We start from the raw sequence: 72,089 nt of genomic DNA, 5'->3' as shown, positions 1-72,089 counted from the left end.
CCTAAGGACATCACACACATCTATGCCCGAGGCAGGATTCGAACCTGCGACCATAGCAGTCGTGCGGTTCCGGACTGAAGCGCCTAGAACCTAGAGTGTCTACAACGCTCCAAGGAAACCTGAGTGCTTTCTTAAGGCAGTGATTTGCATACTGTCTGGTGAATTTACAGACTATTCTGTACAAGTCATAACAGTATATCTACAGAAATCCACTCCGAAGAGTAGGTTTCGACTATGCTCCAGATGCGAACTGGCCAAGATGTACAGAGGAGGACTGCGTGCCGAGGGTTTGAAGTGGGCAATTCGTGGAACGATCCGGGCACAGGTGTTCTCTTAAAAGCATTTCAACATCGTTAAAAAAAACTACGCATTTTTTTATTTATTAAAATTTGTTAAAAGATCCGCTTTCGCTTAACGGCTGTCCTTTGGCGGTAGTAAGCTGTTACGGTTACTGCTTCTTATCCACCTGCATAGATCGTGACTTAGTTTACGGTATTATTCAGCTGGAAACCTAATGTATTTGTACACAATGATGCGGGTGCCATATTTAGCGGGTTCTGTTTCCCTCCAGTAGCTACTTTGTAGCTAAGCTGCCAGCCTTTGGTACCAATCGTGTATTACCTGCCCCTGGAGATTTAGGAGCACTGCTCGTCTGATGTGCCCCTAGAGCCGAACTCTGTGTGACGGCAGATGTCGAGCGGCAGCAGCCAGGCATTGCGGATGCAGTTGTTATTCGGCGTGTTTGCTCGGCGCCGCATTTGAATTATTGGCTGGCGCTCCGCCCGCCGGCGGCTAAATAATGTAGGTGCGGCGCCGACAGAGGCCGCCCCCGCCTAAGTGGAGTGCCGCCCCCGCTTGCTGCCCCCGGGGGCGGCGCGTGCCGCGCCAGACGTATTGTAACGGCGGACAGGCTGCGCAGCCGCCGATACAGCGCCTGCTGCTGGGACGGTTTCAGCTAGATTGGAAACACCGCCGCTCCGCCGCCTCCTCGCCTCCGCACACTCCCCGCCGCTCCCCCCTCCCCTGCTCGACACCACCCCACCCCACCCCACATCTTCAAGGTTCTCGGCGTCGCACCCTCCCCTACCTCTTCCCCTTGCCCGTTTCGGGCCCCGCTAGCTCTGCTCCACAATTCTCTACCCAACAACCTGTTTGCGCTCTTAATTTCGCGTTTACCGCTCGATAGCCGCCTACCGCCTGCTATCTCGAGGCTAGGGGAATATCAAATGGAGCAACCGCCATGAACCAGTATAGGTGTATTACGTATATTAACTAATACATAAATGATTTTAACTGTCACTATTTACATTGTGGTCGGAAACAATCTTAAGAACTTACATTGGAATTGTAGGAGTGGTTGCATTGCTTGAAAACAGTCTTGGTTGCAATTTTAGTTTTTTATTTTTCAACGACGCGTGTCGCCTTATTTAGGCGTCTTCAGGTTATCTTTTCCAGATGGACGTGAGAAGCACCAAGATCTGCATAGCGCGTTCCCGTTTTTAAGCAATACTGATAAGCACTGGTTTGCTGTATGCCACATATGGATTGGAAGAATTTCTAGGAGTGGTTGTAATCAGAAATAACTGTTGTGAAAAAAATATCGAAATGTTGCGCCGTTTCCGAGTTCTTTACATTTGAAGTTAGTCAGGTCGTTGAGCATGCAGTTTCCAGCACCTGCACGGGCTAAAACGCAGTAATGCACTACCATCTGTGTCTGTGAGTTACCACTTCTTCAGATGCTGATTAGCGGTTAAAATGTGCCTTTTTGGAAGTGAATGGTTCAAATGGCTCTGAGCACTATGGGACTCAACTGCTGAGGTCATTAGTCCCCTAGAACTTAGAACTAGTTAAACCTAACTAACCTAAGGACATCACAAACATCCATGCCCGAGGCAGGATTCGAACCTGCGACCGCAGCGGTCTTGCGGTTCCAGACTGCAGCGCCTTTAACCGCACGGCCACTTCGGCCGGCTTTTGGAAGTGATAAATTAGAGTTAGGTGACTAAAGGTACACTTGTGCGGTTCGAGAAAACAAACGGAGAAGTTTGGCGACACTTTCACTGATACGTTGCTTGAATCTGCATGCGTGACGACCCGAGTTACTAACTTCAATACAAGATATCTCAGAAGCGGAGTGAGGTATCGAATTTATTTCTTAACAACTTTTTTTCACCTCAACCTCCCCTGCAACACCCTTACACACTTTTTAGACTGTTTCTGACCATCCTACATACTGCTGTATAAAGACATGTCCTTGCATAACATTACTACCAAAAGTCACGGAAAAATACCTGACCTATTTACTTTAGATTTTTACGCGGTACTCCATATACATCAGGGATATGTTGTTAACAAAATTGTCTAGTGAGCATTCGAACGGACATTTCTATATGACAATGTATGGGTTTTCTGTTAAACAGACTGCGAGAACGCAAATGCTGTGCTGCGCTCCGAAAATATCCAGTATCGATTTCTGTCTTACAGTCCATTTTAACTACGTTAGGTAGGCATTAGGCAAATTGTTCTCCTTGTATATTTTTTCAGACCAAAATTGTATTCAGAATATTCTATTGTCTTGTTTTCGCCGGCCGCTGTGACCGAGCAATTCTAGGCGCTTCAGTCCGAAACCGCGCTACTGCTACGGTCGCAGGTTCGAATCCTGCCTCGGGCATGGATGTGTGTGATGTCCTTAGGTTAGTTAGGTTTAAGTAGTTCTAAGTCTAGGGGACTGATGACCTCAGACGTTAAGTCCCACAGTGCTTAAAGCCATTTGAACCATTTGTCTTGTTTTCTTCCTTGCTTTTACAGAAAACACGAAAATTTTATTAATGGCTTATCGGCTGATGATTAGAATACTACTATGCAACTGGAATCTAAGCTACCCATTTACAGATAAAAATTTTACGAAACACTGTCTGCGATGCTACTATCATAGCACATCAAGCAGCTGGAGGGGTGTTTCTTATACGCCATATGCCAATGATTCCAGGCGATTAAGTCATTCATTTCATGCGACTTTAATTCTCAATCAGGGTTCCGTTTCCAGTAACAATAAACAAGGCTCGATGTCAGAAAGAGGGGAAAGAGGACTGAGATAGGGAAGAGGGAGAAAATGGACGTGGAGAGACGGAGGAGGAGATGAACGGAGTGAGAGGGGAAGGCGTGATGCTTAGAGATTGGGGGGGGGGGGGGGGGGGGTGGATGAGAAGATGGACAAGGGGATGGGACAGGAGGAGATTTGCAGAGATAAGGGGGAGGATGCAGTAGGGTTCAGAATGTATATGCAGTTTCCATACATTTATTACCAATCGCGAAGCATTGCCGGGCTCACTAGTAAAACAATAAAAACCAATTCACACTGCACCTCAGTGGAATGGAACTGAACGGAAGGTGACGTCACAGTCAAAAGATGCGTGTTCACACTGGATGGGAGGTCGACAGCATATCTAGATTAACAATACTTGAATCATCAGGTAGCCAAACGCCGATACATATGATTTTTATTTAATTTTATTTCAACTACATATATCTGAGTTAGAGCTTTAATTTTGTAATCGTAGACGAACATCTACAAAGAATGGATCCAGAAAGACTATCACATCAGATAAAGAGACCCTGACAGACCAAAAGAAACATAACCGTAACAGTCCACACACAAATGACATGACTGGAAAGTCCAGAAGAAGACCATACGTGTTGTTGGGTTTTGAAGAGAGCATTGTCTCTTGAAATATGTGACTGATTTTTGATAAGTTCGATTGACGTGGTTGAGTGTGATCAATTACTCCTGCTGAAAGCAAGATTGTAAGATGTCATTTGTGACACGAAAACTCGGAAACAGAATCGGAATGAAGAAGCTTACAACGATAAATTTTATTGACAGCCAAAGCAAAGTTAGTAACGAATGTGCTTGACAAGTTATAAGATAAATTCTAGAGAAGTGAAACAGCACAAAAAGTATCGTCAAGCATTCAGGGCAAGATGGCTGCCTGATGGGTTGTATCTTGACATCGGATCAGTGTTTAAACGGTGCTTTCGACTGGTAAGTGCCGCTTTTGACGAGTGGTTTCTGCTCTCACAAGATTTTCGTTTTTGGAACACAACCTACGAGTAGCTTAGAGACAGAAGTGATGACACTTTCTGCAGGACCTGACCATCATTTTGCAGGACAATAGTCAAGCACGTACAGTGCAAGCTGTTACTGATTTGTTTGACTGGTGGGGCTGCTATGTGCTATACCACCTACTGCACTCCCCTGGCTTAAGCCCTCGTAAGTGCAACTCGAATTCTAAACTGAAGGAAACACTTCATGGCATTCGCTTCAGAACTGCTACAAATTCGTCGGGCAATAGACTTCGCCGCTCTAGCTGTCAACACAACTGGCGCTGCTAACAGCATGCTACGACTTCCATATCGCTGGCAACGGGTTATACACAATGTTGGTGACTACTTTGAAGGTCAGCAAAACTTTGAATCCCGTATTTATTTTGTACGAGCTGTGAATAAATAGTTGGCACTATTAAAGTTCCAACCCTCGTATAATGTCTACAACAATTAAATAAGCAGTGATTATACAACAGTGGTATGAAGACTTAATGACATTATTTGAAAATGATTTTTCTGTGTAGAAGCCCGCATCTCGTGGTCGTGCGGTAGCGTTCTCGCTTCCCACGCCCGGGTTCCCGGGTTCGATTCCCGGCGGGGTCAGGGATTTTCTCTGCCTCGTGATGGCTGGGTGTTGTGTGCTGTCCTTAGGTTAGTTAGGTTTAAGTAGTTCTAAGTTCTAGGGGACTTATGACCCTAGCAGTTGAGTCCCATAGTGCTCAGAGCCGTTTGAACCAATCTGTGTAGAAGATGACATAGGAAACCTCAAGAGAACTGAAAGTGGGATTAAAGAAGAAAGTATCGCAATGGGCGATAGACCAGGCATTATTAATTGGCATGTTGGAACAACTAGAAAAAGAAAACTAATGTTATAGAGAAAATTCATAAAAGCCAGCGAAATCATATGAAAGTGCGCTGCTAATTATTCCACTTAGTACTGGTGCAACCAACACAGCTCCTGCAGCTAAAATCGTGGCAACGCAAGCAGTGGAACAAAATACATCACTCATAAAGTCAAGACCAAATGAAGAGACAACGGTAGTGCATCAACGCCACCAAAGATAAAATTTGTGCAAGGAAGATCAAGCAAAGCCATAATGCAGTTACTGTGGTAAGTGCTACACAAAGTGACACGGAAAAGATAATGAACAACATAAAGGTGCTAGAGACACAGATTTGTGAATAGGAAAGGAGACCTTTAATGACGCTGCACGACATCCCCGAGGACACAGATGTAAAGACACTAAAAGACACAACATACAAGCAGAACCTTGAAGATGAACTGACTAAGGGAAGCTTCGAAAGCGTCCTAACAGTACGACTCAGGATATGACCAAGGGGAACAAAAGTGCTCCATCAAGTTATTGAAGTGAGTCCTGAGGCTAGAAGAGCTCTCATGAAGCTACAAAAAGTATATTTCACGTTTCGTTGGTTTCAGTGAGTAGTAAGGCGGTGAATTCAATGCCAAAACTTAGTCATTTGCCAAAATTTTGTGATAAGCATGTAGTAGTTTGTGGACACTGTGGGGAAGAAAACCATTTGAGAAAGGACTGTAATAAAATCAAACAGACGGCAGTGAGTGCGCCATATAAATGTAGGGGTAAAAAGTGCGCAGGGAACAGATATCGCCGGTCGCTGTGGCCGAGCGGTTCTAGGCGCTTCAGTCCGGGTCCGCGCTGCTGCTACGGTTGCAGGTTCGAATCCTGCTTCGGGCATGGATGTGTGTGATGTCCTTAGGTTTGTTAGGTTTAAGTAGTTCTAAGTTATAGGGGACTGATGAGCTCAGATGTTAAGTCCCATAGTGCTTAGAGCCATTTGAATTTGGAACAAAGACCAATGTCACACATATCAAACCCTCCTTACAAGACACATTTTAAGAAAGGATTATGGGTAATCGTCTCCTAACACAAGAAAGCAATGAGGTTCTAATGGCACCACTAAGTGCCATTTTGTAGCGAAAGTAAATCACCATCGAAGAGGAGGAGGGACGGCGAAAGGACGAGGAATTCCTGGCAAAAAGTGAGCAGTAAGTACCGTAAAATAGAGCATGCGACGCAAACAGAAGCAGACCATAATGCACCAACAAAAAAGCAGGAAAGAAGTTTTTGGCGAAAGTTCAGAACTATGTGGTATAGCAGAGAAGCATGATCACAGGCGGATGTAGGTGTCACATATACGATAAGCGATCAGGATTTGGTGACACAAAATGGGCGGTTTTACTTAGAATGCGACAGCACACATCCTGTGGAATACGCTGCGCTGCCTACAGAAGTAAAGGATGATCCTCCAAATCAGGACGTGAATCTGCAAGAAAAGCAGTACGAGTCTCACGGCCAGTTCGTACAGAAAACAAACACGTACTGCAAAGAAGTAGAAAATAAAATGCAGACCGGAACAGATACGCGGCAGATATATGAAAGCGTAGAGAAGGTTATGCAACTCACTAGACTGGAAGTGCCGATGACGCTTACTCCAGCGTTAAGACATCTAGTAAGGCATAACCACCCCGAAGAATTATAGAAGACAAATGGAATGAGGCGCTCCGTGAACTTGAGGGCTGGTGCCCAAGTGTTAAATTGTCACTAGCACCTCACAAAATGACGTATATTCTACTTAATGGGAACCTAGCAAGAAACCCTAAATTAAATAAAATTATTTAACGATGAGGAAAAGTGTAATAACGAGAGATGAGGACGAACGTCGTAACTTTGCGCACCATATGGAGGAAGCAGACAGGAAAGGTTCAAACGTTATGAATAAAATTATAATCATTGAAAATATTGGCTTCCCCTGAAAACAATCAGAGTATACCACCTATCTATATTAGGATCATTCGTAAGATATGGTGCGAGCGTTTGGGCTCATAGATTGCAGCTAGTAAAACCAGTCTCATTAGCGAGAAGTGTTTAACGAAGAGTGCTACCAAGACTAACGCGCGCGTACAGCACTACCCCGAATGATGCTTTGTTTGTAAATCTCCGAATATGCCCACTGGACTTGGAAATTAGGAAAACGGGAGCCTTTACTGGCTACAGAAAAGCAATCAAACGGAAGTACGAAGAATGCTTGGAACTGAGGCGAATGCGAAAAAGGCCATAAAAGATCGCGTGTTAACTGGGGGAAAATGAATGGTGCTCTTCAGCCACAGGCAGGAGAACATACGAATTTCTCACTAACATCAGGGAGAGATTAAAAATGAGTTTTCTTTACCCGTAGAGTGGATTACCTGACTGGTCATGGCCTTTATGCTACGTATCTATACAAAATCAGAAGAAAGATGAATCATAGCTGCGCCTATTACGATGTAGGCAAGCCAGAACACACATTGTGGAACTGCACGCTCTGTGAAGATGCGGCGGGTAATGGACGTCATGTATTGAGGATACTGAATACCAAAGCAACACTAAGGAGAGAGTCGATAGGCGCGTCTTGGATGTATCCGGGAAGACCAAGGAAGACACCACGAGGCATTCAACTGTAAGTCAGCGTGCTTCCATCCATGCTAGACGACTTACTCTGTACATGGAGAGTAGGTAACTGAGGCCAGCAACCACCGAATGAAATACTTTCCCAGGGATCTACATTGCGCTGGTGCAAGTGATCAGACTTTAACAGGCAACAGTAATGGGTGGAGTTGCTTGTTACAGTGGAAACGATGCTGACGTGCTGCCCGACAGCCAAGGAATTCAGAAGACAATGGCTGCTGACTGGGGTAACATGAGAGCGGACCCAGTGGCGGAAACAATCATCTACTAGTTAAATGCACCAAAATAAATGAACGTGTGTGTAGTTCTTGTACTAGGTTGGTAGATGTGTAATTGTTTAAGGGTTTCATTTTAGTTTTGTAGTAGTAGAAATAATTTTAGTGTTTTTTTTATGAAGTATCAGGAATAAATAGTTAATAAATAATTTATTACTATCGAAGGAAATGTGATTCGTAGAGCCTATTTTAGCTTTCCAGATAATAGGCTGTAATTATGAAGAATAAATAAATAAATTACATAACAATGACGCGTATTCGTTAGAGAAAGCACATACTATAAACACACCGACACTTAGAAACGGAAATACGGAGTCATCTTACTTCATCCATTGTGATTTTTTCCTCTGTTACTACAAAATAATTCCTGCTTACCTGCAGCTGACATTCCCATTGTAAAAAAATAAGTTACTTAGTGAAAATTGTTTGACGAGTTTATGGACTTTCTAGCCGGGTTCGCGGCGTTGCCCGAGAGTGTGTAACCCATCGCTGTCTGTGTCCACCTCCGCCTCCCTCTGCCCACCTCTTCCACCCCACTAATTTCTGTCCCTTTCCTCGTGCCTCTCTCTCTCTGAGTATCTACTGCTTCCCCTCTGTCCATCTTCTCCACCCTCTTTCTCACTCCACGTTATTATCCCCACTCCAACTGGAATCTACTGGTTCTAACCCCCCCCCCCCCCCCGGCATTTCTTTACACATTGTAAGTAATATGTGTGCCAAATTTGATTAAAATCGGTCCAGGGATTTAAGATAAGCTTTCTACCGTGGCTTCGCCCTAGTAGTCGGCTTCGAGTCCCGGTCGGGGCACACATTTTCAGCTGTTACCATTGATATATATCAACAACACCTGTCGACAGCTGAGGGTTTCCATTTAATTATCATATCATTCTAGAGAAAGCTGCACGGTCTTCAGTGGTATCTGTTCTTTCGGGAACAGATATCATTTTCATATAATTATCAATGAGCTATAATATATATATTATAGCCTCGGTTGTTCTTCTAGCGGCCAGTTGGTGCACGATTGTCTCTGGCTCTAGTGCTCTGAGGTAGTCTCTGGGCTGACGCATGATCTGTGCCGCTACCTCCTAAACATGCTGTACAAGGTACTCAATTATCTGCGCAAATACACAAGACATACATTACATACAGAGAGTTACAAATTTTTACGTCTTCCCTTTCCCGTATTGTATTTGTCTCATGCTGTTAAACTCAGTGAAACTAACTGTAAAGGAATTACATCGCCAAAACGTGCGAAATCATTCCGTCCACGCACAGTTTCTCAATGTCTGTGAAGGGAACTCTTTTCAACCTAATCCATTCCAGAAACGTTATTCCCCACCAAACATGGCCTCATAGATGCTATTTTATGACAGGGTGCATTGTCATCCCGAGGCAAGAAATCATCGACACCTAACTCTTCCTGAACTGTAGCTGTACACTTAACGTTTTCTTAAGATCAATAAGAAGTTCACACCCTGACTACAGCATATCCTCCGTACTTCACTTCTGGCACTGCACCTGGTGGATGGTAACGTTATTCAGGCATTCGGCAGTCCCACACCGTATCAGCGGATTTTTGTAGGGTATAGCGTGATTTATCACTCGAAATCACTCGTTTCCAGCCATCCACTCTCCAATGGTGTCGCTCTCCATACCACTTCAAGTATCGCTTTTCAGCGACTACGGAGTAGCTGCCCGACAAACAATTCTGTTTAAAGCCCTACGCACCATTACGTATTTTGCTAGCTAGGCTTCTGGTAGCATTTTGTAATTCACAAGTGATTCCTTCCACCGATTTCAAGTAATGTTTTACAATCAAGCTCCGCAATGCTCGCCGGCCCCTGTCCCCTAACACATGAAGTTTGCCTGCTCTTGGCGTAGTTGTGGTTTCTGTCTAAATATAAAACAAAACATGTCCACCCGCAATAACGTCACCAGAAAGCTCACAAGTGGCGCCGAATACGCCTGCCACACCAGGCATGTGGATGTTGCCCTCAACGAGACGTGTAGAATAACATCAGGATGCTCGAGAGCAACGCCTACCTAACAACACTGCAGCCTGGCGCGGATAGCCCCACCAGATATGACGGAATTTGCCGCGAACACAGAGAGAACCAAAGTGGAACTAAACGCTGCTCACTCGCTCGTTGCATGGAAACCAGCCTATCCCAAGCAGGCTGAAATCTAGAAAGAGCTCTGTAAAAAGTTCTGACAGCAGTAATGGCATGACAAAACCTATGACAACCAGAAACGCAGATATCGCATCATGGATCCCACCTACGAAAACCCTCCCCATAGGCGAAGACCTGCAATGGAAAACGTGGTTGTCCCTCAACAGACTAAGAAGTGGAGTGGGTAGAGCAAGGGATAACGTGGTCTAATGGAACTACCTTGGGGACCTTTCACCTTCATGAGAATGTGAGGCCTTACAGACCACCAGGCACCTGCCCAACTGTTCTCAGTGCCCAGTTTCTTGCACGCTGGAGGACCTATTGTGGGCCAGGGACAATACCGTAGAGGCCCCTAATTTTTGGTCTGATTATATTTACTGTTTTTATTCTTTTACATGTAACTACTGTTGTATGGGCCCATTTGCTTCACATTGTATGTATATTTCCTTTGTGTGTGTTTATTTTATATATTTAGTCTCCTTCTCTCTCTTTTTATGCAACCGCTTGACACGAATAAATAATAAGCTGTGGTTTGTTCCTTCGCGTTTACCCTTCAGAATCACATCAACAACAGCACACTAGTACAGCCTTTAGAAGGCTTGAAACGTCCCTGATGGATTTGTTACCTAGGTGATTAGTTCACGAACGACGTTACTGAATGTTCCTGGCTGACCCATTCTGCTGTTGTCGCTTCTCTACTGAGAACATAATACTCCCCGCCTCCTTTTATACTGGAGGGTCCGCGCATCGAGGCATCTAGTGGTCAATTCCATATCAAACAGTGGTGTCGAGGTAATTTTGGTCAGTTAGTGTACATATTTTGGTTGACTCTCCATCTAGCATAATTGTCTGCGACCCATCTGTCAACAAATGTTAACTACGTTCAGAAACCTCGTCAGATATCCCCTAGTAACGGAATTTTCTTGGAAGGCGTCGACGTGACACTCAGTCACAAGCTCTTTTAAAGAATAAAAATATCGATTCAACCTGATTCCATGGCACTGAAGACATTTTGTGAAAATATAAGGTAGTTGGTTTTCGCATGATTAGTGTTTTCGGAACCGATGCTGATTTCCCTGTGGAAGGTTCTTCTGTTACATTTAGTTAATTACATTTGAACTCCAAATGTATTCTTGGGTTCTGTGGCAAATAAATGTTAATGATACAGGAGGTCAGCTCTTATAACTAGTTCTAGTTCATTATATGCCTCTAAAAATTTTTCTCATAGTCGAAGTTTCAGGGGCGTAGCGTATAACTCCACTTGCCTGTGCGATGACAGATTCAAAGTACTCTTGGCGATGTGCAGTGTGCGGGACGTTTTACGGGACGTACTCGTCCACATATTGTCTCAGAACTGTTTACTAACGGACGAAGATTGCTCCTGAGCACGGATGCACTTTTAAATTACTCTAAATAAGCGTTGCCACTCTCACTCGTCCCGAAAGACGGTTCTAAAACTTTCAGTGCTTAGTACCTCTGCAGCAATTCAACTGTCTTCAAAAAGACCATCAAAGCCCACCACTAGATTGTAAACAGTACAACGGAAATTCTCACTAAACCGCCTCTAACTGATTTCCAGCAAATCCCAGAGATAATATTCACCATTACCACATTAGGATGTGAGGTTCTCGATTTCCTTGTGTTGTTTGCTAACGTGTGTTGTCAGAAACCCTTTTATTCCCTCGCACGCTACCCCACCATAGTTCAATATGCGAGCCCATTTGACTCCGTTACAGGGCAACTCCTGATGCTGGAATATTACAAACAAATTACTTACTGCACAGCAGGGTCGCCACTAGGATCTTTAACGCAGAGAATGACGAAAGAAATGTCGAATGGCTTTCATGTTTAAGTGTTGGCGTCACCTTTCATCTCCCTGCTAGAGTAAAATAGCTTTCGATCAGGAAGGCGAGTCTTCAGAATGGACACTGGTGCTAAAGACTCCTCTTTGTATCTAAGATGATGATGGAAATCTTTGGACAGTGTAGATGATAAAATGGAGTTACGTGTAGGGCAAAGACAGTCTTAGACAGGGGGCCAGTTGGATTTTAGACGTCCAAATGTAAAGAAGTGCTAGCTATGATTTAGCGACATTTAATGTTATGGTACCATATGTCATTCGTATAGTGATTTCTAGACAGAGGCTAATGGTGTAGAGGGTCAGTGTATTAACATTATGCAGTGTAATTCACTTATTGTGTTTGTGTGACGCCACGCGGTCGCATGTATAATGTACATTGTCTGAAAAATGCAAGCAAAGCATTCAGAAGGAAGGGTGGAAGGGGGGGGGGGGGGGGAAGGAAAACATGAACTTTGCCTGTTGAAACGGTATGTGATGTAATTTTTTTATGTGACAACAAAATCGAGTCAATCAACTTGACATTATGAATCCTCTCATCGGTATGATGCACTCCCTCAGACCTGGATGCATGCACCAGTTCGGTTCTGAAGCTGTTGTATCCTCTCATAAGGCTAGTTGGCCGACAATATTGTAATTGATCTTTGATATTCTGAGGAAATGGCATGGGGACAGAGATGACTTCGGAACACTTCCTATACATGTCCTATCGACGACAGATCGGGATATTTTCACGGCCACAGATGTACCTCAACAACACGCAGACAGTTCATAGACACACATTCCATGTGAGCATTGTCCTGTTGACAAATAACATCACTACACACCCACATTAGAGGCAAAACAAGACGACACAATATGTCTGTGGCGTACCGTTGCGCTATCAGAATTCCCTCAACCACTACCAGCCATGATAAAGCCGTGCCAGATGGCATCTCACACCCCGACACGAGGTTTAATACTATAGTGCCTTTCCAAAAAATTTTGAAGACTAGGACCACTCCATATGTCACCACTGTGTTTTGGTAATCTGGCTACTGCAGTACCGCAATTCATCACTGAACACTACGCCACACCATTCATCAGCAGTCCATGCTTCCCAGGCATGACGCCACAGTCAAGCTGTTTATGTTGCACTATGAATGGGAGCCTATACAATGGATGAAAATTCCCTAAGCACAGTTCCTGCCAGCATCAGAACATCATTGGTGCGAGAGGATAGAAAATATTGCAGGAATTCCATTGTTTTCTCTCAGACGGCAAGCACATATCTTTAGGGGTCACTATGTGCTTGGTGCACAATACGCGATCTTCCCATGTGATGGTGAGACGTGGTCTACCATAAACTGGTTGACACATACGTGCTGGCGTAAGCTGTCGCCAGCACACTGGTCGGCAAAGATCGATAGCAGGCGCTGGATCAAGCGCGCCTCACGCGAGAGAGGCCAGAGACAGACTTGCAAGCAACATGCCACCAACGCCCTCTCGACAGCAAGTATTTCGGTCTCCGCCGCTGAGGGGAGGGTCTCAGTCACTAGCTCACTGACTCACTCAGTCACTGACGCACTAACTTGCACTCCAGTTTGTCTTTGTCATTCGTTCGCAGAGCAAGTTTAGGCTACGACAGTACACAGCATCAGGTTATAGTAAGATAACCGATGTTGTCTGCAAGAGGAGTGTTACGGAAGAGCTTGTAGCACAACACATGGACTCTATTCCAGTTAAGTAAAGACTTACAGTTAATGTAAATAAAGAAAGTGTTAATCCACGTGTGCATTTCTGTTGAAGAAAGCGGATACCAGCCACGCATACATCCCTTCCCTTGCTTCTACGTTACAAGACTCTACAAAGTATCCCTGCTCTCAGCTTCCCATGCAGTCCAAGACTGGACCACTGTCATATCTCAATGTCCCACAAATATGGATACTGTATGGTCAAGCAATGGGCGAAATGCCTATACACATTGAGGCCAACTTCAAACTCTGTCAGGTGCTGATAACGCTGTCTCGCAGGAGTATGTGATATCTCCATGACCTTTCCAGAGAACAATCATCATTTGCTGTTCACTTGCCTTATGTACCGTAACAGGCCAGGTAACAACAACAAACACGAACAACAATAATGAACTCTGGTGGCCGTTCTACGTGTTGCGGAGAATTGTACCTCTGTCATTTACATGACCGCTGATGGTGTGCAACTGTACGAAGTTACGTTAACTTCCAATCACTATTTGTGTCATGTAGTGTATTTACGTTGTGTCGATGATACCTGCTCTGCTGCGTGTACAGGATGCTCCAGAAAACCGCCGATAAGGCTAAGCATATTGTGCGGGAAGACACGCTGATCGGTTTACAAGGAGGAATCCACAGAACATCCAGTAGTACAGGTGAAATATCTCTAATAAATGCGAGGAACATCGGTCCTGTTAGTCCGCCTGGCGGTAGATATGGCTCAGTGGTACGGTTACCAATCATTCCGACCCAGATGTTAATACTGACCCTGTGCTGGTGACTTTCGTCTGTCCAAGCATGCATGGTGTGCAAGGTTAATATACCGTGTCTAGTACACGTACATTCACTCGAAAGTAGCTGATACGCATAAATTGCGGCTGGAGTACGCATTGTTGTAAAAATAAAAAAAAATGGTTCAAATGGCCCTGAGCACTATGGGACTTAACATCTCAGGTCATCAGTCCCCTAGAACTTAGAACTACTTAAACCTAACTAACCTAAGGACATCACACACACCCATGCCCGAGGCAGGATTCGAACATACGACCGTAGCGGTCGCGCGGTGATAGACTGAAGCGCCTAGAACCGCTCGGCCACAACGGCGGGCTGTAGATATCACTACACATACTGTACCGCTCTTCCTCCCATAATACCTAGACTTGCTGCCGTTGTTATGGAAGGAGCCGACGTTTACGTCAAAACGGCACTTCTATCCGTGTACATTGCCTGTGCCACGTGCCGAGTCGTGACGGCTGGGTCCTCTTCGACCCTTGTCAGCACGTCCTCCTCCAGCTTTAGTGTCGACCAGAGCGTTTTGTTAACTACCAGTGGATAGTGCTTGCACGTACCAAGCGCAAAGCGCTAATAGTTTACTGTACAATGGACACAACCAGGCGGAAAATACCTAGTTGCTGCTTTCCGGCTTCTCTGAGGCGCCTCTCGTTAGCCTTGAATGTGGAACGATGTTGGTTATGTCTGTTATGACAACTTCCGCATACAGTCTTACAGCAGCTCTCCCACTGCAATCCGCTTTGCCGCATTCAAGCACCCTGTTGGTCAATTCCGCATCTGTGTACTGGTAATGACGCACTGCTGCCAACAACGTGACTTCACTGCCAGAACACACGAGGTCCGGAGTAGGTTGTGCACAAGGGCTGTGAGAAGGAATGTAGCGCAAGCGCAGGAATGGCTCAGGTCCTCCATCCATAGTACACACTTGGCTGACGGGGTGCATACCTTCCGTTTTTAGACACCAAAACAAATCGGAACAAACCGTCACAACCATTCGTTTGCCCACTTCGATGTTCTCCAGAGCCCAAGCCGTGTGTTTTCCGATATGAATCCCTTCTCTAAAATCGATCAGTTTGCCGTCTCGTACAACATACTAACCGCTGTAGATATGCATCGACTGGTTTCGGCGGCGTCCCAGAAATCTGGGAGAGAAGTATTTATGCAGTTCCAACGTAATGGAGGATAGGACCAGCAACCTGGGTACGAATATTTTTATTTTATTCCGTAATCCGTCATAGTTGCGATATAGTGATCTCTTTGAGGCGACTAGTTTCGGAGTTTCAAACCATAGTCTATAAAAGTTTTCATCGTGTTAACAAAGGTAAAATTATAGTGTACTTCCACAACTGTACATTTAAGTGAATGTTACATGATGTTGTTGTGATCTTCAGTCCGAAGACAAGTTGATGCAGCTCTCCATGCTACACTATCCTGTGCAAGGCTCTTCATTTCCGAGTAAATTTAAATAAGGCATTATGTTTTTACATACGTTAAACATAAGTATAATCACACAGTCCATCAATGCACATATCAGTAACAAATGTTCACATTCTTGTTACAAACCATTACGCGAATATATAATGTTAGGCTTCGTAACAATATACAATGTGACTTTCTTTCATTCTAACGCAGAAAACCGAAACGCTGCGCTACCCTAGTCGCCTCATAACCGCAGTAGAAATCGCTAGTAGTGGCAGCGGTAGAACTGTAATGGTTAAGGTGTGCTTCATGCAGAATACGCGATCCTCCCTTGAGGTTGTCAGACTTGGTCCACCGAAACCATGATGACGTGTATGCGTGCCCTTACGTTCCCATGAAGTCCAACACTGACCCACTATCACATCCCAATGCCCCGCAAATTTGGATGCTACTACCAGCCGGCCAAATGGAGACACACAATGGGACCCTCCTCAGATTCTGAGAATGCTGTCTCACAACAGTACGCAAGAGAGTTCTTCAGTATCACTCAATCTCTAGCGCTCTTCAGTCCCTTTACGTACCCTTACAGGGCTGGCAACAACACAAAACACAAACGGTGCTAATGCTCTACGTGGTTGTTCTGCTTACCTCAAAGATTTCATTTACATACCAGCCAGTGGTGTGTACTTGTACCAAGCTAAATTGACTTCCGAGTATGGCAACTTGATGATTCACTTTTTTTGATGAGGCTGTATTTTACTGTGTCCAGTGATACAGCTCTGCTGCGTATGGAGGGTGTCCCAGGAGGACTTGTCAATTCTCCGGGATATGACAAGAACAATCATTCGAAGCAAGAAGGTCTAGTAAACGTGTGCTCTAAAATGAATACCTTAAGAGCTATGACCCATTCTTCACCTCCGACTCTGTGAAACAAATCTCTTCTACTGAGAGATCCTTCCTTTGAATACACTACTGGCCATTAAAATTGCTACACCAAGAAGAAATGCAGATGATAAACGGGTATTCATTGGACAAATATACTATACTACAACTGACATGTAATTACATTTTCACGCAATTTGGGTGCATAGATCCTGAGAAATCAGTATCCAGAACAACCACCTCTGGCCGTAATAACGGCCTTGATACGCTTGGGCATTGAGTCACACAGAGCTTGGATGACGTGTACAGGTACAAATCTTTAACATCATGCAGCGCGTCAGCAACCGTATATGTATAGAAAACAAACAATTTTTTTCAGCCTTCAGTTGCAAGGTAATTTTTACTCGTTTACCTAGGTTTCGATTCCAGTAATGGAATCTTCTTCAGAACAAAAAATTAAATTATTTTGAGAGCCAAATCTCATATTCCATTACTGGAATCGAAACCTAGGTAAACGAGTAAAAATTACCTTGCAACTGAAGGCTGAAAAAAATTGTTTATTTTGTGTACAGGTAGCTGCCCATACACGATACCACAGTTCATCAAGGGTTGTGACTGGCGTATTGTGACGAGCCAGTTGCTCGGCCACCACACCAGACGTTTTCAATTGGTGAGAGATCTGGAGAATGTGCTGGCCAGAGCCCGTACAGGACCTGCAACTTACGGTCGTGCATTATCCTGATCGCAAGGATCGAATGAAGGGTAGAGCCACGGGTCGTAATACATCTGAAATGTAACATCCACTGTTCAAAGAGCCGTCAATGCGAACAAGAGGTGACCGAGACGTGTAACTAATGGCACCCCGTACCATCACGCCGTATGATACGCCAGTATGGCGATGACGAATACACGCATTCAATGTGCGTTCACCGCGATGTCGCCAAACACGGATGCGACCATCATGATGCTGTAAACACAACCTGGATTCATCCGAAAAAATGATGTTTTGCCATTCGTGCACCCAGGTTCGTCGTTGAGTACACACCATCGCAGGCGCTCCTGTCTGTGATGCAGCGTCAAGGGTAACCGCAGCCATGGTCTCCGAGCTGATAGTCCATGCTGCTGCAAACGTCGTCGAACTGTTCGTGAGGATGGTCGTTATCTTGGAAACGTCCCCATCCGTTGACTGAGTGATCGAGATATCGCTGCACGATCCGTTACAGCCATGCGGATAACATGCCTGTCATCTCGACTGCTAGTGATACGAGGCCGTTGGGATCCAGCACGGCGTTCCGTATTACCCCCTCCTGAACCCACCGATTAAATATTCTGCTAACAGTCATTGGATCTCGACCAACGTGAGCAGCAATGTCGCGATACAATAAACCACAATCGCTAAAGGCTACAATGTGACCTTCATCAAATTCGGAAACGTGATGGTACGCATTTCTCCTCCTTACACGAGGCATCACAACAACGTTTCACCAGGCAACGCCGGTCAACTGCTCTTTTTGTATGAGAAATCGGTTGGAAACTTTCCTCATTTCAGCACGTTGTAGGTGTGGCCACCGGCGCCTACCTTGTGTGAATGCCCCGAAAAGCTAATTATTTGCGTATCACAGCATCTTCTTCTGTCGGTTAAATTTCGCGTCTGTAGCACGTCATCTTCGTGGTGTAGCAATTTTAATGGCCAGTAGTGTACATATTTTAAGAGCTATGACCCACTGTTCTGTGAAACAAATGTCTTCTACTGCAAGCACTTTCCTTTACGTATTTCCATAGGTCTTACTAAGCATTTTAGAGTTCATGTTTAACAGATTCTTTCCTTGGAATGATCGTCCCTGGCGTATCCCTGAATACTAATGGGACACCCTGTGTATATTATAGGTGTCGACGAGCTTCGGAGCGTCCCAGTGATAAAGGAGCGAAGTAAGTTTCAGAACTACATTCACAGTCCGGAGTTTCTGTACGAGAGCGTGTCCTAGTGTGGAGAGAGACGTGACAGACCGCGGCTGACGTCTGCGGGTCCCAAACGCGGCAGCTGCAGTTCGCAGACTGCTTCCGCTCCGTTTCGCGCGCCCCGCGAGGGCAAATCGCGTTCCCCTGGGCGGCAACTAACCCGCGGCTTAAGGCGGGGCCGCACACGCGGGCGCCGGCAACATATTTCATTGTGGGCGACGAGCTCCAGCACGCCCGCTTCCCACTGCGGGAGGAACTCATAAATTCGGCCGAAAGAAATAGAGGTGGAGCCAGAGGTAGGTAGGAGCCGGCGCGCTCTTTGAGCCCGCCGGTGTGTTTACCGCTCTCACGGTTGAATAAGCGCTTCCCATATAGGCTCCTGCCGGCCGCCGCGCCCTAAAGGAAAGCTAACCTTCCGACCCAGGCGACGCGGCCGCTGTCTCATCCGCCCTATCCTCCCCTTCCCGTAGCCGACTGTAGCAGCTTTTCCCAATATAAAGACTCTTACATCTTTATATTTCCGACGCAGTCCTGTAAATTGACTCAATAATTCTCCAATATTCTCCTTTTTTTCTGTCTGTGGCTGCGTTTACACTGAAATCCTCTCCTGTTTCTGACGTAACCTGCTTGCGGTACTTCGACAACTTAATTCTCGTTGTTTTATCCTCGAGCAAGATCTGTTAGTTTTCAAGCTGTAACTGATAACGAATAAGCTGGAGAAAATGTCAGTAAATTTTTTATTATTTGAAAAGTAATTGCCATAACTGTTAACACATTTATCCCACTATGAGACAGAGAGTCAATGCCCTCTTGGAAAAATGTTTGCAGTTGTTTACGTAGCCACGATTGTGCCGAGGCACGCAACTCTTCGTCCTAAGCAAATCAGCGGCCAGTAATGTCTTTCTAAAGGGCTGTAAAAATAGGGGAGAGACCAGCAGTGTATGGAAGATGTCTAAAGACTTCCCAGTCAAACTTTTGCAGCGTTTGGGAGGCTGCACATGTTGCCATGGTTGTCTCGCGTACACTGCAGAAGTTTCGTTGGGAAGCCTTTACGTGTCTTCCACGCACTCCTGATCTTTCCCTAAGCGATTACCCTATATTTATAGCCCTTAAGAAAGACATTACTGGCCGTTTATATGCTTAGGACGAAGAAGACAACCGCAAACATTTTTACATGATGGCACTGACCGTGTTGTCCCAATGTGGAATACGTGTGTTAACAATTGTGGCGATTACTTTCGGAATAATGAACAATTACTTAATTTTTTCTGTCTCCCTCGTGTTAATTTGACCACACCTTATACAGGCTGAGTCACGTAAGACGTAATACCCCTTTTTATTTTCTGAGCGGTTCCAGATATCGAAACTACGCTGTCCGCAATTGATACTATGCTCATGTTTCGTATGGAAAATGCTCTGAATTCTGATTGAACCGAGATATTGAAACAATTGCGGTTTTTTAAATGGAAGCACGTATGTTTCATAACTGCGTTTAATAGCTCTTGGAAAGACAATTGCATTGATATAGCCTTTGTTAGCATTGACGCTGAAACGTTTCGCAAAAAAAGTAAGATAAATGCACTGAAATTGGAAAGTAATGTGGCCAGAGTCGGTCATTGCGCCAAGGAAGCCTCTCATGCGAGACTCATTAGTTATGTGAAGCAAAAAAGGCATACGCTACCGAGATAAACGTCGTTTCCTATACAACGTAGATACAGGGTCACCAACGGTTTGTATATGTAGAACTAAGGTATGTCCTAGCTTCTGCGACACCAGTTGGGACTTGCGAAAAATATTTCATATGTGTCTACGCTTCCATATTATTGCGGAAACAACTACAGTTTCATCAGGCAGTTTTCCATCACCATTTCGACAGCATTTTCTCGACATTCGCCGTATAAAAGTAGCATGTCTAATTTCTATTCTTTGGTGTACAAATCTGCATGCCAGAAACTCTGAAGCAGAAATCACCTGCCAACAGACAACACAGTTCCTCTTAGGTCCGCAGCGCAGACAAGTAAACAGTCAAAAGTCTTCAAACGACGACGTAGAGCGTGTTTACTATGCAGTAGCCGAACAACTTGCTTTTCAGTTTCGGAATATTTCTCGGCTTCTTTTACGAAAAGTTTCAGCCTCAAAACTAACAAGCGCTGTACACGCATGTTTTCAAGCGCTTCTGGATGCTGTTAAAAAGTATACTTCCTTCAAGGTCTCTAACGATACTAGAATTCTGATTCTTTATTATACACTGAAACACGTGCCGCTTTGCGTGATACCATTTGCCGAAAACCTCGGTTAGATATCTGGAGCCGTTCGCGTCTTACGTGGCTCATGCTGTATTGAAACATATCGGACTACATATACAGAGCGATTTGAAGCGGAATTAACTGAAAGAAAGGCAGATGCTAGACCGAGAGTCAATCGAACAATCCTCAAGACGTATATACCACCAACAAAGGAGAGAGTTTACAAAACCCTCTTTCAATCTAGGATCCTTAACAGTTAAAATTGTTAAAGAAAGTACAGAAGACGAAAAAAAAAAACATTCGCGCTATTTGTCGTTTCGTAAGTGACAAAGCGTCACGGACAGTCCCCGTAACCCCTGTTGCAGACGCTATAAGAGAGGTGTCGTACATCATGGTGTGCTTTACTGTTAAATTTCTGGAGGTACATTCCCAGAAAAGAAAGTCGATAATTCTTTTCCTCCTACGTGTGTTTCGCAGAAAGACCAAGAAGGCAAGGCTGGAGGAATGGGAGTTCACAAGGAGGCTTACCAGCATTCTACCGCCCACAAAGGGGGCAAGTGACTGTGGTATACAAATTACTCCACGCTACACACCATAATGAGGCTTGCAGAATATAGAAGTAAATGTAGGTGTAGAAAAAGAAAACTAAAATTTCACCACAACATGTTTTCTAACCCGCTTCATTTTTAAAAACAGGCCTAAAATAATAACTACTTTTGTGTCAAGCAGATTTTTATTTATCTTGGTAATGTATCATTTAACATTCACGATATATGATCAAAATGTCCAGCATTACATAGTTCTGCCTTTCAGCACCACGATTGCATAAACCGTTGGAAAACTTGGGCTGTGCCACACAGAAGAGTCTACAGTTACAGATGCCGGCCTTACATCGTGTGCACCTTGGTCATTTATTTACAGTATGTATAGGAGTTGAAACTGACTGGTTGCTGTTCAGTTACTATCGTAGTCATATGGTGAAAAGGCAAAACTCAATAGTTCCTACGTGTAGCTCTGTAGTTAAACTGGCCATAAAGCAGGTGAGGAGGAACTTTAGTGATCACAAAGTACGCGTGACGCATTTCGGAATTATTTATATCTTCATGAATCCAAGTGCAAAGGTAGGACAAAGACAAATCCGTTACCAGTTGCGTACGTAACAAACTGGTAACGCCCTTGTCCTTGTGCTCTCTTTGTATATGGATTTCTGAAGGTAGAAATAATTCTGAAATACATACGTCGCGATCAGTAAAGTCATTCTACATCTGCTGATGCTTTTTATGCGACTTAGCAGCATAACTACAGACATTACGGCAGATCTACACGTACTTACTAGACTGGTCGCTAGCCTCTTACGTGACTATCTCACTTTTATCAATATTTCATTACTAGACATGATCCTGTTTGGCACTGGTATGCCTTTATCTTTCTCCGAAATTACAGCTGAATGGGCGGACCTACATCTTAACGTGATGTTGTTGTTAGCACACCACTCTCCTGACCTTTTGACGAGTTTTCACATCGTGATGCTGCTACTTCCCTTGCAAGTAGTTCCTCAGTTGGCATCATAAGGCTGACTGCACCCCACACCAGTCCTCCCACCAAGCGAAATTTCTTGGCAGTACTGTGGATCAAATCCAGGTTCCCCATATGGCAGCCATCTACGCTGACCACTTTAGCTGTGGAGGTGGTAAATATATAACATGGTTACCGCTATCGTCTATCGTCGTTCATTCCTGCCTTGTGATTTGGCATATTATAAATTTGTTATAAGTCTTGTAGCTCATCCACATTAAACAGTCTATTCTTGTCTTCTTGTCGTCAGTTAAAGTATATTGCTATTTCGTCGGTGGTTTCCTTGCACTCAAAACTCGTTGCTTGTTGTTAGATAGCCACACTTCTCATTTTCGTTCAACATCACAGCAAAATCTTGCGTTATATTTCAAGCTCAACACAGTACTACCCATCTACATCTGTGGCAATATTTCAGGCGTTTTGTCCATTAGAGCAACAATTTTAACGTCAGCCAATTCCACATTATTTGGTATAGCAAAATATCTTTATATTAACTCAGAATGGTTTCAACCTCTTCCTACCCGAATTTTTCCAATATTCTTCTTGTTGTTTTGTTATCATTTCCAGGTAACAGATAAGATACTTTCGTCTTGGCACCATGCCTTCCAGAGATGAATTTGGAGAATTCTCAACGTAGATAACTGTTGAATACTACTCACATTCGCTTCTTTAAAAAGATAGACAGCCCCTGCTGTAGTTATTCCTGGCAGTGCACTTCATCAAAGAAACACGAAAAGTCTCTGTAAAACTCTATTTGTAGTTGGATTCGCTTAAAAAGGACACTTATATTGCATCTAAATATTGTGGAGCAGTTATTGAGCACTTAGCAACAGAAAATCCATATGTAGGTTTTAAAAATGACGGAAAAACATTTCGCCAAAATTTATTTGCTAAAATTGTAAACTTAAAATTATATGTGCAAATTCCACAAGAATGTGGGTACAAGAGACATTGAACGCTTTAATAACACTTAAATCCAGAAATTAAGTGGTGGTGGTGGTGGTTAGTGTTTAACGTCCCGTCGACAACGAGGTCATTAGAGACGGAGCGCAAGCTCGGGTTAGGGAAGGATTGGGAAGGAAATCGGCCGTGCCCTTTCAAAGGAACCACCTCGGCATTCGCCTGAAACGATTTAGGGAAATCACGGAAAACCTAAATCAGGATGGCCGGAGACGGGATTGAACCGTCGTCCTCCCGAATGCGAGTCCAGTGTGCTAACCACTGCGCCACCTCGCTCGGTCCAGAAATTAAGTCGCAATATTAAAATTCGTAGTGCTCTCTGCTAGAAGAACTGCCAAAAGGAACTGAGTGAATTGTTAAGCAATAGTTTACAGGTAAAAATGAGATATGTATTATAATTCAAGAATATTACTTTTTTTCTGTTTATCAAACTACCGGAAGGAGAAAGACTTATATTCAGTACGTAAGTTAAGAAATGGGCTGGATGTTACTAAAACGACAAGAGACAAACGTAAGGAAAGAGTTGTTTGTTTTCTGTTAAAGTACATTGATGGAAAAAAATCGCGATACCAGAAGGTGAAATATTAATGTAGAGTAATGAAATTTCTGGAATACATTTGTCTAGCTAACATATTTAAGTGCCGGCCGTGGTGGCCGTGTGGTTCTAGGCGCTACAGTCTGTAACTGCGCGACCGCTACGGTCGCAGGTTCGACTCCTGCCCCGGGCATGGATCTGTGTGATGTCCTTAGGTCAGTTAGGTTTAAGTAGTTCCAAGTTCCAGGGGACTGATGACCTCAGCAGTTAAGTCCTATAGTGCTCAGAGCCATATTTAAGCGATTAAGACTAGCAGTGTATATCTCTGAAACTGTCACACAAAGTGCACAGCAGTGTCACACTGACCCTCACTTATTTGCTGGAGAAATTGTCTGAAAACAGAATATTTTCTAATGAATATGGACTCTCATAAATTAAACACATTTACTTTCACCTCTGTGATGTACTTTTTCAATAAATATCAGTATCAATGCATCCAAAATTCCAGTCAAACGTAAAACTGTCATGGAAACCCGAAATTTAATGGACTATCATAGAAGCTTACCAATGTTGAAGGAGATATGGTTGTAAAAATTTTATTGCAACTTAATTAGATTAAGATGCTTTTCATTTAATGAAAAGCACATATTACACATTTTTTGATGTTCGTAGTTATTCGTAAATCTATTCATTCATTATTTCCACAGTCTTGGAACATGGGCTACGAAGTTATCGGCAACTGGCAGAACTCATCTCTTCGTGATAGCTGTGTTACAACAATGTCCATAGTCACCATGTACGTCTGTACTTTCTTGATGGCTGTCTGAAGATTCGGCAGACTTATCAGGTTCGGCACTGTCCATAAATGCAGCATCAGCATCACCTTGGAAACCACTTTCATCAGGAATGTCGCTTACGTCACTTCCGCGATTGAGTTCTAGCAGTGTTTCCCGCGCAGTATCTTCTGCTAATAAAATGTCACTTATACGTGCAGTTTTAACATAAATTTACTTCGCACACAGTGACTGAACTGTTACACTATGTGTACTCTAAGGTCACAGTGACCCTTGAAAGAATACTTCCGTAATATTAATTAAACAACAATGTTTCACAACGTCGAATATCCGTCCTCTACTAGATGTAATTCAGTGTTGAATTTACACTGGTGGCAGCGGTCTGTGTATGTGTGACGGCACATGGTCAGCAGCAACAGAAAACTCCAGTGTCAGATTCACCCCGGTGTATACTTGTAGGGTTAACATTGTAGGAACATAGGTTAATGTAAGCGCGAGAGCAGCTATTGCAAATATGAAATGCTGGTACATTGACAACCGATGTAACCGCCAGAAAGTTGAATTCAAGTATGAAAACGTGCATGTGTTGATTTGTTCAGTTGCTGGATGACAGTTTGTGGGATGGATTTTCATGCGTATTGTACCTGGTCGTTAAATACAGGGCCGGTGAATGGTGTCTGTGGATGACACTAGAGTTGTCGTCTAGTGATGTCGGTAGGTGCTAGATTGGAGACAGGTCTGGTCTTCGAGCAGGCCAAGACAACATGTCAACACTCTGTAGAGCATGTTTTGTTACAACAGTGGTATTTGAGTGAGCGTTATCCTATTAGAAAATATCACCTGGAAAGGAAGAAATGTGGTGTTTGTTTTCTGTAATTAAATGTTTTGCCAGTGAAGGACACACCTGAGAAGATGCCAAGCGTGATAGTCATTTACATGCGTGATATAAATTGAATGCTCCAGATTTACTTTCCTAAATTAAGTTCGGTGTGGCTGTTGCTCACTCAGTTGGGAACCATATTTCGCAAGTATCTCTTTCCAGTAACTTACGTTATAGATCGGTGTAGCCCTGTTAACGCATCGCCGGTGACGAAATCTCGTTGTTCAGTTGGGATTGTCGGATCTTGTATTTTATTCCAAGATTATGCCGAAGAACTTATCGATCAAGTAATGTTTTCTGCAGAAAGTATGTAAATAGATGGATACGGTACGCTTTTCAGCAGTCACGTGACTCGATTTTCCACAAGGAAATTTTAGGACTTTGCATACCGCTTCATTCATAGGTGCTTACTGGATAGCTTCTATTAAAGACAGATCATGTAAGGTACGTGTCGTATACACTGAGGTGACAAAACTCATGGGTCAGCGATATGCAATACACAGATGGCAGTAGTATTGCCTATACCAAGGTATAACAGGAAAATGCATTGGGGGAGCAGTCATTTGTTCTCAGGTGATTCATGTGAAAGGTTTCCGACGTGATTACGATCAAACGAGGGGAGTTAACAGACTTTGAACGCGGAATGATAGTTGGAACTAGTCGTAAGGGAAATTTCATTTCAGGAATCGTTAGGGAATTCAATATTCCGAAATTCACAATCACAACAGTGTACCGACAACACCAATTCCAAGTAGTACCTCTCACCACGGACAACACAGTAGCCGACTGCCTTCACTTAAAGACCGAGAGTAGCGGTGTTTGCGTGGGGTTGTCAGTGCTAAAAAAATGGTTCAAATGGCTCTGATCACTATGTGACTTGACATCTGAGGTCATCAGTCCCCTAGAACTTAGAGCTACTTAAACCTAACTAACCTAAGGACATCACACACCTCCATGCCCGAGGATTCGAACCTGCGACCGTAGCAGTCGCGCGGTTCCGGAATGAAGCGCCTAGAACCGCTCGGCCACCAAGGCCGGCTGTCAGTGCTAATTGTCAGTGGTAACAGACAATAAATACAACGTGAAATAAAGGGCAGAACGTAACTGTTAGTACAGTGCTGTGAAACATATCGTTATTGGGACGTCGTAGGAAACGAACGACGCGAGTGCTACTGCTAACAGCAGGACATCGCCTACAGCGGCTCCGCTAGCCTCGAAACCATATCGGTTGCACAAAAGACGACTGTAAAACCGTAGCCTGCTGAATCCCGATTTCACTTGGTAAGAGCTGATGGCAGGGTTCGAGTGTGGCGCTGACGCTATGAAGCCATGGACCCAGGTTATTAAAAGGTACTGTGCAAGCAGTTGGTGACTCCATAATGGTGTCGGCTGTGTTTACGTGGAATGGACTCGGTCCTATGATCCAACTGAACCGACCATTGACTGAAAATGGTTATGTTCGGCCTCTTCAGTTTCACCCATTCATGGACTTCATGTTCCCAAACAACGATGGAATCTATATGGATGTCAATGCACCACGTCACTGGGTCTCAGTTGTTCGCATTTAGTTTGCAGAAATCCCTGGACAATTCCAGCAAAAAATGTGTCCACCCAGATCGCCTGACGCGAAGTCCGTGGAACATTTATGAGACGGAATCGCGAGGCCAGTTCGTGCACAAACTCTTGCATCGGAAAGACTTTTTCAGTAATCGACGGCTGTAGAGACACAATGGCTCAATATTTGTGCAGAGGACATCGAATGACTTGTTGAGTCTATACCACGTGGAGTTGCTGCACTACGCCGGGACGACACTAGGAGGTATCCCTTAACTTTTGTCACCTAAACGTGTAATGTATATGTTACGGACTTTATGTGAAATCCCGATATTCTACAGAACGCCTAGGTAATGTAGAATGCCTGATGGTTTTAGGCAAACTAAGAAATGTAAGGTCTTTGTGAAAATGATAAATTTTCCTAGGTATTCTATACAATTCCTAGGCATTATACAGAATGACCAGTTCCATTTACGCGATGTGTTAAAAGGCCACGAGATGGGAACCCATTACTAATTAATAGGCATTTGCAACTGAAAGAACAAAACTACAAAATAAAACACTTTATATTCTTAACGGAAAGCAGTGAAATCACAACTGCGATTGAAGTACTTGTTACATTAAGCACTCACTACCCCTTTTCCCAAAAAAAGCGCTGAACATTTTGAAAATTACATTCTGTACGTACATTTCACGACTTAAAGAAGAATGCGAACAGAATATTGTTACTGGTAAAACACAAAGCAGAACTGCCATGACCTACCTGTTGCAGCAGGGGAGGCTAGACTGACATTTTGAATTACACTTAATTTTCTTTTCACACAAAGGCACTGCATATTTTGGAATTTCGTGTTGCTCATGCACCTGACGAATGCTTCTTCCTGTGGACTGAGAAGTACCTGCTGATCGTAGAGATATTTCGTGGACAGGAACATTTTCAATTCTCATCCAGTTCTTTGGATATTCGGTGAATTCTGATCCTTCGTAGAGCTGATCCAAGATTCCTGCTGCAGTTCCAAGACGGTAGAAGCCATCTTCCGTCCGTTCATAACTGCTCTCAGATTGCGTGAGTTATCCCTCTCTTTGTCGACGTCGGGAATCGGAACTCGTACAGTGGCATTAAAAGGCACAGGAAGAATTTTTTGGCAGAACCTTTTTTTATTTTTTTGGCCCAAATCTCAAGGTTTACTTCGAATAGCTTTCTCAATATTGAAACAAACACTGCACAAAATGGTAACCCCATAACCTTCTACTTCGTCGCGGTGATCATCTTTAGGGAAATGTCCACAAATGGCATGAACGTTTCGGTCACACTTTTGACATGTATAAGCACCGCTGGTTTCTTTTAAGTAGACTCAACAGATATCAGAAAAAGAAGAATTTTCGGTATCTATAGAAATGGAAAGCTCTTCGATAACCATGGCTTCTTAATTGTTTTGGTTTCCTCCATCACGAACTGCATTCTCATCTATGTCTTCTTCAGGGCGCTGTACCTCTTGCATTAATTCGTCTTTCTTTCTACTATTATGTTGGTTGTATGTTCTTTATTATTTTTTCCACCTCTTCCTTAGCCTCTACGTCCTGTAAAACGTCGTCAGGCAGAATCGACGTCGAGAGATCTACTCTAGCTTTGCAGACGAACCGAGATTCGTATGGTGACCTGCTAAATCTAGAATGAAAAGCTCTGTGTTTCATAAATTAGACGAACCGCAGTCGTTACTCCGGCAGCTAGATTTCTCATCTTACATCCAAGCACACAGCATTTTTTCAATGTCCTGATTTGCTCTTTCGACGCTCTCCTGACTTTGTGAGTGGTGCGGCTTACTACAGGCGATCTTCAAGGTGGGCCAATACTTCTTTAGGCTGCTTACCAAATTATTTGCAAATTCCCTACCGTAGAATCGTTGGAGCACCAAGCAACGTAAAATTATCGATCAGGCTGTAGGTTACTTCTTCCGCTTTCTTTAATTTCAGAGCCCTGGGACCTACAAACGTGGTGAGACAATCTTCGTAGACCATTACAAACATTCTTTTCTCTATCAGATGAGATTTAACATCGATGAGGACGGCCTGACAACAGGAACCGAATTAAAAAAACTTCTTTTTTAATACATTTTTGCTTCTTCTGGCATGGCTCAAACAGGTGGATGTACAGCTCAGTATCATGACGGGAAATGTTCTTTTTCTTGGGTGAAAGTTCTTTCAAGATCCTATCCCGTCCTCCATGACGAAACTGGCCTTATGGAGTACGTCATATAACTGAGAATCCGCGACGTAATGTGAGGCGGCAGGTGGAATAATTGTTATTAATTGTTCCTATTATTTGTTTAATGCTGTTGTTTGCCGTTCTCAACATTGGCTCTCTAACTACAATATTGGCAACCAGAAAGTGATTAGCAAAACGTGAACCCTGTAATTAGAATTCCGAATGCCCACTTCATCTGAGAAATACATTTATAGCTACAGCTTATAGCTCTGAGGAATTAGGAGATTGTCTGGGATTCATAATCAAAAAACCATTTTCTCTAAAATGTTCACTATATTCTGAAAAATCACAGACCAAAAAGAATCCACACAATCCAACTACCACAGCAGTTCAGAGTCTAATGCGCTGATGCAACTATAACTGTTTAAATTAAATGTTTAAGTGAATGCTCGCCATAATTTGATGATAATGTTCATCAAACGCCACGCTAAATAATGGTAGAATGTCTGTCCCACGGCGGCACGTGAAAATACGGCATACGCAAACTGAAGATAGATCATTAAAGTCATCCCAGAATTAACACTTCACTCGAAAATGATTTCATGGTTACGCGTATCCCGAGTAACTTATTATGGCATCCGAGGCTGTTTATAGCAATGATACCGACGGGACGCGACTCCCGGCACAGGTGGTGCGCTAATCAGCGTCTGGAGAGAACTGGGGCCTTTCTTTCTCGCCCAGCGTTCTTATATATAAAGCCGAGGTGCGGACGGCCAAGGGAACGCCTGATCAAATCCGCTCTCCCGACTAGCCGCTGGGCTAGCAATGCACCACTTTAAGTTATCGATAAATCATTGCTTCCTTTGCTGATGGCCGATGTAGCTCTCAATTTAAATGTGCAATCAGCACACAGGTAAGTAATCATAATAAAAATCTGACATGGCTAAATCAAATACACTCCTGGAAATGGAAAAAAGAACACATTGACACCGGTGTGTCAGACCCACCATACTTGCTCCGGACACTGCGAGAGGGCTGTACAAGCAATGATCACACGCACGGCACAGCGGACACACCAGGAACCGCGGTGTTGGCCGTCGAATGGCGCTAGCTGCGCAGCATTTGTGCACCGCCGCCGTCAGTGTCAGCCAGTTTGCCGTGGCATATGGAGCTCCATCGCAGTCTTTAACACTGGTAGCATGCCGCGACAGCGTGGACGTGAACCGTATGTGCAGTTGACGGACTTTGAGCGAGGGCGTATAGTGGGCATGCGGGAGGCCGGGTGGACGTACCTCCGAATTGCTCAACACGTGGGGCGTGAGGTCTCCACAGTACATCGATGTTGTCGCCAGTGGTCGGCGGAAGGTGCACGTGCCCGTCGACCTGGGACCGGACCGCAGCGACGCACGGATGCACGCCAAGACCGTAGGATCCTACGTACCGCCACTTCCCAGCAAATTAGGGACACTGTTGCTCCTGGGGTATCGGCGAGGACCATTCGCAACCGTCTCCATGAAGCTGGGCTACGGTCCCGCACACCGTTAGGCCGTCTTCCGCTCACGCCCCAACATCGTACAGCCCACCTCCAGTGGTGTCGCGACAGGCGTGAATGGAGGGACGAATGGAGACGTGTCGTCTTCAGCGATGAGAGTCGCTTCTGCCTTGGTGCCAATGATGGTCGTATGCGTGTTTGGCGCCGTGCAGGTGAGCGCCACAATCAGGACTGCATACGACCGAGGCACACAGGGCCAACACCCGGCATCATGGTGTGGGGAGCGATCTCCTACACTGGCCGTACACCACTGGTGATCGTCGAGGGGACACTGAATAGTGCACGGTACATCCAAACCGTCATCGAACCCATCGTTCTACCATTCCTAGACCGGCAAGGGAACTTGCTGTTCCAACAGGACAATGCACGTCCGCATGTATCCCGTGCCACCCAACGTGCTCTAGAAGGTGTAAGTCAACTACCCTGGCCAGCAAGATCTCCGGATCTGTCCCCCATTGAGCATGTTTGGGACTGGATGAAGCGTCGTCTCACGCGGTCTGCACGTCCAGCACGAACGCTGGTCCAACTGAGGCGCCAGGTGGAAATGGCATGGCAAACCGTTCCACAGGACTACATCCAGCATCTCTACGATCGTCTCCATGGGAGAATAGCAGCCTGCATTGCTGCGAAAGGTGGATATACACTGTACTAGTGCCGACATTGTGCATGCTCTGTTGCCTGTGTCTATGTGCCTGTGGTTCTGTCAGTGTGATCATGTGATGTATCTGACCCCAGGAATGTGTCAATAAAGTTTGTCCTTCCTGGGACAATGAATTCACGGTGTTCTTATTTCAATATCCAGGAGTGTATTTTGGGCGAGAGAATTAATTTAATTACACTACACGCAGTACACGAGGTCTGAACTTGCCCTTTGGAGATACGCTATCGCTATAGTTTTATAGTTATTCAGTTGAAACTTCTCACATCTTTATTATTATAGCGGATCTCCCTTCTACTTAAATTTAAACATCCTAGCCTTATTTATTCGCCTACTTAATCTATCTTGCTTCCTTAATTTTTAAGACAAAAACCAGAAAATTATGAATTTCAACTAAAATTTTAATTTGTGAGATCCAGAATACTGTTTCTACTAAATTATGATGCAAAAGGAATCTAAATATAAATTTTCAAGTTTCTATATCTTTTCTGTCGCGCCAATGATTTTTACAGAAAAACATCCAAATTTCGAAAATGGCTAAAGTTATTGAACTGATATTCAACACATATTGATTTAGTATTACTCCTGACATGCTAGAAACGTTTCAGGTTATTTACTTGATTTTTAAAATATTGCGCAACATTTATGACGTCAGAGCTAGTTACAGCGGACTGGCTGGCACACCATGGAAAGACTGATATGAATTTTATACGGCGTGAGTAGGCTGCTTCCCTACAGTAAGATAACAGGATAGATCAACTTAGTCTTATCTCGACCATCATTACATCATAATGCTCCAGGAACCAATAGTCCCGTGGTTCCATCTTCATAGTCGTCTCACACTTTTCCACATCGTTGACTAACTTTTGGTAACTGGGCTCGGTTAGGAAAACAGTTTTTAGCAGCATTGGCTGCTGCTTGAGATAATTCATGCCAGAACAGTCGTTGCATGTCAGCATGACGTGATTCCTGTCTTGGCACTACACTCCCTTCCTACGTGGTGATACAACAACGGCAAATGACTATTGGAGAGCGTCTGTGGAACTTGAACAGGGTGCTGTACACCGGAGAACGATTATGGCTATACCTGTGGCGTGAAAGTTGAACGTCGCACAACAATACTCTATCTCCGCAACCACTTAACAAAGTCAAAAACGCAACCGCAAACAGTGGTGTCGGGAAAAAAATGGCGGGATTAGGCATATTATATACTTTGGCTGCAGACAATCCGGCAAGGTATACAACGCCTAGATAATGCATAAAATATCGATCTTTTCATACTTCGATTTTAGGCATTCTTTACATTACCCAGACATTCTATAGAATGACGGATTTCACACAATGCCGGTAACATATACATAGACTGATGCAAGTAAAACAGGCCATATAAAATATCTGCCCTACGAGTAAAGTGCGGTTCTCGCTAAGCTGTGGTGGGTAATATGATTAATTATCTAAAATACGTAAATTAATTTCTGCTGAATTATGACATCCATAAGTTTCATTTCTTAATTTGAACTACATAGTTACTTTTCTGCTATGAAGAAGGTCTCCAAACACGACTTTTTCGACCGTAAGATGTGTGGAACTTTATGAAATAGTAACAAGATAATAGTGCCGCAAAACAGCACCCCAAACCAATGTACTGCGGTCAGAAGAAGAGGTCCGAGAAATATCTACCCTACGGTACCAGCTGTTAGCGAACACGTGACTCAGGTACGATTCGCGGATTTACCTGCGCTATTGAAACCAGTCAGTGCTAGTTCAATTATTGTAAAGATCACACAACTTGCTCGTGAAGCTTTTAAGGCTTTAAAACTGTACACGACAGTCGAAAAAGCGAATATCGCCTTCGTTTCTGGCGAATGTCGGAAAATTGGTTTCAGTGTAAAATCACGCGCTATAATTCATTTACAGTTTACTCAAACTTAATTTGTTTAGCGTATGCACCATACCATGTTGTATAACAATGAAAACAAAACCACTTCTGCCATGCTATCACACAACGGCGATAATTTGCTTTTCATGGCGATATTTTCGGATTATCCGTAAGAGAATTTCGTTACATCCAACAGTAATAAACGTTTTACTGCAGACAGTATTCCATATATTCATTTGGCTGGCGCGACAATCCATCCATTTATTGAGGGTGACGTTTAATCGAGTGCGGAAAACCAAAGGATGATGCTGAAACGTGTCGAAAAAAAAAATACCTTACAATTTTTTCGCTCAAACCAGTAGTTGCGAAGATATCTCCATTTCCCTGCAGTACCTCAACGACAAATGGGAATAACATAAAACTATATAATTCACCACATTACGAAACTTTGTGGAGTGGCAGCGCCTAAACGAACCTCATAGGTCGCAAAATGAATGAAAGGTTTCAGTTGTAAACCAGATGCAATAGGAATGTAACTTTGAATAAAACGGTACCTGTTTGGGCGGGGAGCAGTACTTTGCCGATGAAATAGAGCGAATGTAGCGCACGTCCCGTTCTACGTCAGTTTCGTGCTGTGTTGTGGTCTGAGGAGCATACTTTGTCTGCTTAATGGCTGTACTTTCTGTAGGCAATGTTCCTCTACGGATCGAAATATCACGCTTTGTATAAAGTTTTCTATCTTCCTACTCATTTTCTGGGCCTTTATCCTGTATTGGTATAGGATGGCCGGATGCCCTTCCTGTCATTTATCTGTCCTCACCCTCAGGCCCTTACCTCTCCAATGGCTGGTTAGAAATGCACAAAAAGTAAAAGAAATTAGGCAAAAATTAATTTTTATTATTAAATTCCTAATTCGCAATTTCGCATTCATAACTGTTGTTGCTAGTAGATCGCTGATCAAAGATTGTGCGTCAGCTCTAAGGACACAGGCGGAAAGTTACTGTAGATGGAGCTACACAAGGTAGAAGATAGTACGTTTCCTTCGGTGGTGCGTTGGATACTCCACGTACACAGTCGGATGTTAGTGTTTTACATCCCTTTTTGTCGCATCAGTCTTCTGACTACTTTGGAGTGGCCCGCCACGAATTCCTCTTCCGTATCAATCTTTCCAACCTTTTCATGTTAGAATAATGTCTTCCAATCTCTGTCTTCGTCTACAGTTTCACATAGATGGTGACTACGAAGTCTCCACAATGGTATCGAAGTCATTTACCTTTGTCTTGTGACTTAAAGCGTTTAAAGAATGGGCTTCATAAAAACTATTACAAATCGAGGAGTGGACAGTATCATTAACACCAATTTTAAATACAGAAAACAGCATAAACTGAGGACGGGCGACAGGTCGTGGAGGTGCACGAAGAAGAATTGAGTCGCAACTATATCGATTAGCACATAAATTACTGAAATAATGTGTTTCAGAGATATCCATGATCATGAGAAAAAAGCGCTGTCGTTATTGAATCACAAGTTACGAGGAATAATTCCAAAAGAAAGGCGTGTGGAGGACTAACTTTACAACGTACTGGAATTAGTTGAGCCGAATTGTTCGGGTCTGCTAGCTATGAATACAGAAAAAGGAGACAACTAATTTTCGTTTCACCAAAACACATTTATGTGCTTTACACTTTACATACATGTATACCCAAGTTGCTTTTTGTTCAACGTTGTCAAAGACTGTATTAGCGTACTAATGCAAGTGGAAGGTATTCTTAGTTTGTGTAATAAGATTTTTAACTTTGAAATATTAACCTGAAACTTTGAAGTTGTAGTTTGTGTAGCGCCAGAGAAAGTGTTTCGAAGCGTTAACATTAAAGTTTACAGTTTTCACTAGTGTCAGGCATGGTATGGACTTCGTTCTCAGTATACCAATCCTCAGTCAGACGTTTGAAAGTTTGTGAAATTTATGTTTTGTTTAAGATTTCCACTCGCAACACAGTCGTGGATGCTTTCGTAGAGTTGTATAGTGTTTCTCCCAATCACAATCACTTTTTTTTTTCGAGGACTATGTGCTTGAAAATGGTATAAGTGAATATGGCAAATTTACCTGAAATTTATGGGCTAGAACAGATGATATCAGAACTGGAAAAGGTGTGGAATCGTTCCATCCACATTTGAAACAACAATTTTACAAACCCCATCCTTTTGTCCAACATTTCACGGAAGTTTTAAACAACTGAAAAGAGGTACTTGCCTATCGGTGTTTCACTGGGGCAAGCATGTGCTGTGCTACCAGTCTGAAAAATAAGTGTTGTACACTCTGTATTTCCCGGAGTGATTTATAATATTTTGTGGCAAAGAGATGTGAAATTTTATGTTAATTAAATGAGGATGATAGTACAGTCCGAAGCAATGAATTAAAATTTGTACTGAGGCCAGGATTCGAACTACTTGTTTTCAAAGGAAATTTCTTGGCGCTCAAAGTAGAGGGTGGATCCGACGTGGGCAGGCGTCGCAACACGTGGCGTGCCCACCATGTGCCGTTCCGCAGCCTGGCAACCATGTTCAGTTCCCTCCTCCCAGGAACCAAGGAGAGTGTTGGGACCACGGAGTAGAGGCAAAAAGCACTCCAATGATTATTTATTTACTTATTTTTCCTGTTTTCAATTTTTATAATTTTGGTTTTATTCTTTTCGTTTTTATTAATAACATCGAAAATGGGAGGAAACTGACGTTACGAGGAGAAGGGAGTCCCAAGTCCCTAGACTCGATGGGAATACCGACGCATAGTTTTTCGGAGAAGACCACTCCGATGATCATAGAATAAGCGGTTCTAAGAGTGTAAAATGCGTGGACCAACTCCTCATTGCAGAAACACCAGAACTCTGGAGTGGGTTAAGGAAACACCAAAAAGGAAACTGGAGAAAAATTATCTGTATTTGGAATTGTGGACAGTTGCACAATGGCGTTCATTAAGGACGTTCCAAAACTCAAGGTCTCGCTGTCAGATAATATGTAGTGAACTGTGTGTCCATAAATCTACTTCAAGAGTGCGTCTTTCCAGACTCTGGAAAGAGGAGCCGGTGAGGAGGTGTCTGATAAAGAGTCGTATGGGTAATTAAGGCCAGCATTTGTCGCACCAAGAACCAGGCACATATCGCAGAGCCACACAGGAGACGTTGTTCGTCCGTGTCCAGAACAGCGCAGGCGACACACAATAGGGAGTGTGCATGGTGAGTCCCGTGAAGCCCAGACCGTAAGGTACCATGCTGACTAGACATCAATGGCAAGATACGGAGCCACACTGATCGCCAGACGGCACGCCAGTCGACGTGAAGATGCTTTTCCTAAACAGCATTCGTGCCCCGCACTGAAGAAAGGCACAGACAGATCGCCTTCGTGGACGTCAAGGACGTTGGCAGTATCGCATTGCAGTCAGAGCTTAGTTCGAGAAAAAAAATGGCGAAAGTAAAAGAAGGGCGCGCGGAATGTCAGGGAGCTGGACAGGGGCTGAGAGAGGGGGTGGTGAAAGAGCCTACAGCAACAGAGTGCCAAGGCACGTAGGCCAACGGTGCCACAACACCGTTTGAGAGCTGACGAAAAGAGCTATCACTCTGTCAGGGATATGTTCGCTCCTGCACCACGGGAGGTGAAGGTTTCATACCTTATTTAGAAACAGCGGGCAGTGGGGAACGTACGAACTCTATGCTGTTAGCATGCGGCGGACCATGGATGTGGGAATGGGAAGTATTTGTGCCTCTTTGGGGATACGCCCCGCCAAATATACATTTACATACTGTGTCCGTTACAGAAGATGGAAGACTCGTAAACGATGCTCAAGAAACCCAGTTCGTATTTGGGACAGCAGGCGCCGGACGCTGAGGAAAATCGTGCGCCACAGATCACTTGCGAAATCAAGTCCTAAGCATCAGATAGTATCAACTACACGAAATGGAGCATGGCGCTCGATTTGCATCTACCAGAAGCTTCGCCGTAGGAGGTAAACCATGCCAATGACTCCCTGATCCCAGCACCGCTATGAAGAACAATGATGAGATCCTACAGATAAGCAGCGCAGATGAATACATGGCCACCAAGAGACATCCTAGACAGACTTTGACAGTGGCCTCAGAGCGGGAAGCCTTGACACACCGAACAACAAATCAAGACGGGAGGAGTGAGACGGTCCTCGCAGAGTACATGTGACGTAGCCCCTCGAAGGAGACGCATTACAACGTCGGTGCTAGTATCAGGGCACCCCATATTGTGGAGCACCCCTTCCAGGTATTCGTGATCGACGCGACCGAACGCCTGGCTGAAATAAAGAGCGGCGAAAAGACGAGGCGCACGACGAGCCTGACCAATGTAAGTAGGCTGTTTAGGTTTTTTTATTGGTAACGCCACCTGTGTGCAGTCTGTGGCTGCTTTGCATTGTTGTAATACTCGGCATTGTAATGTTGGACAGCGGCAGCTGGATGTGAACAGCGCGTAGCGTTGCGCAGTTGGAGGTGAGCCGCCAGCAGTGGTGGATGTGGGGAGAGAGATGGCGGAGTTTTGAAATTTGTCATGAACTGCTATATTTATATATGATGATATCAAGGTAAATACATTGTTTGTTCTCTATTAATATCTTTCATTTGCTATCTATCCCTATCAGTAGTTAGTGCCTTCCATAGTTTGAATCTTTTATTTAGCTGGCAGTAGTGGCGCTCGCTGTATTGCAGTAGCTTGAGCAGCGAAGATTTTTGTGAGGTAAGTGATTTGTGAAAGGTATAGTTTAATGTTAGTCAGGGCCATTCTTTTGTAGGGAATTTTGAAAGTCAGATTGCGTTGCGTTAACAAAATATTGTGTGTCGGTTTAAGCACAGTCATGTATAATTGTTCAAAGGGGACGTTTCACCAAGAGCGATTAAATCCCTATAGTGACAGACGGGAGTGCGTATGTTATTTTCACCTCTAAGAAATTTGATCGGGGGAAACCACGTATAGGGCCGTTCATTTAAGTCGTGAACCCAACAGCTGGATAAAGATCTTCGCGTCACTGTAAAGCTACGTCAAGGGGTGGTAATAGCATATCCATGATACACTGAGGCTTATGGGTGGAAATGAGGAGACTGTTGAGGAAACTGGGATCCGCACGAGAGGGGATATAAGGTTCCGGAAAATTTCTGTTGATACCAACACCAGGGGGGAACAAAATAATCGACAAAATTCTGGTCGGTAGCCTCATGGCCAGATGACTCGTTCGTATAACGCCGCTCGATAGCATCTTGTGCTTCGGCGCTCATGACAGCAGATCGATAATTGCGTGTCCACTAACTGAGCCAAAGGAGTGCTCCAGAAGCTGGCAGGGTTGAAGTTGTACAGAGTACATCATAACATAATGTGCATGGAGAACAGACCCTATATCGCATTGCGTATGTAGGCGCCACCCATCATTAGTCATAAGAACAATAATGTCCTCAACAATAATCAGTCCTCCGACGGTGGCGCCGTTCTGCTATCACAGACAATCCTGCGCTAAAGCTCCTTCAGGGTGACGTCAAAAGAAAGTTGTGAGCTGTGCCTTGGCAAGATTCACCATCGCCATCGCCTGACGCTCTGGTGAATGTAGCATCACAGCACATTCCCAGAGAATGGTGAAGTACAAATCCCAGGTTTATCACTTCCACTTCACGACCTCACTTCCATAATCAATCAAGGTCTTGCAGAAAGTTGGTTTTGCGCATAGGAACCACCAGGACAGTGTAGACCGATATGCATCACGACGTTGACGGCAAACTCGCCACGTGGTCTCGATGAGTTGCTTGCAGTGGGATGAAATAAGATGACTCATGAGTTTCCTTGGTGCCCGGCCACGCCATTACCTTTGCTTGCAGTGATTAATGGCATAGATACATGCGATATGGTCAGAGAATGCAAGGGGCCACACCTCAGCATGTGACATAAACATGATCGGGCCTTGAGGAAATGGCTAGTAAAATGCCTAAACCCTGGATGAACACCGTGAACATCTTCGCAACAGTCCACACGTTTGAGGTGCTGGACAACTGCCGTTAGCACTGTGCACGGAGAGTGACACAGCAGTTGATCTGCAGGCGCCTAGGTGGAGGTGAAGTCAACTCCCATGGTCTATGCATCCTGCCGATCGACGAAGGGAGCGTGGGTGCCTCGAAGAAAAAAGTGGAAGGTTCACGGCGGCGACCCGGAACAAAAGGCGCACAAATATTGGTGATGATAATCGTGAGATCCATACCTCTGCCAATAAAGATGGTTCAAATAGCTCTGAGCACTAAGGGACTTAACATCTGAGGTCATCAGTCCCCTAGAACTTAGAACTACTTAAACCTTACTAAGGACATCTCACACGCCCATGCCCAAGGCAGGATTCGAACCTGCGACCGTAGCGGTTGCGCGGTTCCAGACTGAAGGCATCAAAGAGATAGGCCACTGTATCATCGAGAATACTATCACGTAGGATCATCGCCATCCTGCTATTAGTAGGAGATGCATGGGAGACGTGTGACGTAAAGCCATGAGCAGCGAAAAAGGTTACAACATGCACTTCCTGCATGAGCGCAACTTTAACGTCCGCAGCATAAAGCATTTGAAGGAGCAATGCCAGTTTATGGCAAGAACGAATGGTGTTGATATTGAGCATGGCTATGCGATACTTTTGACAAGCTGCCATGGCCAAGAGGGTAGACGGTGCAAACCTGGTGGAAGCACAGAGAGCTCCCAGTTAGGTCCCCGTGAAAGGGCACATCACTGTGATAAGGAGGGAGCCTACACTACCAAAACGGTTCCATTGATCTGTACACCTCCAAAAAGTCCATCCTTAGCATCAATGTCGTCCGCCAGGAGACAGTCGTGTCAGCGGAACAGTTCAATGAAATGCTATCGGAGATGGGTCAATAGGTATCGTCACACAGAATGGGAGGCAACCGCATCTGATGTAGGTGGGGAAGCTGGTTGCCTGAATGTGGATTCTGATTGAAGATGGAGGCAGGGAGAGACGTCCTGCATCAGTTCGTCAGAGGTCAGGGCATGATCAACATGGTGGTCATCATCCTGTGCTAATATCGATGGAGACAGTCGTCAGTAGGTGTACGTGTTGTCTTTCCGTTTCCTCCTCGACCGTCGTTTCCTAACATACTGTTCCATGTCGGATGGAGGGTAGCTGGGTTCCGACTTGCAGAGAGATAGCAGAAAAGCGGAGGTCAGTACAGATCCATGATCAACAACCATATTGTCGGCACAGATGGCTTGCCTCTTCTGACGGCCGTAGTCTATTGGTGCTGCCTATGTGGAACTATAGGACAAACAGGCAAAAAATCCACTCCGTCGTTATTAGGAATCGACGTTGATGCCATCTGATACATAGTGAGCGCAGCAGACAGCCTCGCTGCAGATGCACAAAAAATGGTTCAAATGGCTCTGAGCACTATGGGACTTAACATCTGAGGTCATCAGTCCCTTAGAACTTAGAACTACTTAAACCTAACTAACCTAAGGACATCACACACATCCATGCCCGAGGCAGGATTCGAACCTGCGACCGTAGAGGTCGCGCGGTTCCAGACTGAAGCGCCTAGTAGTAGATAGTGTCGGAAGTTCCATGCGGCTTTTCGCGGATGATGCTGTACTATACAGAGAAGTTGCAGCATTAGAAAATTGTAGCGAAATGCAGGAAGATCTGCAGCGGATAGGCACTTGGTGCAGGGAGTGGCAACTGACCCTTAACATAGACAAATTTAATGTATTGCGAATACATAGAAAGAAGGATCCTTTATTGTATGATTATATGATAGCGGAACAAACACTGGTAGCAGTTACTTCTGTAAAATATCTGGGAGTATGCGTGCGTTCTCTGCCTCGTGATGACTGGGTGTTATGTGCTGTCCTTAGGTTAGTTCGGTTTAAGTAGTTCTAAGTTCTAGGGGACTGATGACCATAGATGTTAAGTCCCATAGCGCTCACAGCCAGTATGCGTGCGGAACGATTTGAAGTGGAATGATCATATAAAATTAATTGTTGGTAAGGCGGGTACCAGGTTGAGATTCATTGGGAGAGTGCTTAGAAAATGTAGTCCATTAACAAAGGAGGTGGCTTACAAAACACTCGTTCGACCTATACTTGAGTATTGCTCATCAGTGTGGGATCCGTACCAGATCGGTTTGACGGAGGAGATAGAGAATATCCAAAGAAGAGCGGCGCGTTTCGTCACAGGGTTATTTGGTAACCGTGATAGCGTTACGGAGATGTTTAATAAACTCAAGTGGCAGACTCTGCAAGACAGGCGCTCTGCATCGCGGTATAGCTTGCTCGCCAGGTTTTGAGAGGGTGCGTTTCTGGATGAGGTATCGAATATATTGCTTCCCCCTACTTATACCTCCCGAGGAGATCACGAATGTAAAATTAGAGAGATTAGAGCACGCACGGAGGCTTTCAGACAGTCGTTCTTCCCGCGAACCATACGCGACTGGAACAGGAAAGGGAGGTAATGACAGTGGCACGTAAAGTGCCCTCCGCCACACACCGTTGGGTGGCTTGCGGAGTATAATTGTAGATGTAGATGTAGATGAACCACTCGGCCACAGTGGCCGGTAAAGTGGTCGCTCGCTCGGAAGTAGCACAAGGCGTGTTCGGCTCACAACTGCCGAACTTCCGAAGGCAGTCTGTGGGTCTCCTGCTAACTTGGCAGATGCGATAAACCGTGTGCCACCCCGGTACTGTAATTAACACTGCTGCATAGATTACTCTAGTACTTCTCCCTTCTTAACACACACTACAATTCATGCATCAGAGGTCCTCCAACACTGGAACTTCATCTTAGCATTCAACTAAATGTGGATAATGCTGAGGCATGAACTCGAGTTTGTATTACAGTGGGAGATCTACTAGGGTAATCAGTGCAGCTGTGTTAACCGCGGTGCCAGCTTAGCGCAATGGATAGTGCATCTGCCTATAGAGCAGGAGATCTGGATTGGAATCTTAGCCTTCGTGCAGACTTCAGTTCATTGCTTCGGCTTGTATTCATTAACTTAGATAAAGTTGAGATTCAATATGTCACTGGAACACATAACTTCATATGATTAAAAACAGACAGTTTTGTGGAATCCGGTGGAAGTTTGAGTCCTCCCTCGGGTATGGGTGTGTGTGTTTGTCCTTAGGATGATTTAAGTTGTGTGTAAGCATAGGGACGGATGACCTTAGCAGTTAAGTCCCATAAGATTTCACACGCATTTGAATTTTTTTTTTTAATGGAAAATCTAGGCTGTTTTCTGGAAATGCAATCTGCTACCCCCAACGTGTAACCTATCTAACTACGTATAGAGTTATCCACTTGAAAGTGTCAGAACATTTTCGAAATGAAACTTCCTGGCAGATCAGAACTGTGTGCCAGACCGAGACTCGAACTCGGGACCTTTGCCTTTCACGGGAAAGTGCTCTACTAACGGAACTACGCAAGCATGACTCACGTCCCGTCCTCACAGCTTTAATTCCGTCAGTACCTCGTCTCCTACCTTCCAAACTTCGCAGAAGCTCTCCGGCATACTGTAGTGTCATGGAATAGTAAACAGTTGGAAACGTGAAATATTGTCAAAGTTTCGTTGCCTATGCCAAGAGCCAGAGGAAGTAGGTTAACCAAGAGGTAAAGGAATTGCACATGTATCTGAATGTTTCGTCACGCAGTGGGCAGTGGTTTGGTTACACACAACAGGCGAGAGAGAATTGCATAGCACGCGGTTTGTGTTAGACGGAGACTTTCGTACAGTGTAAGACAGAGGTATAGCGTCAGCTGTACTGCATTTCACAACTTCACGTAAGTCTGTCGTAACAACACGTAACTCTGTCGCAAGAACACCTAAGGGGCGAGTACTACAGATGAATCAGCAGTATAAGTGGAACGAATGCGCTCATTACAATCGAGCATGACATCAGGACGTCGCTCGTGCTTCCTTTAAATACGCCAGCTTTGATAGCAACAGGACACTCACAGTTAGACTTACAGTTAGATGTGTACTGGGATGCTGCATAGCGCTCAGCTCGGTGATTGACATGTTCATCTTTATTTAGGAGATGATGCAGTAAGGGCGGCCCACCCAGCAGCAGACGTGAGGGGATAGTACCATCTCTGGTCCTCTCTGCTGCCGCTGTCAATCATCAACCAGGGATTAGCAGACATCGCGGCAGACTCGCTCGCCACCAATGCTGACCACATCAGTGACACGTCCTCAAGATCGTGAAGGGCCTAGGCCCTGTGCATCTACCGTCACAACCGGGTGAGCCGACGACACCGGGGCACTGCAACCCGTTCCGCAAGTCCACAGCGGACGAGCCACCAGGAGGAGCAGGGAAGAAGACGTGGTGGGATAGAGTACACTCCGCAATACGAGAACGCTTCTCATGCCGACACCGCCGGGACTCCAACCCGGAGCCTCCTACGCGCAACGGCCTGCTGTCCGCCGCCGAACCGGCTGGCCAGCCGAGTGCCGGCAGCCATGCACGGCCGAAGTAAGGGCACTCCACGATACGTGACAGCATGCGGCGCTGCGCTAGCAAGACTGGTGCGGCCCGGAGCTGGTGTCATCGCTACGAGTCAGCGAGGACTCGCGGAAGCTCGTTGATATCACCAAGCTCAGCCAGCCTGTGTTACGCGGGCCATATTGCGCTTGGCAGGAATAAAGGTGTTATGAATTAATAATGTTTCTTTGGCGTTTCTGACGCGTCCACAGTCATTTCCTAGCATCCTGTCAACTGGAGAGGTCACCACTCGGCCTCCAGTCCACCGTAGGCGACCGGGACCACCTACAGATTTGGTGTCAGAAGTCCTCGCGCCCACCGCCTACAGATGTGGTATCAGAAGTTTTCGAACTGCCCACTACAGTACTGGCCTGCAGATCTGGTATCTGGAGTCGACGACACCGCCACTGTAGGACTGACACCACTGTCGACTTTACGCAGCCCCGTGGTAAGTGCATGAGGCGATTTTTGTTAATAACAATTGATGCACGTTATTTGTTGGGAGTGCCCTTTGTGAGAACTGCGGAAACAGCAGATTTATCTGAGTTTAAGCGAAACAGTTGGGAAACGTACTTGGTGCCAGTCAGATGTACTGTGTGTAATTTAACGAGGCATGGCCATGCACGAAGTTTGTACCAGTAGAATGTTCAATTTGTAGACGGTTTGGTCACGCAGCGCACAATTGTGGAGAGTGTCGCTGGGCAATAACAAGGCGGAAGGATTAATTTTGTTTAGTTGTGCATTGTGAGTCTCGTTTGTCTTCTTTTGTGTAGTGCTCATCTATGACAAAGGAGTTGAGTAGCTAGTGTAGTAGTTGTTCTGAGGAGTAAATTCAATATAGAGTAAGTTGTTGGTAATTTGCACAAATCATGCCGGAAACAAGATCCGTTAGTACTGAAGTGAGTATAGCTGCTCTGACGGAGCAAGTCTCAAAATTGTTAGAAGAGAATGCGCAGCGTAAGTTACGTCATGTAGAATTAATGACGCAAATGGAGACCTTGCGTTCGGCGCAAGAGTCGCAAACGGGTTCAAGTGAGTGCAAGTCAGTAGCAATGTCCAACCTTACAATATATCCTTCAGTAGCTAACCTGATCACGCCTTTCTCGGGTAAAACAACAGAGGATGTCACAGCGTTCATTAGCGATGTTTTGGCAACAGCTGCAACGAGTAATTGGTCAGACGTAACTACGTTACGTATGGCAAATTTGCGACTTGCAGGGGAAGCCAAGACGTTCGTGATGTACCATGAGAAGCTTAGTAAGGCGAGCACGTTTGAAGAATTGGCAGATGGATTACGACAAAGATATCGTAAGCAGAATAGTGCAAGATTTTTTAGGGAGAAGTTAGCTAATTTGACACAGAAGGTCAGTGAGACAGTGGAGTCTTTTTCAGATAGGATACCGAAAATTAATTCGCAGACCTATGAATTATCGGGTAATCCTGATGCGGATCGTGTATTACTACGAGAGGCAGAAAACAGAAACCTCGATGTATTCCTTAGGGGAATTCCCGCAGAATTTTCTCGTAGGGTTAGGTTGGAGAATCCTGGGAATTTAGCTGCAGCACTGCGTATTGCAACGCATATGCAGGAGATAGACATTGCAACAAGGGTTCGCAATGATAAACGCATCTTTGCGTCGGAGAGGAATTGTTAGGAATTGTTACCGTTGTGGGAGGAAAGGTTACGTGAAGGCTCAATGCAGACAGCCGCAGTGCTATGCTTGTAAACGCTACGGTCACAAGGCGAACGAGTGTCGTAGTAAGCAGAATGGTAACGGGAATAAACAGGAAAAAGCGTTAAACGGGAACGGGAGTGTTTCGTCCGTCATAAGACATTCCCGGTACGCAGAAGTACGGTGAAAACTAGTACAGAGACGGATTGTTGCTTGATGGGTGTTTAAGGAATAACAGATGTAAGTTTTTGATTGATACAGGGGCACATGTATCTTTTGCTAGTCTAGACTTCGGGTGTAGGAGAAGACTAGCTACTCCTAGGTATAGATTGGGTACAACACAGCTCGTTTTTAAGATTGGAACTGTAGAGTTCAGAGAGCAAATGGAAGTGTTGCCAACTGTGGGACAAGTGTATTCTGTGATTCTCGGACTGGACTTCCTCGATAAACACCATTCAAAAATAAGTCTTTCACAGCGTACAGTTGAACTTAGTGGAAACTTATTTTCAGTGGGTACAACAGCTGTAAATGTTTCTGCGTCGCGAGGTGCATCCGTTGCTCTGATGTCACCAACTGAACCGCGTACAAGGGCATTAAAGATGATTACGCGTGTCAAAGCGCCTCCGGGTACAGGGAAGTTAGTCTGGTTGTCAGTAGGTACCGATGTACCACAGAAGAGACTATGTGTGGTGGTGCCACTGCAGAGCAATGAAGCATTGGATGAAATGCATTGTTTTATTAGGAGGAGCGTTGCGCGCGAAACGGATATAGATGGGGAACTGATGATTCCGGTCAGTGTAGATAATTTTGGGGCAGATGAAGTGGATCTCCCAAAGGGTTTAGTGGTAGCAAGTTTGGAAATACTGGACGATGAGGATATAGGTGAATCCCAAGGTGATTATAACGTCAAGCAAACCGTCAAGGTATCTGCACTACGTGACAAGATTCGCCATTTGGAGAATGGTGATCGGAAAGCTATGGGAGCTTTGTAATTAGAGTATTTAGATTTGTTTAATTCAGAAGGTCCATTACCAGCAACTCCTATTACACAGCACTGTATACCGACTGGCGATAGTCCGCCGGTCTATAGAAAACCATACAGGATAACGAAACACCTACAACCACTAGTGCAAGAATTTATTAATCAACAGCTAAGGGACGGTATTATAGAGAACAGTGAAAGCCCGTGGTCTGCCAACATAGTGGTAGTTCCTAAGAAATCATTGGACGGTACTAAAAAGTATTGGTTTTGTTGTGACTATCGTTTTCTGAACGCACGAACTGTAACAGATGCGTATCCAATACCGAACATCACGGAAACATTGGACAACCTAGGTCGGTGTAAATATTTTTCGACACTAGATCTAAAGGGTGGATACCATCAGATAGAAGTACCTGACGAGAATAGACCGAAGACGGCCTTTACAACAAGCCTTGGTCACTTTCAGTATCGCAGAATGCCATTTGGTTGAAAAACTCTCCTGCTACTATCCAGTGTCTGTTAGATGGTGTGCTTCTGGGACTGAAACAGAAGATTGCTATGGTATACCTCGATGATATTGTTACTTTTTCGCGTAATATAAAAGAGCATGTGAAACGACTGAACGAAGTATTTAGTAGGCTAAGAGCGGCAAATCTTACGCTTAATGTCGTGAAATGTCAGTTTGCTCAGACGCAAGTGACTTATCTTGGGCATATTATCAGTCAGGATGGGGTAAGAACGGATCCTCGCCTAACGTCGGCTGTGCGTGGTTTTCCATTACCACAGACCACTAAACAAGTTCAGAAATATGTCGGTTTGTGTAATTACTACAGACGATATGTAAAGAGGTTCGCGGAAATTGCACATCCATTAACGAGATTGTTAAAGAAATGTGTTAAGTTTGAATGACAGCACAATGTCAGGAGGCAGTCGAGAAGCTCAAACAGATACTAACATCAGACCCAGTGTTGATACTGCCTGATTTCGAACAAGAGTTCATACGATCTTGTGATGCTAGTAAAATTGCTGTAGGTTGTATTCTTTCTCAGAGGGTTAATGGACAGGAACATCCAGTGACTTATGCTTCCAGGCAACTGAATAAGGCAGAGAAGTATTATCCAACTACAGAGAAAGAAATGTTAGCAGTGATTTACGGTATCTCGTATTTTCGTTGTTATTTATATGGGCGTAAGTTCAATGTGATTACAGATCACGGAGCATTGAAGTGGTTCTTGAGGATGAAAGATCCTTCGAGTCGTTTAACGAGATGGGCACTGAAACTAAGTGAATTTGACTACGAGGTAATTCACAAACCAGGGGTAAAACATACGAATGAAGATGCGCTTAGAAAAATATCAGCTGTACAAGTTGTGGGCATTAGTGAGAAGGAGTGGATAAAGGCGCAAGCCACTGACAGAGGGTGTCAATTGTTCCAAACGCAACCGCAGTTTGACATGCAGGATGGATTGCTTAGCAGGAAGACGAAGTGTGGACTACGCGTCGTAGTACCGGAGTCGCTGAGGGAAGAAGTGTTGAAAGAAGCGCACGACCATGTATTGTCGGGTCATGGTGGTAAAAGCACGACTGATAGACGGGTAGCAGAAAGGTTTAGGTGGAAGACACATCGCAATGATGTAGAGCAGTATGTGCAAAATTGTATACCGTGTGCGCAGAGAGCAGATTTAAGTCATCAGAACATTCAGTTACAGAGACTACCTGAAGTGGATCGTCCGTTCGCATTCATCGGATTAGACGTAATCGGAGCATTTAACAAGACCCAAGCGGGTAATCGATACGTATTAACAATATTAGATCATTTTTCCCGATACCTGGTAATGGTAGCTATTCCAGATCAGAAGGCAAGCACTGTTGCGCAAGCCTTAGTAAATAACTGGTTGCTGAAGTATGGTGTGCCTGATACTATAATTACAGATCAGTCGGAGCTGATGAAGCAGTTAAGTCGCTTATTGAAAGTTAAGAAATTGCGGACAAGCCCATTTCATCCTCAGTCGAATGGACGAACAGAACGGGTTCATAGGACATTAGTTAAGATGATTAGTCATTACATAAATTCAGAACACACGGATTGGGACGTGTATTGAAATCTGTTGACAAGCGCATATAATGCGAAAGTTCATACAGGAGCGGGGCTCTCTCCGTATGAGGTAATTTATGGTCGGAAAATGCCATCACCATTTGATGTGCTCAAACCTCAGTTAGGTTCACAGGATGAGTCAGTGAAGAATTTCGCCAAGAAATTGAGAGAGATTTGGCAAAGGGCACGGCGTGCTAATACTACAGCTTTGGAGAAACAAGAGAGTATTGGGCAAAGAACAGGTAAACTGCCGCAATACAGAACTGGTTAATGGGTATTGTTGGCTAATCCTTATGTTCCGGAGGGTAAAACGAAGGAGTTTTTGACGAATATTCTGGGCCGTATCAGGTAAATGAAATAGTGTCTCCAGTGAACGTAAAGTTGCAGTTACCAACCACGTCGTCAGTAGTTCATGTGAGTAGGATTAAGCCGTTTAAGGGCGCAGTGGATGCGTTATCGCAGATTCCTCCAGCAGTGACAAAGGGTGTGAGGGTACCGAAGCTAAAAGAGAAGCAGAGGAACGTTCCTTGCGCATTTAGGTGTAGGGATAAGTAGATTAAGTGTCCTCGGGGAGGAACATGTCGTATTTATTGTTATTAGGTAATAGGGTATGTGTAGTTTTTACTTGTCATTTGTGTGTTTTAGATGTGGTAAGGAAGGGAGCGATTGACATGGCTTCCTTTTCCTTCAGGTGCCGTGCCAGGATGTGACACGGGAAACTTTTCGTCAGTCTGGTACTGCTACACTGCGGCAGAGGGGAGGTGGTGCAGGTGCAACCACTAGATAAGGGAATTTTGTTTGCAAGACAATTAGATGTGGTATTGTCAAGCCGCAGGTGGACAATTGTGTGGAGTGGGGAATGTTGTACGGACACTACAGGATAGGTTTACGGCGCTACAGGCGGCCACGGAGAAGGAGAGTTTGTTCCAAGACATACGGAACGAGTATCAGGAATTGAAGCTCTCAAACGAAAAGCTGATAAGGCAGCTGTAACAAGTAACAGAAATGGTCCCACAAACGCTCGTTCGCAGGAAACGAGGGTGGTTGGGTGCAGGGGGAAAATTGCTGAAAACAGTGTTTGGAACCGTGGACGAGGAAGATATAAGGAGCTTAAATAATACGGTGGGGGAAGTGCAGGAGTTGGCGGAGGAGACAAAGTCGAAAGTGGATTGGCACACGACACCTATAGGTAAACATGGAGTAGGGGATATTGAATGTCACTAGAACAGTGCAGGAGTTGACGTCAGACCTGGAACGGTATGCAGCAAATACCAGGAAAGTGTTGAATGGGGATATAGGGGCTATACACGCGAGATTGAACCGAATAGACGGGAAAATACAAGTAGCAGCATTATTGAGGGCGTTAGCAGACAGGGTGGATGATGTGCATGTCGAATTGGAAGCGTTATATGAAGCTATGCATCGCGCAGTGCATGGGCAATTGAGTGCCACTTTGTTAGGTCCAGATCAGATGCTGCAGGCGTTGCTGAAAGCGCAGAAAGAATTATCGGAAGGGGTGCGTCATGTCGTGCCTCCGGCGAAGAGGAACTTTCCGTTTTTCTATCGCATGTCTAAAGTGAGAGTAATTACAGATCAAGCGAGTAGCATCCTGTCAGTTGGAGAGGTCACCGCTCGGCCTCCAGTCCACCATAGGCGACCGGGACCACCGGGGCGCCTACAATATCTTGCAGAACTAGCATTTGCAAAAAGATGATAATAATGTAACTTTGTATTTGCAACACAGAGAGAATTAATTTTCTTCCATATCTAATATAACAATGTGATAAGTGTTCATATAATGAGTTAGACTCTTATAAAGGAAACCGACAAGCAAGAACTGCAATATACTCTGAAGAGACAAAGAAACTGGTACCATGTAGTTCCACCGCGAGCACGCAGAAGTGCCGCAACACGACGTGGCATAGACTCGACTAATGTCTGAAGTAGTGCTGGAGGGAATTTCCACCATGAATCCTGCAGGGCTGTCCATAAATCCGTAAGAGTACGAAAGGGTGAAGATCTCTTCTGAAAAGCACGTTGCAAGGCATCCCAGGTTACTCGTTATCTTCATGCCTGGAGAGTTTGGCGGCCAGCGGAGGTGTTTAAACTCAGAAGAGTGTTTCTGGAGGCACTATGTAGCAGTTCTGGACTTGCGAGGTGTCGCACTGTCCTGCTGGAATTGACCAAGTCTGTCGGAATACACAATGGACATGAAAGGATATAGGTGATCAGACAGGATGCTTACGTACGTGTCATCTGTCAGAGTCGTATCTAGACTTATCAGGAGTCCCATATCACTACAACTGCACACGCCCCACACCATTACAGAGCCTCCACCAGCTTGAACAGTCCACTGCCGTCATGCAAGGTCTATGGATTCATGAGTTTGTCTCCATATCCGTACACGTACATCCGCTCGATGCAATTTGAAACGAAACTCGTCCGACCAGGCAACATGTTTCCAGTCATCAACAGTCCAATGCCGGCCGCGGTGGTCTAGCAGTTCTAGGCGCGCAGTCTGGAACCGCGCGACTGCTACGGTCGCAGGTTCGAATTCTGCCTCGGGTATGGATGTGTGTGATGTCCTTAGGTTAGTTAGGTTTAAGTAGTTCTAAGTTCTAGGGGACTGATGACCACAGATGTTAAGTCCCATAGTGCTCAGAGCCATTTTTTGAACCGTCCAATGTCGGTGTTGACAGGCCCAGGCTTTGTGTCAGGCAGTCATCAACGGTACACGAGTGGGTCTTCGGCTCCGAAAGCCCTTATCGATGATGTTTCGTTGAATGGTTCGCACGCTGACTCTTGTTTATGACCCGGCATTGAAATCTGCGACAACTTGCGGAAGGTTTGCACTTCTGTCACGTTGAACGATTTGCTTCAGTCGTCGTTGATCCCGTTCTTACAGGATCTTTTTTCGGCCGCAGCGACGTCGGCGATCTGATGTTTTACCGAATTCCTTATATTCACGGTACACTCGTCAAACTGTCGTACTGGAAAATCCCTACTTCATCGCTGCCTCGGAGATGCTGTGTCCCATCGCTCGTGCGTCGACTATAACACCAAGTTCAAACTCACTTAAATCTTGATAACCTGCCATCGTAGCAGTAGTAACCGATCTAACAACTGCGCCAGAGACGTGTTATCTGACGTAGGACTTGCCGACCGCAGCGCCGTATTCTGCCTGTTTACATATCTCTGTATTTGAGTACTCATGCCTATATCAGTTTCTTTGGCGCTTCAGTGTAGAAAGAGTACGATAATAGTGATATGAGTAAGATCTGTAAATGCTACACGTACCAAAGTCATTAAGGTATTAGACTCAGATTAACGGTTGAATGGTTACTTCAACGATTCCCATAGGTTCTTAAGCAATATTTGTAGGTTAATATAATGAGTCCGAAAAGGTCTCCATGGTTTCGTGAAATATGAGAATCCCTTTTAACACTCGTTAATAAAAGTTTTAGTTAAAGAAGTGGTTCGGTATGTTTTAGCTATCATGATTTCGGTGTCACAGGAAATTCATCCAGGTACTCAGTAACTGCAGATATCTACTTGCAAAATCCAATACTTCTTCCATTCACGAGGGTTTCAGAACTTCGTAACGTTGCCAATGAGAAAATAGTGACAGAAAACAGCTGCCGTCACAGTTTCATCAAATGGATTGTTTTTCCGTGAGCCATTTCCATCCTACGTTGATCAACAACATGGAACTATGGACGTATTATGTTAATGAAATTATCACGGCGTTACTTCTACTTCACGAAAAAAAGAATATCATTTAAATACCGTTTACTGAAACAAAGTAACATTACATTACTCAAATTTCATTATCTACAAGTACCATAAGTGTTCTATACGTACATGAGATCAAAGCAGAGAAAACAATGAAGCGCAAGAATAATTTGAAATCAAAGTTTGAAATACAAGTTCTTTCATTTATTACAGATAATAACTACTCCCAGAATACAATCTACTTCAGTTCCGACTCATTTCGTATAACTAAACATTGTACGGTCATAAATATTAAAAACTGCTTGAGAATGTATCATTCAAAGTAGTATGTAAATTTTTCACTCTGATCTCCATAATGCGTTGTTAGAAAACGTATAAGATCATCAAGTATTCTCACATTTACCTATGAGCATTGAAACCGTCAGTTTTCCATTGTATTTGCCAAATCTGCTACACTTTTAACAGACAACTCTGCTTTCATGGGAAAAATAAATGTATTGTTTGTTCTTCGTTTGATCCCTCAAGTTTGTTTTATGGAATTCGCTGTTCATGCAATAAGATAAAATGAGTATAAAAACATTCATTTTGTATTCACATTATCTTTAAGAACGGCTTTCAAATTTATTTTGCTTTAATACAAGTCTTGTAAAATAAGAAGACTACACGCTATTCTCTTTTTGAAGATAACATTTACCAAACACCAATGTTACAGTTATTTTGGTAAGAAATATTTTAATTCCTTTTTCGTGAAAACGTGAATTTCATGATCATTCTGGTTTTCCTCATTAATAGTATCATGTTAGCGGAAGTTGTATACAGTAAATGAAACTGGATTAAACCTGTAGTTCTAGTCGCACCACTGTCATGACCATGAGCAAACACACACACACACACACACACACACACACACACACACACACACCAATATACGCACCCCACTTCATTTTTAACGGGAAATCATAATTACTATACATAAACAAAGGTATTTGTGGAAGAAATTGACCATATATCCAAACCCACCCCTCTGTCGTGCAGTATAGTGACTGGGGGCTGGTAGAATTGTTTAGTAATAATCTTTTGTCTCTTCCATATCAGTTTGTTCTTGTAGGCAAAAAGTTTTTCCGAATATTGTCGAATGTCAACGAATGTTTCTGAATTTTCTTGAGTATTCTCGAATGTTCTACAATATTAGGAAACGCCACCTATTGCACTGATCTCCACTCTCCTAAGGTAATCTTCACTGACCATCCGGGCAACTTGAATAAAGGCAGAGAACCATTATCCGAAAATGTATATTCACTTATAGATGGAATGGTTGTGTGACTGAAAAAATTTTGCAACAAAAAATGACTTAGTTTAACAAGCAAGTAAGCCCATACATAACATGTTTCCAGGGGAAGACAAATTGTTTAAACTACACTCCTGGAAATTGAAATAATAACACCGTGAATTCATTGTCCCAGGAAGGGGAAACTTTATTGACACATTCCTGAGGTCAGATACATCACATGATCACACTGACAGAACCACAGGCACATAGACACAGGCAACAGAGCATGCACAATGTCGGCACTAGTACAGTGTATATCCACCTTTCGCAGCAATGCAGGCTGCTATTCTCCCATGGAGACGATCGTAGAGATGCTGGATGTAGTCCTGTGGAACGGCTTGCCATGCCATTTCCACCTGGCGCCTCAGTTGGACCAACGTTCGTGCTGGACGTGCAGACCGCGTGAGACGACGCTTCATCCAGTCCCAAACATGCTCAATGGGGGACAGATCCGGAGATCTTGCTGGCCAGGGTAGTTGACTTACACCTTCTAGAGCACGTTGGGTGGCACGGGATACATGCGGACGTGCATTGTCCTGTTGGAACAGCAAGTTCCCTTGCCGGTCTAGGAATGGTAGAACGATGGGTTCGATGACGGTTTGGATGTACCGTGCACTATTCAGTGTCCCCTCGACGATCACCAGTGGTGTACGGCCAGTGTAGGAGATCGCTCCCCACACCATGATGCCGGGTGTTGGCCCTGTGTGCCTCGGTCGTATGCAGTCCTGATTGTGGCGCTCACCTGCACGGCGCCAAACACGCATACGACCATCATTGGCACCAAGGCAGAAGCGACACTCATCGCTGAAGACGACACGTCTCCATTCGTCCCTCCATTCACGCCTGTCGCGACACCACTGGAGGCGGGCTGCACGATGTTGGCGCGTGAGCGGAAGACGGCCTAACGGTGTGCGGGACCGTAGCCCAGCTTCATGGAGACGGTTGCGAATGGTCCTCGCCGATACCCCAGGAGCAACAGTGTCCCTAATTTGCTGGGAAGTGGCGGTGCGGTCCCCTACGGCACTGCGTAGGATCCTACGGTCTTGGCGTGCATCCGTGCGTCGCTGCGATCCGGTCCCAGGTCGACGGGCACGTGCACCTTCCGCCGACCACTGGCGACAACATCGATGTACTGTGGAGACCTCACGCCCCACGTGTTGAGCAATTCGGCGGTACGTCCACCCGGCCTCCCGCATGCCCACTATACGCCCTCGCTCAAAGTCCGTCAACTGCACATACGGTTCACGTCCACGCTGTCGCGGCATGCTACCAGTGTTAAAGACTGCGATGGAGCTCCGTATGCCACGGCAAACTGGCTGACACTGACGGCGGCGGTGCACAAATGCTGCGCAGCTAGCGCCATTCGACGGCCAACACCGCGGTTCCTGGTGTGTCCGCTGTGCCGTGCGTGTGATCATTGCTTGTACAGCCCTCTCGCAGTGTCCGGAGCAAGTATGGTGGGTCTGACACACCGGTGTCAATGTGTTCTTTTTTCCATTTCCAGGAGTGTATTTGATGCAATGATGAACCTGAACGAAAGCTTAAACTTCCTAACGTAATCCATATTTGGTTCCATGTTCTCAGTATGCCATTGCGAGAAATACTTCTAACAGCATCATAAATGCGGAAATATTAACAGAGAAAGCTAAAGGTAAATCAGTATTCATGCAACGGATTTCACTTTCTGAAACTAATTTATCATTCAGATTTAAAAGATTCCAGCTGCCAATAAGATTACCGTATGGCACAGTTACCAGTAAATCACGAAGGCGTGTTGCGCAATAAATTTAAAAGCACCGTTTTTCTATCAGGGACAACTCGTTATGCAGCATGTTGTGTTGCACAACCACAAACCCTGCTGGTCTTTGCACCCAACAGCGTTTTTCTATCAGGGACAACTAGTTATGTAGCTTGTTGTGTTCCACAACCACAAACCCTGCTGGTCTTTGCACCCAACAGCAAAACATCAAATGTGATTTACAGCAATACAATTTGAGTAAGTTAGACGCTATGGAAATGAAGTGATTGACTGGTAAGCAGAGTGCCTTCTTTTCAGCCAGTTACTATTAGAAAGTGATACAATTGTGAATATTTTCATCTGCATGCCCTACACCACCGAATCAACGTCATTCCATTTTGCATTAAACAACAATACTGTTACTGCAGTTCACGTAAGCTTTAGTGAATTTCTTTTAAGTCTTCGCATAAAAAGTAGATCCGTAGATTTCTTTTAAGTCTTTGCATAAAAAGTAGATCCGCGGATATTTTAAGCAAATTTCAATTTCTGTCAACTGTACTGATACATTTTTTATGGAAGTGTAACATAAAAATTTTAATTAAGTATTTTGCCTAAAATACAGGATGATCACAAGTGATTCCTCAGGTTTTGACCTCTTATAGTTTTAAATATATGATGTCCATTAATTTTTGCTAATAATCGCTTGAAACAGCATTTTTTATGTCATTGCAGGTTCCATCTTGACTCGCAGTGGCAAGATGATGATAGTTAGCAAACTAGCGACTAATAAACAGAAAGCATTTTGTGTGTTGCAATATCCGTCATTACTGTGCAGCGTGCGTTCCCACGACATGTACAAACTAATGGTTACAATTTAAGAAAAACTGTGTGATTTATTCAATAGAAAGAGCATCACAAATTGAGCAAGTCAACAACACATTGGTCCACCTCTGGCCCTTATACAGGAAGTTATTGCTATTGGCGTTGATTGACAGAGTTTTGAATGTACTGAGAGACATCGTACAAAATTCTGTACAATTGCCACGTTAGATCGTCAAAATCCCTACCTTGTTGGAGGGATTGCCCGTAATGCTCCAAATGTTTTCAGTCTGGGGAGATCCGGCGGTCTTGCTGGCCAATGTAGGGTTTGGCAAACACGAAAATAAGCAGTAAAAATTCTTACCGTAAGCAGCGGGCATCACCTTGTGGCTGAAATGTAAGCCCAGGAAGGCTTGACATGAAGAGCAATCAGACGGCGGATAGAATATCGTCGACGTATCACTATGCTGTAAAGGAGCAACGGATAACAACCAAAGGGAGTCTGTTGTGAAATGAAATGCCACAATCCTCCTGGTTGTCAGGCCTTATGGCGGGCAACAATCATTGCTGGTATCCCACAGCTGTCCGGGGTGTCTCCAGACACGTCTTCGGCCTGGACTATCGTTGACTGGAGTACATTTGTCTTCAGTGATTGGTCCCGCCTCTAACTGAGTATCGATGACCAGCGAAGACGTGTCTGGAGATGCCGCGGAGAGTGGTGGGACGCCAACTTGGCGGCGCTACAAACAGGAGTGGTGGCTTGGCTTGCATTTCCATTTCATAGCAGATACCTTTGGTTGTCATCTGAGGCACCCTTACAGCATAGTGATACGTCGATGATACTGTAAGCCGCGTTTTGGTGCACTTCATGGCAAGCCAACCTCAGCTTACATTTCAGCAACACAGGGCAAGAGATTGTACAGCCTGTCTTCGTCCTTGCCAAATCATACCTTGACGAACAAAGTCACCGTATCTCTACATAATTAAGAACGTTTGGAGCATTATAGGCAGAGACCTCCAACTGGCTCGGGATTTTGAAGATCTAACGAGCCTATTTGAAAGAATTCGGCACAATACCCAAGTGGACGACATCCCAAAACTCTGCCCGTCACAATGCCTTGCTCAGTTAATAAATCTCTTTTTCATGAATAAATCGTCTACCGGTTTCATTCTCATTCAGATAATTCCTTCGTGGTGAATCGTTTTTTTACCATCATTATTTATTTTGTCTTATAGCGTGTATTCTTCGCATATTGAAGACTTGTGGTCATAGTCACACTCCTGATAAGACAACAAGACTAACTTCAAGACAATCATTTATGTAAATAGTTTTATTTTAGTAATGTGAATATGCCCTTTAGTGACATTTGCTTCAGAATAATGATTAAAGTACGTTCAGCGGACACGTCGTTGTATAGACCTTATTGGATGGGCGCGTTACGCTGTACTGAACGAAAGTGTTGTGTATAAGACAGTTTAGGCTATGGACTGTACTAATACCGCTGTTATACGTTCATTATTAACTTTTTGTGACAGAAGAGCCGCAACTTTTTCATCCAGATTCATATTAACGACATCAAATAAGAAGAATAACATGTAATACCTCTCTTAGACAAAGCCTCTGTATAGTAATGTGATCAGTATACGTGTACGTAAGCCTTGGCAACTGTTTTTGCTTTTGGCAGTGAATTGCTACAACAGCCACAGAATTATCTTTAGTTTCTGTACGAGGACTGTTCGAAAAGTGAGGTCGGACGGGTGTCGTAATGGCAACTACAGTGAAAATAAAAAATATTTTATTTGCACCCGTTTTCTATAGCTTCTAGCTGTTTCTCTAAATAGTCGAAATTCAGGATTACACATTTGTCCTAGCTCTGTGCCAACTTTCCACTACCCTCGGGTCATAGAAGGCTGCAGCCTATGCTTCCTGCCAATTCTCTTCACTGGTCTACAGTTCTTTGTCTGTGCCAAAATGTTGTCTTCATAGCCAGCGGTTCATGTGGGCAGAGATGGACGTCAGGGCTATATTGTGGGTGATCAAACACTTCCCATCGAAAACGCTGCGCTTGCGACCTCGTTGCCTCTGTCGTGTGCGCCGAGAATTGTCATGAAGACGGAAATTCAAGAGAGGTACGTTATATGGGGTTACGTGAAATGAGTCGAAACCGCGCAGCGGGCACCATTACTTGGTGGGAGACGCTATTGTTATAGACATTTTTACGTGCTCACTGTGTGCTCAGAACTGGGAAGAGCGACGTGCACCATCGACAGGCATACTAGAGACACTCCCCAACACTTAAGTGCAAAGCTTCATCGCATTTTTCAGTATCGTTTCCATTCCGCGACCTATCGGACCTTACTGTCCGAATAGCCCTCCTACATATAAACGCTTGTAGTAAGCTTTTTGATTAATGTCCAGATGAAATAAGTGTATTATCTTTCACATGCCACAGGACATTCTCACTGTTGGTGAAACGTGCATTATCATAGCAGGGTTTTGTTTCTTTTTCTTTTTTTGCAAATGTACGCTACTGGCCATTAAAATTGCTACACCAAGAAGAAATGCGGATAATAAACGGGTATTCAATGGACAAATATAGTATATTAGAACTGACATGTGATTACATTTTCACGCAGTTTGGGTGCATATATCCTGAGAAATCAGTGTCCGCAGCTCGTGGTCGTGCGGTAGCGTTCTCTCTTCCCACGCCCGGGTTCCCGGGTTCGATTCCCGGCGGGGTCAGGAATTTTCTCTGCCTCGTGATGACTGGGTGTTGTGTGATGTCCTTAGGTTAGTTAGGTTTAAATAGTTCTAAGTTCTAGGGGACTGATGACCATAGACGTTAAGTCCCATAGTGCTCACAGCCATTTGAACCATTTTGAAAAATCAGTACGCAGAAGAACTACCTCTGGCCGTAATAACGGCCTTGATGCGCTTGGGCATTGAGTCAAACAGAGCTTGGATGGCGTGTACAAGTACAGGTGCCCATGCAGCTTCAACACCATACCACAGTTGATCAAGAGTAGTGACTGGCGTACTGTGACGAGCCAGTTGCTCGGCCACCATTGACCAGACGTTTTCAATTGCTGTGACATCTGGAGAATGTGCTGGCCAGGGCAGCAGTCAAACATTTTCTATATCCAGAAAGACTCGTACAGGACCTGCAACGTGCGGTCGTGCATTATCCTGCTGAAATGTAGGGTTTCGCAGGGATCGAATGAAGGGTAGAGCCACGGGTCGTAACACATCTCAAATTTAACGTCGACTGTTCAAAGTGCCGTCAATGCGAACAAGAGGTGACCGAGACTTGTAAGCAATGGCACCCCACACCATCACGCCGGGTGATACGCCAGTATGGCGATGACGAATACACGCTTCCAATGTGCGTTTACCGCCAAACCCGGTTGCGACCATCATGATACTGTAAAGAGAACCTGGATTCATCCAAAAAAAATGATGTTTCGTCATTCGTGCACCCAGGTTCGTCGTTGAGTACACCATCGCAGGCGCTCCTGTCTGTGAAGCAGCGTCAAGGGTAACCGCAGCCATGGTCTCTGAGCTGATAGTCCATGCTGCTGGAAACGTCGTCGAACTATTCGTGCAGAAGATTGTTGTCTTGCAAACGTCCCCAGCTGTTGACTCGGGGATCGAGACGTGGCTACACGATCCGTTGCAGCCATGCGGATAAGATGCCTGTTATCTCGACTGCTAGTGATACGAGGCCGTTGGGATCCAGCACACCCTTCCGTATTACCCTCCTGAATCCACTGATTCCATATTCTGCTAACAGTCATTGGATCTCGACCAACGCGAGCAGCAGTGTCACGATGCGATAAACCCCAATCGCGATATGCTACAATCCCACCTTTATCGAAGTTGGAAATGTGATGGTACGCATTTCTCCTCCTTACACGAGGCATCACAACAACGTTTCACCAGGCAACGCTGGTCAGCTGCTGCTTATGTATGAGAAATTAGTTGGAAACTTTCCTCATGTCAACACGTTGTAGGTGTCGTTACCGGCGTCAACCTTGTGTGAATGTTCTGAAAAGCTTATCATTTGTGTATCACAGAATTTTCTTCCTGTCGGTTAAATTTCGCGTCTGTAGCACGTCATCTTCGTGGTGTAGCGATTTTAATGGCCAGTAGTGTATGTCACGCATTTTCTTTTTTCTGTTACGTTCGGTATCTCCGATCCCCCCTTGCTATGGGTTTATCGAAGAAACAGTGCATACAGTCCAATCTGGGGAGGCAAGAGTTTAGACCAGACCACCTTCCGCCCATGACAGAGCTCCACAACGCTCGAAACACGTGTGTACGGGGCCGCGACTTGTGTGGTTGCCGGCACGTACGCAGACAGCGCTTTAGGCTGTTAGGCGGCCATTAGCGCGGAAAATGTGTCACGAGTGGAGCGTGATGGCGCGCGCTCGCAGCCGATTAAGTGCAGGCAGCTGCCTGGAATGTATGGCCAATTAGCGGCGAGCGGGCAGTCTAGTCCGGCCGCTAGCCTGCTGTCCACGTGATCGGCGCCGGCCGGCGACACACGCCGCTGTCTCACAGGCGCTCAAGTTCCGTCCGGCTGCGGGTTCCGAGTGTGATACCAGGCCATTCACTTGTGGCCGGCTATCGTCACCAAATCAGAATTACGTTAATTAGAGATTAGCAAAGCTTTGAAGCTAGCAGCGTTAGTCCCATATGAAACAACTAATTTTGTCTTTTATTTGATTCGTGGTTTTATGTGAGTCGCGAGGGCGGACGAGTGCTGCCAAGTACACAGTAATGTTGTGCCTGTATAGAGGCATTGTCCATAATTATTCGTGATCGGCCTATTGCAATTAATTCAAAACTTAGTAATTCACGTCCAGTTGAATTTTCCCGTTGTGCTAAGTCCGAACGGTCCTTCACGTTTGATTGCAGCAGAGAGGCACAAGAGAGGCGATGACGGTTGTTACTAGAAGTTTGTGTCTGGCAACCAAACATAGCTAAGCAGCCCGCCCAAAACTATGCAAATGAGCAGTGTTGGGTTGTCTATGAAAAGATGAGTCATTCACGCTGTCTGTCTTTTTCTTCGAAAGCCAGAATTTCAAATAACCCCCGCAGCAATAGATGTTCCTCACTGGGACCCCAAATGCTTCTTCCATCAAGAGGCGATATGCCTAGCTGGTGGATTCAATCTCCTGACCACATGGTCCTACCGTCTAGACGCCACGTTGAGACACTTTCACTGAGTGCTACAGGCATGTTGTCTGCTACTTACAACAGTCAGATCACCAGAAATTCCAATGTTAACTCGTAATTATCATCTCATACGGACCATCGTCGCCTCTGTGGCACCGCCAAGTGATACACCTCGTTCTACTGCCATGTAACTTCATTAGGCAGAGATCACGGTGGCACCGATATGGGAGATTCAGACGACGACCGACATGTCGAAGACAGCCGATCTTTTCGTATCTGTACACGAGCACGTGTGCTGTCTCAGTGAAACTGAAACGTCCCCTTAGAAAAATTATAAATGACTGTGCTTAAACTGACACACAATATTTTTAGCGCAACGCAATCTGACTTTCAAAAATCCCTACAAAATAATGGCACTGACTAACAATAGCCTATACCTTTCATGAATCACTTACCTCACAAAAATCTTCGCTACTCGAACTACTGCAATACAGCGAGCGCCACTACTGCCAGCTAAATAAAAGATTTAAACTACTGAAGGCACTGACTACTGATGGGCATAGTTAGCAAATGAAAGATTTTGATAGAGAACAAACAATGTATTGACCTTAATAGTGTTCGAAAGTCATTATATATATATATCAGTTCATGATATCCAGTATTACAAATTTACTGTCGCTGATGGACACACGTCCAGATCATCCGCTCTCAAAATTCTGCCATGTCTCTACCCACATCCACCACTGCTGGCGGCTCACCTCCAACTGTGCAACGCTGTTCACTTCCAACTGCCCAACACTACAATAGCGAATATTACAAAAATGCCAACCAGCCACAGACTGCACGCAGCACAGCCAGTGATTTTCATACAGAGCGCTAAGTGGCGTTACCAACGTAAAAACCTAAACAGCCTACTTACAAAAGCTATCTCAGTGCACGAAGGTATATGCTTCAGATGATGGTCGGCGGAATACAGATTGATTTGTTTCCTTCTACCGACGTTTCCACTTTCAGAACGTGGACTGTGAGAAATTTTTAAGAGAAGTAGAACAGGCTCGGCCACGGCGTGCCAAACTACACGCGACAACAAAGTGCGGGCAGCGCTCGGACGTCATTGTTTTACTCGATACTTGTCGGAAGTACCCAGAACAGCTCTACACTTCATTTAGCGTTTCAGTGTGGCATTTTTCGGTCGGTATGATTTTATTCAGTTCGGGAGTATCTTAGTGTCACGCTGCTTATCCTTCTCTATTTGTGGTATGAAGGACATTCACAGGTCCAGTGGCTCTCTGCCCAAAAACAGGTAATCTAGCAATCTGTCGTCACAAGCCTTCAAAACTAAACGCGAGTGTCAAAATTGAGGGAGGAGATTCTCAGTATGACATATTGGCAGTTTGACAGCTGGCCAGATGTGTACATGGCTACAGTTGTTATGATGTGTTGAAGTTATCATTTTGAGGTGTATGTGTGATGTTTTTAATTGATGCGTCTGTGGGTAGCTGTCTGTGTCTATCTTTTATCTTTTGTATAAAATGCTTGTGTTCTAAATCCGTTTTTTTTTATTTAAAACGTCACCAGGGCGTTATATTGTGTGAATGTAGATTTCTATCTTTTGAAGTATATTGTTAAACCTCTACGTAATACGTGAGAAATTTCCATTGCTAACTCCATTCGCTCAGCGTTATGGTTATCATTCTTTAAGTGGGTGAAGAATATATGTGGATTATTTTCGCTCTCGCTATACTGAAGCTGCTCTCTGTCTGTTCTATGTAAAAATTAAGACGGAAAGGAATTTGCGACATAAGCTGACACAGGACATTGTTTTATATCAATGGGGAAAACTGAATATTTGCGCAGGACCGGGGTTCGATCCCGGGGCTCCTGCTTCCGAGGCAAATGCGCTGCCCACTATGTCATCCGGACTCTGTGGTCACCGTATGGGCTACCCTATCCAGCCTCTCGTCACATCCAAGTTCTCAACTTACTCCACAAAGTACCGTTGTAGTGCCCCAGCATATTAGCCTCATTACTCACGTAATCTCGCCGATTCTCGTAAGATTTCGAGCTTTGTGTGCGTCGGCACTGAATGGATCATTGGGCGTCATCGCCTTAATTATATACGTGATCTTTCTGATCATCGCTCATGTGTCGGTGCTCCTCCCAATTCAGACTGAGAGAATGTGATCGGCTGGATGATATATCTGACAACCAAAGTTGTATTTCAATACAAAATTACCACATCTGAACTGTATTTCGTATCTACATCATTTTCCATATCAACTACATAAGGCTGTAATTGATACGAAAAAGCAATCATTACGTATATGCGTTGTCGCCTTATGTTTTTTCTTGTTCCATCGCTCTGGCTGTCTGCTTGAAAACGTGTTGGTCGTCTGCTGGAGTGTCATATGTGTCTTTGGCTCAGGGTAATTTTCTCTGAATGTAGGAGAAGTTTAGCCAACTTTTGTGAAAAGCAAAGTGGAAATTTTCTGGGTCGGAAAGACAACGGCGAGAGATGATCCTTCGCTTTTGTCGAAGTTAGGACGGTACGAGCAGAACGTGCATATTGTCAGTGCGCCGGCTACCGGTCTGCTGTAGCGACTCTGAGCAAGTAGCCAGTAGCCTCACTGCCCTGGAAATCGTGGGTGAGGTAACAGCTAGTTCTAGCTCTTAGTATTTTAATTTTATTTATGTGGAAGTTCAGCTTAACTGAGTCTCTAATTCACTTCTTTGTTGGTTTCAGATATTACAGTCTAGCTCGGGATACTTTGCATATGTAGGAATAGAGAGTAATTTCCTGGGTTTTGAATTTATTGCAGTGTTTCTTCGTGCTCTATTCCCTTGCGATTGAGAGGCATGAGGCCACGTGCATTTATGAGTGTGATTAGTTTCCTGAAGAAATCATGTAACTGGTTATGAGCAGCGCATGTGGTTTTAACATTTGGTAGTCACATAAAAATGGCCACTGTGCTTGTGGAGATCTGAGTGAGTTTCCTTTGTACATTGGGTGAATAACCATTACCATGTGTTTGTTCGTAAGATTGTACTTCTAGTATTCTATACGCATCTATAAACCAGTTTTCCTTTGTGAAATAAATTCTCGTGCACTGCAGTTTGATTTCGTGATCTTTCCTCGTCCCGATTTTCATATTCAATTGATGTTTCGTTGTAGTGGAAAGCTATGTGGTTACAACTGATATAAGTTGTTGACATAACTTAGCCTGTTCTCTTTCTGTCTTAATTTAAATTCCACGTTTTTCTATAAATTTCGGATATCTAACCCAATTTAGATCTTGTATCCAATTTGAATTATTGAATACGTTCTTCCTCTAGTCTGAATGTGTGCTTGAGTATCCATCTTTCTCACCGCTATCCAGATTGTCAAATGAACGTATTGATTATTTATTCAAATCAGTGCGTTTTACCGCTAATGTTCCAGTAAGTCACAAAGACTCCGTAGTAGCTTACGTTTTTTTCTTTTTTTTTTAATGACATGGTTGTTCTTTTGCACCCTATTAAATAGCTCACTCAAAAGAATAAATGTACAATGCAATGCATTCCTGCTGTTTAACAGCTCACGCGCTATATATGCAGTTCCTACCGAGTCTCTTCTAGCCCAACTTAGAGGTCATATGTATGATTATTAGTATGTTAAGAAACTGACTCTCCTCCAGAATTAATCAAGAAGTTGTCTACGTATACCGAAATTTAATCATCTTTCCTGGCCTATCATCCTGAAGCAAACGGACAGTGTTATTAAGTGGTAGTTTCAGTCAGTTTGCGACCCAAGTTAAATTCACATGAAAATGTGTCAAATTAACTTCACATTACGATGTTCCGTAGGTAGGTTTAGCAACTATTTCTGAAACAGGAACGTTACAAAATCTAGATACACACAACACAATTCGCTGATTTCATACAAAACTTTATTGCCTTTCTAACCACAGAAAATGAGAGACACAAACAGCTACCTACGGGCACATCGATTACAAAGATTATACATACAGCCCAAAATGATAACATCATCTTAGCAAAGCAACTGCAACCCCGTCGCATTTTTGTCCCACTGTTCCAACTGTCAATCTGTCAAATCTGACGATGAAACGTCGAATTATAAAAATTACGAGAAAAGACGATTAATAACAGCACCAAACCACAAAACACCGTGTAGCATAGGAGTCCGCAGTCTACACAGCGTTTTAATACAATACAGAGTGACAACGATGATATTTGGACACAAGTAAAAAATTTGTATATCCGAATATGCGATTACCCATCATAATAAAATAAAAAACATTATTCAACTTTGGTTGATGATCTGAAGGAGGATACCTAGCCGAAATGGGCCCCTTACGATGACAGTATTAAACTACCATAGCATCAATCTGTATTTTATTGCATATCACAGATATCTTCAACGCTGTGGTCCACTGGAACGTAAATTTTAATACTAATTTCTTGAACTGTACCATACATTACTCTACGAATGTTCTGGGACGGTCCCGCAATTTCAGCCTCATATCTATATTTTATGCAGAATGTCATCTGTAACACAGCCAAAATCTGTAGCGGATATTTTAGGTCGACATTAGAAACTGAAAAAATATGTATTCAAGTGAGAAAGGTGACTTATGTAAAATCTGATACTTAAAATTACTGTAGTGAATATTTTTTGTATTGTGGTAGGTGGGCATTAGCTGGCTATGAATTAAATACCGCCTACTGCTGTTTGTATGTAAATAGGATGGTGGTTCTCTTACCCATATTCGAGATGATTTGCAAATGTAGTGTATGTTCCCATGTATGTTTCCACCGTTCAGAGCCTTTCATGTCGTATGTCTGCTTCGTTGAATTTATTTGAAGTTGTGCAGAGTCTGAAAAGCGTCAAAGCTTTTCATGTTTATAGTTAGAGGAGATAATTGCTTTTAAAATCAGTCATTAGTTTATTGCAATATATGAAGTGTGACGGAGGTGAATTATTGTGTCATTAAGCGTCCGTAAAGGGCTACGATTCTTCTCTTTGCAAACTTGGTACACTTTGCGCATGAAAGGAATTCTTCTGATGCGTTCCTAGCTGGGAAGCCAGGCGACCAGGTGGACACAGGTAGTGCGCCCACGGGCGAGCGGCGGTCGCGCGCCCATGTCGTCACGCTTCACAGAGGGTAGGCCCCCAGAGGATTAGCGACAGGCGAAGAAGCTGCATACACCTACACGCTGCCAAGGGAAGCAGTGGACACTCGTACGTGTGCTCGAGGCAGCGAAAACTATAAACTTAGAGGGAAAAACAGCATTGCCACGATTCTAGGTAACGCGGACAGAGCGGCGAGTTGAATAGCAACAGCACGACTTGGGTATCCAAGAATCTCAAGTGGCCCGGGGAATTTTGGCGGTTTCCCGCGAGCGGAACACCTGGGAACTTAGCGGCAATACGCAAAGGGAGAAGTCTTGGTTTATTTGTATACTCTATCTCACACAGAGTATCGCTCTATTTTCCTCGCAGAATGCGACGCGAGGAGGAAAGAAATTTTGAAAGGGACTTCTTCATCGGCAAGAATCTAACGTTGGCTTTGAAAAATACACTCCTGGAAATGGAAAAAAGAACACATTGACACCGGTGTGTCAGACTCACCATACTTGCTCCGGACATTGCGAGAGGGCTGTACAAGCAATGATCACACGCACGGCGCAGCGGACACACCAGGAACCGCGGTGTTGGCCGTCGAATGGCGCTAGCTGCGCAGCATTTGTGCACCGCCGCCGTCAGTATCAGCCAGTTTGCCGTGGCATACGGAGCTCCATCGCAGTCTTTAACACTGGTAGCATGCCGCGACAGCGTGGACGTGAACCGTATGTGCAGTTGACGGACTTTGAGCGAGGGCGTATAGTGGGCATGCGGGAGGCCGGGTGGACGTACCGCCGAATTGCTCAACACGTGGGGCGTGAGGTCTCCACAGTACATCGATGTTGTCGCCAGTGGTCGGCGGAAGGTGCACGTGCCCGTCGACCTGGGACCGGACCGCAGCGACGCACGGATGCACGCCAAGACCGTAGGATCCTACGCAGTGCCGTAGGGGACCGCACCGCCACTTCCCAGCAAATTAGGGACACTGTTGCTCCTGGGGTATCGGCGAGGACCATTCGCAACCATCTCCATGAATCTGGGCTACGGTCCCGCACACCGTTAGGCCGTCTTCCGCTCACGCCCCAACATCGTGCAGCCCGCCTCCAGTGGTGTCGCGACAGGCGTGAATGGAGGGACGAATGGAGACGTGTCGTCTTCAGCGATGAGAGTCGCTTCTGCCTTGGTGCCAATGATGGTCGTATGCGTGTTTGGCGCCGTGCAGGTGAGCGCCACAATCACGACTGCATACGACCGAGGCACACAGGGCCAACACCCGGCATCATGGTGTGGGGAGCGATCTCCTACACTGGCCGTACACCACTGGTGATCGTCGAGGGGACACTGAATAGTGCACGGTACATCCAAACCGTCATCGAACCCATCGTTCTACCATTCCTAGACCGGCAAGGGAACTTGCTGTTCCAACAGGACAATGCACGTCCGCATGTATCCCGTGCCACCCAACGTGCTCTAGAAGGTGTAAGTCAACTACCCTGGCCAGCAAGATCTCCGGATCTGTCCCCCATTGAGCATGTTTGGGACTGGATGAAGCGGCGTCTCACGCGGTCTGCACGTCCAGCACGAACGCTGGTCCAACTGAGGCGCCAGGTGGAAATGGCATGGCAAGCCGTTCCACAGGACTACATCCAGCATCTCTACGATCGTCTCCATGGGAGAATAGCAGCCTGCATTGCTGCGAAAGGTGGATATACACTGTACTGGTGCCGACATTGTGCATGCTCTGTTGCCTGTGTCTATGTGCCTGTGGTTCTGTCAGAGTGATCATGTGATGTATCTGACCCCAGGAATGTGTCAATAAAGTTTCCCCTTCCTGGGACAATGAATTCACGGTGTTCTCATTTCAATTTCCAGGAGTGTAGTACGAGCTACGTAATTTGCGGAAGGGCGGAGACGAGACGCTGGAGGGGAGCGGCTCTCTCTCTCCAGGTGCGAGGAGCGCACTAGTAAGGGGCATTCCGAATATTGCTTCTGAGGATGCAGGAGCTCACTCTCGACTGCTTCCGATAAGCCGCAACGATTCTCTTATCGCTTGTGATGAGACAATGCACTTTGCATTCGTCACAAACAGCGAAGAGATCAAGGTTTGTGAGATCCAAGTAGGCGAGCTTCACTCACTGTGCGCGTTATCAAGAGCTTAACTCAGGATCATTTTGATTTACTACATGTACGATGACGGTAGTACTGTTAGAACAGTTTTGAGCTTTGTTTAATGCAGTTTCACGTAGGTTTGCACTTGCAGATGGACGCATACCGTCGTCCAGTAATGATAACTTCCAGTAGCAGGTTTCGGTCACTATTTTCAGGGTAGGGCATGTTGGACGCTATCAACTACGACGCCGGCAGAGTCTTGATGCAGCCGCACGCAATCAGCCAACTCCAAAGCCACGCTATGAACGTGGTAATACAGAACACGCCCGCCTTCCTAGCTGTGCATTCTTCTTTCGCTTTCTTCAATTTCTTTGCAATGTGTTAGATGCTCATACAGACGCAAGGCACAGTATTCACCGTTTGCGCGGTAAGAGAGTCATATGTTCAGCTGTTTTTTTTTTATTCCTTCCTCATTTAATACACCAGATCAAACCGTTATATGTTAGATTAGAATGAAGTCATACAATGCTCATGTTAAAAGGCAAATACCAGGGGAGGCACCTTATATAATTCACTTGTTAGCTCTTGGTGCCAATTCGATTCTATTTGTTGTTATTTTATTTGACTCTTTCTACAATATCTGTTGACACAAATTACTTTTTTTTTATCATGATACGTGAGTGATTGTTAAATGAATTTGATTAAATTTCAATAATTATTCTATGTGCCGTTTAATGCAATTGCACTGAATAAACCACTTATATGTTGAACAGCACTCCTTGCATTTCATTTATAGAATTTAAATCAAAATTCACACCTCTTTCTCCCTCCCACACGAGGTATCTTGCAAGTCTCGTAATCTTTCTTTTCAGAGTCACCATGAATCATACCGAGCATGTAACAGAACGGTTTTCTCTTCATCTCATATATTTTTAAAACGTCCCACGCCATTCCAGTAACTCAGGAAAGAGGGTACAGTACTCGCCAGTTCTCTTAGCGCAGATTTAAGTTAGGATAGCTCCAAGCTCTTGCTTAAATATCTTCTAATTCATCTCATCCTTACATACAATTTGTTTAAGTGACAATTCCATTGTAGCTTCCTTCGGACAGTTACTCCTAGATATTTTATGGGTTTTACTTTATCAAATGGCTGTGAGCACTAAGGGACTTAACATCTGAGGTCATCAGTCCCCTAGAACTTAGAACTACTTAAACCTAACTAACCTAAGGACATCACACACATCCATGCCCGAGGCAGGATTCGAACCTACGACCGTAACGGTCGAGCGGTTCCAGACTGAAGCGCCTAGAACACCTCGGCCACCTCGGCCGGCTTTACTTTATCCGGTAATTTTTCGTTCCAGCGGAGTAATCGAACAACAGTGTATCTACTCACTTATATACACGAAATCGGTTACAAGTGTTTACGTTCAAAGTCAACTGCCAGTCCTTGCACCAGAAATTGAACCTCTGACAATCTTTCAGCCACTCGATACAATATTCTGCTGTTAAAACTTTCGTATAGAGAACAGCGTCATCTGCTAAAAGCATCATAAAGCTATTGACCTTATGCATTACATACTTTTTATACAGGATATTCCACAGTCTTTGAGACAAACGTAATGGGTGACAGATCACGGGGAACAACTATATTTTCACAAAAAGTCATTGATGCATCCTGGAGATGCTAGATGTCACTTAAGAGTGGTTATGCTCTTGGTCTAGAGGTAACGTCTTCAGTTAGTAGTCAAAACGTCTTTGGTCCCGGGTTCGAACCCTGCCACCGCTTAGACTTTGAGTAAAAGTCGTCACCTTTGGCAGCCGAAGACTTGTGGGGAAAGAGCTCATCCTCATTCTGCCAACGGCCTTGTCAAAGAGGTCACAGAAATGGACAGAGGTTCAGAGAAATCTCTTGCCCTTGAGTGGTAAACTGCCCCTAAAGGCGGAAAGATCAGCAATGATCAACGGCATGAGGATACAGAAAACAATGGAAACCACTGCATTAAAGACACATAATGTGTATCCACAGGACATGTGGTCCATAATTATCGTGATGATCTCTCCAGTGGCAAGAGATGCCGGAATAGTCCACCATTCGGATCTCCGGGAGGGGAATGCTAAGGGAAGGTGACCATGAAAAAAAAGTTGTACAACAAACGAAAAGATAACGTTCTACCAGTCGAGGCGTGGAACGTCATAAGTTTGAACGTGGTAGGGAAGTTAGAAAGTCCAAAAAGGAAATTCAAAGGCTCCAGCTAGATATAGTTAGTGTCAATGAAGGGAAATAGAAAGATGAGAAGGATTTCCAGCCAGATGACTTTAGGGTAATATAAACAGCAGCCGAAAATTGTATATAACGGGAGCCAGGTTAGTTAAGAATAGGAAGGCAGGGCAAAGAGTGAGTTACTGTGAACAGTTATCATCAGAGTCGACAACAAACCAACACCGATGGCAATAGTTCATCTATACATGCCGATGTCGCAAGTTCCAGATGAGGAGATAGAGAAAGTATACAAGGATATTGAACGGGTAATTCAGTGCGTAAAGGGAGGTGAAAATCTAATTGTCATGGGGATCTGGAATGCGGTTGCAGAAGTAGTGGAAGAAAGGGAAACGGGAGAACATGTGCTTGGTGCTACGAATGAGAGAGGCGAAAGACTAATTGAGTTCTGCAAAAAAAATATCAGCTAATAACAGCGAATACTCTGTTCAAGACTCACGAGAGGTGGGAGTATACTTGGAAAAGGCCGTGAAATACGGGAAGATTTTAGTTTGATTACATTACGGTCGGGCAGAGGGTATGAAATCGGATATAGGATTGTAAGGTGTACTCAGGAGCAGATATAGACCCAGATCACAATTTATTAGTGATGAAGAGTAAGCTGTGGTATAGAAACTCTGAGGAATGAAGAAGTACGCCTGAAGTTCTCTAGAGCTGTAGATACTGCGACGAGGAATATCTCAGTAGGCACTATAGTTGAAGAAAAATGGATATCTCTGAAACTCAACTATATAAGCTGCAGAAAAATCATAGTACAAGGAAACGAACTGCGAAAAGACCATGGGTAACAGAAAAAATACTTCAGTTGATGTATGAAAGAAGGAAGTACGAAAATATTCAGGGAAATTCAGGAATACAGAAATACAAATCGCTCAGGAATGAAATATATAGGAAGTGCAGGGAAGCTAAGACGAAATGGCTGCATTAAAAATGTGAAGAAATCGAAAAAAAATGATTGTCAGAGGACTGACTCAGCGTATAGAAAAGTCAA

Source organism: Schistocerca americana, chromosome 7 (assembly GCF_021461395.2).
Source record: "Schistocerca americana isolate TAMUIC-IGC-003095 chromosome 7, iqSchAmer2.1, whole genome shotgun sequence".
NCBI classification, from domain to species: Eukaryota; Metazoa; Arthropoda; class Insecta; order Orthoptera; family Acrididae; genus Schistocerca; species Schistocerca americana.
This window is presented reverse-complemented; position numbering follows the sequence as displayed.